Source organism: Calidris pugnax, unplaced genomic scaffold, assembly GCF_001431845.1.
Source record: "Calidris pugnax isolate Ruff unplaced genomic scaffold, ASM143184v1 scaffold52, whole genome shotgun sequence".
In the NCBI taxonomy this organism is placed as follows: domain Eukaryota; kingdom Metazoa; phylum Chordata; class Aves; order Charadriiformes; family Scolopacidae; genus Calidris; species Calidris pugnax.
Window position 1 is genome coordinate 2,137,650 of NW_015090811.1, and position 68,922 is coordinate 2,206,571.

Below are 68,922 nucleotides of genomic sequence, written 5' to 3' on the forward strand. Positions count from 1 at the left end.
AAACCCTATTTTGTTGCTCTAAATGGGAAGCATGGGCTGTGAGGACTGATAACGAGAGTGGGAAGGTGGAATAGGCCTCTACAGGCAATGGATGGCCACCTTGCTGTCTGTCAGGGCATTGGCATGAAAAACAGTCACTTTTCTGTGGGTCCAGCACTTTTCAAACTGGTATTTTATGCTGCTGTGAGGGCTGACGGGCAGGGGCATGGGGCTGGTCAGGGAACTGGGGCACCAGGACAGGGCAAGGCAGAAACCCAATGGGACATCATGGTACGGGCAAGGTGAGGAGGCGTTTGATCCTGTCTGATCTGTCCGGTAAGAAGTCTTTGTTTATTTTTCTTGTCTTTAAAAAGAAAGAAAAATTGTTCCTTATTTTTGTCTGTATTTTGTGTAATCAGATCATTTCCACCCCTGAAGCTCGTTTCCTGCTGCTGGGTACAGTGAAGTTATTATTGAGTATTTATTTTTCCACAGGCCTCTCTGTTTCTCATTACTTTGTGCTGGTGTTATGTGAAGATCTTGATTCTGTGCCTCCTTGAATACCTGCCACACGCTGGGTCTATTGTATACCTTAGCACCTCCACATATTTTTCAGCTATTTCCTGCTATTATTTACCTCTTTATTTCTGATTTTCCTACTTTTAGCTATATGATAAAGCTATTTTCTGATGGGGCTGTGGGCCAGGAGGGCAAGCGGGCAGAAAGCAAACGGATATGCAAGGCCATTTAGATATAACTGTTATTTAGGATTGGGGAAATTCTGTGGCTTTTGATGTTTTGTTTTGTTTGTTGTTTTTTTTTTAATGGAAGTCGAAGTCGGTGAGAGTTTTGCTGCAGTAGATGTGTTAGAGACTGACGGTGCAGAAATATAATATGTCTGAATGCTCACACATAAATAGCTCTGGCCGCGTAGCTCTTGTGCTTATAAATCTCCGTTTCTTTTTATTATTATTTATTTGCCAGACATTGACATTTTCCATGTGTGGGAGGTCCTCCTAAATGGATTTTATTTGGAAGAGAGCAGGAAAAACATTTTTTTGACAAATGCAGGGGAGAAACATTATTGAAAAATGAAGGGGGGGCAGAATATATATATATATATAAAAATATGTATCTTTTATATATTAGATATATATATTATATATATTATACTATATATTATATATAATTTGGGGTATATTAAAGCCTTGTAAGAGTTATGGTGCCATTGCTTTCCTGTGTCCTGAGTTCAGAGGTGCAGTACCTGCTTTGCAAAGATTATTCCTCTTTCCAAATTAAACTTCTGGCTTGATGAACTGGATTTCACGCTTATCCCTTCTGGAAATCCTAAAGCAACCCTGAGCTTCATCTGAGACATGGTGCTGAGGAGGCGTGAGGATCAGATTTGGCACCATCCCTGGTCACCTGCGAGGTTTTCATGCTGCGGGTGCATTATTTTTCCCAGTATCTTCACGTCTGGGCTGACGTGAGCAGGGCTTTTCTGGGCTCCCAGCCAGCACTAAATATGGAAAATTCCAACACTCAATCCCGTCCGTTTTCAAGCTGCTCGGGATCTTTTTAACTTTCAAAACAAAGAGGAACGAAAGGGGTTATTTTACAGCAGATTTCAGTTGGAGAAAAAAAAAAACCAACAAACCCAAACCAAAGAATTGGCAGGAAGGTGGCTGGCACCTCCTGGCGCAGCAGAGCTGGCATCTCAATGGGTTAGACCCCACCAAAGATCAGAGAAAGGCCAACCTGTGGCTTTTAAAAAAGCTTGCTTCGATTCCAATCTGCATAATTTATATTAATTACCTTGTGTGAACAGTAACAGGCTGTGTTTCCTGCCTATCACCTGCATTACTCCTGGCCTCTTTGGCTGTGAAATCCATGAAATTATTAAGGAACCACTGTTTTTGTTAAGCTTTGTCCGAGGTCAGCTTCTCCTCTCTGTACTCCAGCTACTTTCCTCCATGCAACCTGAATAATCAACAATCATCCTGCAAACATTCCATTTAAATTTAAATCCCTTTTGCTATTAAAAGAGGAAAGAAAATTTTCCAGAATGTACTAAGCGCTCTTGAGCTGCACTTATTATTGTTATATCACAAACTTGGAAATTTTATTTATTTTTTTTAAAGTTTACCATGTTTTCAAGCATTGGGGGCAAGGAATTCCTAGACTCCATCCTCACAGCAGCGAAGCTCAGTGAGGAATACAACTCAGGCGAGCAGTGTGGCAGTTTTCCTCCAAACCCAGCCACGGAATAAGTTGCTTTGCTTGGGACTCCGTCCTCACAGCAGCGAAGCTCAGCGAGCAATACAACTCAGGTGAGCAGCGTGGCAGTTTTCCTCCAAACCCAGCCACGGAATAAGTTGCTTTGCTTGAAATCCCCAGCCTTGTTTTCCCCATCTTTTGCCTAATGACAGTCTGTATCTGCCAGGCTACACACGCAGCTGCCAGGCTGCTTCAAAGGGCAGGATAACGAGGCAGCGGGATCCAATTAGCTCCGATTGTGTTTGTGCTTGTTCCCGTTTAATCAGAAGGGCTGTGTTGTGTCAGCCTCGTGCAAAGGATGTGGCACCACACAGAAGCCCAACTCTGACAAAACAGGTGGGGATGTATTTTGGAAAAGTGCTGCCCTTTGCTTCACTTGGTTCAGCAAAGAAAACACACCAGAGGTTTTCTAATATTTGCAGGTTTGCTTTGAAAAACAGCGTTGCTGGCTCAACACAGGATTAACTGCCAACACCCTGGCTGCTTCGCTGTAACTACTTTAAGAACCCAACCAACTTTAATCCTTGCTTCCCAACTGCCTGGTTTTGCTCAAATAGGATCTTTGCACTCCAGGAGCAGCTGCTCGGGCAAACCAAGAGGTGACAACTGGGTCCCCGAGGCTGCTGACAACACTCATCTCCCACTGTGTGCCCCTCGTTTTGATTTAGGCAGCACCAGTGGGCGTCACTCAACTGTTACTGCACTGCTTTGTGTTCAGCAACTCCCCTAACAGTCTGCCTCAGAGGTCTGCCAGCAAAAACAATGCTGAAATAAAAATAATTAAAAAAATAAAATCATCAGGAAATTAAACAATTTTGTAAGTGCATTTCAGCCCGAACCAGCAGATGTGTTCAAGCCCAAAGTTCAGCATCAGAGCCTACATCCATCCCTGCTTTATGACAGTAAATTATGGCATTACTAATTCCAGAGCTCACCATGGCGCGAGCCTGAGAGTAAATATTCTAATTAATCAGAGACAGAGTACACTGCCAGCAAATGCACATGGATACGGGAGCCTGAGAGTAAATATTTTAATTAATCAGAGTACACTGCCAGCAAATGCACATGGATGGAACAGCTACTGCAACCGCAGCACACAAGCACCACTTTTTCATAGTGAAAACTAATCCAATTTCTCTTGATGTCACATAAGCAAAAGAACTAGTTTATAGGATCCGGAGTGACTTGTGTTTCAATGAAGAACCTGCCACTTGCACTAAAGAAATACTTGAATTGAAGAAATAATCCCTCAAGTCAAATACAAGAACTGTTAAAATCCACCACCATAAAAGTACAAACATCTGTGTGGATTTTGTGGGATTCACTGTCACTGTTAAGATTAAAGCACATCTCGCTGCTTCATTTAAGGTGTTTTAGCTCGATGCTGGCAATGAGATTTATCTCTTGACACGTCAATCTAATTCACACTTGGCTAACAGATCTCTGTTATACTCCTGTCTGACTTGTGCTTACACACAGGAATATGACAAACAATGGTTTGAAAAAATCACTCAGAAATGAAATTTTTCTCGAAGGAGCTGGTGCTTTTAGTCACAAATAGCTCCGGCATTATTTGCACCAATATGATTAAACGCTGATGTAACCAACCTACATTTGTACGGGGTGAAGGGCTCAGTTCTTTTCAACTTGAACTTTCACGGACGCCAGGTGGAACAGCTCTGATTTCCACCACCGGAAGGAAAACTGCAAATCAAATAATTCCCTGCAATGGTTTTTAATTAGCATTTAAGAAAAAAATCTAGAAAACTAACCATGCTCTGTCAAACAGGGTACAAAAATCTTTATTCACCAATAAGTTAAGTGTTCTTTATAAATAGATGTTCTAGTCTTTTGTACGCTGTATTGAGTAGAAAGCTAAGCTTCAATTATTCCTCAGACTCCGATCCCTCTTCATCCTGACTGATCTGGAAGTAGCGCAGTTCGTACGTCTCCTTGTCAGACGCTACGACACGCAGCCAGTCACGCAGATTGTTCTTCTTGAGGTACTTCTTTGTGAGGTATTTTAGGTACCTTAAAAAAAGTAAATTCACATCAGAACTTTCTGGTTTAACAAGCCTTACTGTTGTCTGCAGTCCAGCCAAGACATGGCTCTAGCAGGGCAACAACACACTATATCCAGAAATAAAGAATTATCATATACAACAGATAAAAAAAGTATATTTCCACTTCATTTCCATTATGTATCTACATAAGAATTTATTATTTGATGCCTTCTGACTGCATAGTACAGTGCCAGTAACTCAAAAGCACTGAGAAGTGGTTCAAAACCTTGGTCTAACGTAAGAGATACCGGTGCATCTGTATCAGCAAACGAAGGGGTGGATGCAGGGAAGGAACCACACCTCTCATCAGCACATGCATCTGTTGCGTGGCCTAATGCAGGAAGCAGTTCAAGGCTTCATTTGACCTAAAGGGTTCTTTTGCAACACACATATTGTGTACACGTACATTTTAAGACAACCAATTAAGTAATAAAACAGCCACCCGTGACGTAAGCTCAGCACGACATATAAAAGCCTGACACTGTATTACTATGCTTATATTAGAGGGAAAATCAGTTTGCAATCAAGTCTTGAGTTTTAAAAAGCAGTTTTTTTAAGTATCTAATGTTGCAAATCTGTTTGAATTAAGACTTCCACTAATATTTACAAGTGCTACGAAGCTCAGAGCTAAGACCTTCTCTATAGGTATCAGTAGTGCATCATGTTCAACACAGCACGGTTCAAAATCTGCTATCACAAATACAACAAAAGGAAACCTATGCCAACCTTTTAGAAAATTGCTTCTCAGATGTCACTGTGATCTTGTTCTTCAGTCGTTCAATGTGAACGGTGTTGCCCAAGTTCCCGGTTTTTCCATTGACCTTAACCTTCTCCTTTAGGAACTGTTCCTGTTTCAACATTTAAAAAACAGAACACTAGGGAATGGCACCCTAGGTATGAACTAGGGAAGGGACCCTAGCCACAGAGCAGTATTAAAAACCACGTTTACTTATGTCCTGATACCAAGTATTTACAATGCAGTAAGATTTTACAGCGTATAATTAAAAACAATCACCCCCGTGCTAAAACAGGATTCAATTTAAAATAGTCCTCATCATAGAATCATCTAGGTTGGAAGGGACCTTCAAGATCATCAAGTCCAACCATTAACCTAACACTGCCCAAAAAACACCATTGTCATTTAATAATATATTATTTCCCCTTTATAAGTCCATACTGGCTACCCCGAATAACCTTCTTGTCCCTAGTATTTTCAAAAATGGCTTCCATCATGGGTAGGTATGAACCATCTTGTCTATAAAAGACATCTAAACCCAAGAAACTTCTGAAAAGTGCTGATAATTTAAAGAACAGCTGTTGATTTTACAAGTTTAAAAGGTAACTTTTCAGCAGTAACTCACTTGTCTTACTGTACTATGGCTATGTACTATGTATTGTACTATGTACTATGGTATATATATATTTATACGCACACCTATATATATGCTACACACCAGAAGTACGAGTAAAACCACGACTTACAAAATTCCCAGAATCAAAGATTCCATCTTCCACAGGATGGGTCAAGTCAAGGCAAAACTTCCAGGTTGACTTTTTAGATTTTCTATCCTTTTGCTAAAACACAGAAAAAAAAAAAAAAACAAAACCCCGACATTAACAACCCACACCTGGAAACCTTTCATCACTGCGAGGGGGGGTGGAGAGGGCAGAGTGTGCCCCGGCGGCGGCGGGGGCCGGCCCAGGCCGACACCGCCTAGAGAGCGGTGCTCACTGCAGCCACCTCACCGCGGCCTGAGAACCAGGCCCCGGCCTCCCGCCACCCACTCAAGACCCTCCCGGGGAGAGGCCCCCTGGCCACCGGCGGCGGGAAGGCCGGCAGCTCGCCACCAGCCGCCTCACACCGCCCACACCGCGCCCGCGAGGCCCACCAGCCCACTGCGGTCCCCACGCCGCCCTCACCGGCGCCATGTCACCGCCCCGCCGCTCCCGCAGGAAAGAGAGATCAACGCCTCACGCTACGCTTTTATAGCCGGCCTGAAGTCATCACGTAAGCGCGCGGGGCGGGGCAGCGCAGCCAGGGGCATGCCGGGAGGAGGAGGAGAGCCCCCCCCCGACGTCATCACGTAAGCGCGTGGGGCGGGGCGGCGCACCGGGGCATGCTGGGAGTAGGAGGAAGGGAGGCCCCTCCCGCCGGCGGCGCGTGTTGCCTCAGAGGAACAAACAGGCAGGAGACGGCTGTAGCATGAAGGAGTCACCTTTTTATTGAATTTCCTCAGAGGAACAAACAGGCAGGAAACGTGTGTAGCATGAAGGAGTCACCTTTTTATTGAACTTTTATTTCCCGATTTTCATTTCTGTTGGGCAAGAACGCAAGCTCTCGTACGAGCGGCAGGCCGCGCCGCTGCGGCAGTGAGGCGATTCTCCTCAGGGAAGTGGAGGGACCCAAGGCCCAGAGAACAGACCATCCTCACTGGAGCACATAGAGCCATCTACAACAAACTTCACCGAAGCCTTTGAGACTCTCCAGCGCTCCCTGTAACCTTAACCAGCACCCAGCTCCCCACAGCACTGACATCTTTATTAGTTCTGGAGCAAAACACAACATTTACATCTTTCCCCAATCATTTCCAGGGTGTTGAAAACAATACAGCTTCCAAAACAGATACAGGTTTGAACCACGCGCCCAGTTCACACGATTTACAGGATTTGGTTTTCGCTATTATCAGTAAAAAGAGTCATCGCCATCATTCCTCTTTTCCACCCGCACTTTGAAAGCAAACCGCAGTTAAGCTTATAAGATACAGCACAGGACAAGAGAGGTTTTCTGGGATAACAGCAAGACATAGCCACCATTTTATTTCTCAGTTCAACAAACCAAGTTAAGTCTCAGATGCCAAATACCAAATACCGTAGGGACAGGCTACAGATGCTGGAGAGACACCCGAAGCTTGGCATCCCGTGCAGAACGCTCCACCGCGCTCCCAGCACAAGGCCTCCAGGATCTACGCCTTCCTTAACATTCTCAGTGAACAAGCGAGATACTCAAAATATCCTTAACAAGGTCTCTTTCCCCCCACCCCGCCCCGAAGTTTAGTTCTACTGTAACAAACTACATTCTAAATTACTCAACCAAAAAAAAAAGGTGGGATTCATTGAATTTTGAATTCTGTGAGACTGACCTGCAGTAACCATAAGAGTCTGAACTGTCAACAAAATCGACTTCTTTACAGATTATGTAAAATTACCTGTATTGTGAAACTACAGACTGTGCACCATTTCTGGGTACATTGTGGATTAGAAAAACCTGCAAGAGGCTTGAAAGCAGTTACGTTAAAACAATGAAATTCAGCTAACTTCTTAAAAAAAACAGCCCTGAGAACATGGCCCAACTAGCAAGAGCCTAGTTGAAAAACCATCATTATAAGCAAAAATTAGAAGGATCTATTGAAATCTTAAAGTATTATTTGCCAACATTTGAGGCAGGAAACACTGCAGTCTTTTCAAATTCTGTAAAGTAGTAAGAGAAACTCAATGAACTGGAGCCATAAAAAAAATGCATTATTTGGAGTGGAAATCCTTTTCTTCACCTCCTAGTTTTCACAGCCTTTACTCTGAACAATTGCCATCAGGTATTAAAAGTTTCTAGTTTTCGGTTTTGACACAATTTAAGTGTTAAGACAGTACTACAGAACAAGTACGTTGGTAAGATTTGTTTTAAAGTAAAGCTATGAAAAGAGAATTTCCCTAAGCATTTGGGTTAGGAATCTTAAAACCACGCATCTATATGGACTATTGATCACAAACAAAGTTTGTTGCAAACAAGTCTAACAGTAAACTGAAACATCTTACTTTGGAAAAAAATAAATGCCTCGAATACATGTTCTAATTCAGAAGCAACTTTTAACTTTACTGAAACTTGGAGATTATGCTTAAGACTCATGCTTATGTATTACCTATGGGAAACTTCATGCATGACGAGCCAATGCTCTGCGCTTCCATAGTGTTCGAAGCGCTTCACAAAAGACAACTAAGTATATAAGAACAAACCTATAATGAAGTATTTAATCATTTAAATCTTGCAGAACTGAAGGTTGCAATAGAAGGACATCCGTGTGTCCCAAGGAGGGCTCTTCCAGCAAGCTGGAGGATATAAAACCTCTGTCTTTAGATTGCTGTAGTACCTGAAAACTCCCAGTCAGACCAGGACCCCTGCTTATAGGAACAGGACAAAACCCAGCCCTTGTCCTGGAGAGCTTACAGTCTAAGTAACTGCTTAGATTGTGGGCCAGTGGCATCAAATACCTGTCTTCCAACAAGGTTTTAGAGGGCAGACAGGCACCTTGAAAGTAGACTGAAGCACTACCAGAAGAAGGACAAATCCAAGTCTTGTAGTTTTCAAGCATATCAGAAGCATTAGTAATGCGGTGACAGCATTAGAACTCGCATTAGTTTGACATAGCAACCCATGACTGCCCCTTTAACATCACACAGCTCAGCTTGCTGTCAAGACCATCAGCGATGGTTCCACAGTCACCTCCAAAGCCAACAAAGCCTGTCTTTCAGGTACCAGTTTGACGAAGAGGCAGAGAGGAGCATAGCACAGACTACCTTGAACTATTTGAAACTGTTCTGAATGCACTTCCATCTCTTGCATCTACAGCTTTTTTTTTTTTTTAAAGCAATTCTGCCATTTCAGTCAAGGTGCTATGTACAGAGCTCACCTGTGATGTGTATTGTGCTGGGCAAGAGCGTGTGGCAGTATCCTGCCTCTGCCAGGTGTCCCAGGTAACTGTGCTTTGTGACCAGAGTAGTATTTATTGCTGTCTTACCTTCACTGTACTGCTTTCCCTGTCAGGAGAAATCTATGGAAAATGCGTGGGTTCCACCATCTACATTAGACCTCCAAGATTTGCTAAGCCCTGCCACAGTATGCACAAGGGCAGTTCAGGACAGTGGCCATGAGCCCTTTGGGGATTAAAGGAGTACATACTATTAAGCTGAAAACACTTTTAAGCATTTGACAGCAGCGTGAAGTCTGGCTCCCACTGCCAATGGAGTGTGAATTGTGCGTGCTGGCCAGGGCAGCATGCCACGTGGCTACAAGTTGTCCTCCACTAGCCAACAGCCACCGAAGCTTAAGGCAAGTTCACGAAACAATTTAGCAACTGTGAAGCCAGGTCTGAGCCATGGGTTGAGGAAGTTTCCCACTCATAGAAGAGTCACCAAGTCTTAGTATTCAAGTTGAACGCCTCAAACAGGCGTAGGCTAGTTATCCTTCTGTGACTAGTTCTGTGAAGCCTTGTGTTTGCCTGTTAAGCTACTAAATAGTTAGAGGCGTGCATGCATGTTTCAATGACTCAGAACTCCCCTGGAGAGGAGCTCACTTTCATAACTATGTAGCAATTTACTTTTATAGTTAAGCCATGGTTGTTTTCAGTTATTGTCTGTCAAGTCTATATTTTGAAAATACAATAGTTCCATATTTTATTTAATTTTTTTTTTCCAAAAAGAATCACATGCATTTAGTTTAGGCTCAATGCTACAGTTTGTCCCACTTCTTGAAAAACACGTGGTCCCTGTGCTACAAAAATACGGTCTGAACCTGAAGATTAAAACCTAAAGCTGGAAGCACTGCAACAGATTCCCATGGAGTTTGTCAGCCTTTTATAGTTTAAGATAAATACAATAAAGGAAAGCAATTGAACTGCATTTTCTATTTTATTTTTCAAGTCTGACAAAGGCCTCGAGTGAAAGTCTATAGCTTTAACATCCATTCTCACCTTTGTGTCCCCTTGACCTATCTATATCTACCCAATATTCCAACTGCCTGCCTAAACCACAGGTAGGCTTTGACACCATTTTATCGTTACAATAAGCCAACGAGTTGGCAAAGAAGAATACAGAGGTAATACAGTTAAGTTGCACATGGCCACTGGGGCTTGGTCAAGCCAGCTGGCATTTTTGATCACTTGAGTTTCTTGGTCTAAAAGTTGCGATTGGCACCTACAGTTCTGCAAGAGTCCCAATCCACAAAATACTTAAGCTCTTTTTTTTAAAAAAAAAAAAAAAATGCTACTTTTATTGTCAGTTCTACCTAAACATGTCAAGAAAAATACTATTTGTGCTCTAGGTCACTTTATAATCCTAGATACCTACCAGCTTATCTAAAAGCCCCTGAATACTGTATTTTGTCTGTTCATACAGACAAACACTGTTTTGCTCAAGCAAATAAAAAATATATCCACTAGTAACACCTGATTGGTTTCTTAGATCCATAGCTGAAACCCACAGGAATGTTAAAATAGTTACAATTAAGGAACTAAAATCTCAGTGATTTTGAAAACTGCCAGTTAGCCTGCAACACTAATCCAGAATCCAGCACTGCTTTTTTTTTTTTTTTTAAACAATTCAAAAAAGAAATGAGGTTGCTTGTGAAGGCCAGAGCTTTGGTGACAATAGGAACCAAATTTAGAGATCTGTGGTTTGTCCAGACCTGAGCAGCTGCCCGGAGCCTGGCGATCCTCTTTATTTGCAAGGCTTTATGGCTACAGCACATTCTTCATTCATTGCACTTATGACGGATATCTGGAAGAAAAGACACATAGGTGAGCCCCAACCCATCCTGGATGAAGAGCTCCAGAAATTATAGACTTTCAGATTTTAATATCTATCCCACCCCTCTTGATAAAAGAAGCTGAAACTGGTCAGTCACTGGAAGAATTTCCACATTATCCGCCCTTCCCACTGATTTGTTTTTCTGCTGCCTGTTCTTTGCTGTATTGCCTTGGCTGGCAGCTTGAGCGTCCTACAACAGAGGAAGATGAAGAAGCTCCTGCAATAAAGCTGAATGAGGAACTGGTGTGGCCCAGTGCAGACTGCAGTCTGCAGAGCTACTTGCCAGACAGGTTTGCTAAAACAGCAAATGAGACTGCTCGGGCTACATCACAAAGCTCTACGCTTGGTCCTGATGAAGAAAGCCTGGAGGCCCCAGTCCACACCGTGCAAGCAGCACTGGTCGGGTTTATCCAGGCATTTGAGAGATGCCCCTATCACCTCACTATCACCTGAGCTTCTCCAGTACAAAAGTCCTTCTACATCTCAAAGGACCATTCCCCATACTTCCAACCTGCTCTTCACAGAGAGACAGAAACGATCAATATCAAAATAAGACTTCTTCATTACATAATCAAGTGGAATTAACCATATCTCTTCTTGTCTGTCCTCTATACTTACCTGCACATCTTCATTGGCATTGAATTTTCCTTCTATTTCTTTACCAAGATCCCCTTCCGGCAACTTTAGGTCCTCACGAACTTCACCACTTTCTGTCAGCAGGGAGAGATATCCATCCTGAATACCTATCAGCTGTGAAGAGAAATTTACTTTTAGGATATTTAACATCAGTAGTCACCATCAGGAAGCAGCTGCAGGCACAGTGAACTCTACCTGTTACATTAAGTCTTTAGTATTGTGTTTGTAACAGTTAAGAACCTAATTTATGTCCATTTTTAACAACAGTCATCAGAGGCAACTGTAGCAAAAGCCAGTCTGCTATCAAGAATCACCAGAACCCTGCTGGTTACTTCCTCGTACGTGGGGCAGCACAAAACCCATCCTTGTGAGGTGGAATCCAGCCCCAATAAGTCTGATAAAGCCCGAATTTCAGTGGCAATAAGTACTTAAGAACATGAGACAAAAGACCACCAAGATAATATTAAGAATCTCCTGGAAGGTCTGTGCCCTAAGACAGGCCAGTCACATTTTAAATTGTGGTGCTTTTAAGAGCTCACTATCCCAATCACAGCAGGCATTACAGAAGTTACAAAAGATTGCCAAGTTCTCTTTACCCATATATTTCAGAGCAGCAGAATTACTAGAGATCAGCTAAAGGCAGCTTCCACACAAGGAGCAGAAAGCACTGTAGCAAATTAGAATTGGCATCAGATGCAGCTTAAGACTACCTTACTGATTCATCTACCCTACGTAAGGCTGAAATTATAAATGACAATATATGCTTATATTATCCTTTAATAATAACTTGCAGCAGGGATGAGCTCTCTTCAGAGTCTAAAGGGAAGCCAGTATCACGAAGAATAAAGTGACCTTACAGCATGAGCTAGAAAAAACATGGCTTTGAATCACGGCTTTTACTTGTCATTTCTAAAGACTGCTACTATAAAACGAGGTTGTTGGTACAGTAACGAGCTTTCCATGGGTGAGCTCTTACAGGTTTAACAATTCAGAAAATGCTATGAGTTCAGCAATGTCAAGTCCAGACAGGCAAGTTCCATTAACTCTGGCATCAGTACTTTATTAATTGAGAGGCCGGTTTGGGGATGAAGAGAGTTTACGTGTGGCATTAGGAATACAAAGCTTCTCCATGTGTGGGAGGACAGAGTGACGTTAACTCACCTGGTAATCATTCCTCTTGATATTTGGAACATCCATGTTGTGAGTCGATGGGCAAATATCTTCGTATTTTTTACCAGTGAAGATATCAATACCAACCAGGTGGACCTAGAAGAGAAGAAAAATAGCACCATATTTACTGTTGGTCCTAGAGAAGCAAAATGCCGTTGTTATTGCTGCAATTTTCCACACCAGATTCTGCCCAGACCCTTTGCTTGTGGTACAAGAGCAGCCTGAGCACTGAGAGAAGGCTTCTCACACCCTTTTGTAGCACGCTACAGAAGCACTACATGAAAACAAAGATCAGCCACTGTTATCTTCCACAGCCTTCTGTACTTTTACAGCAGAGTGAGAGCTGCGAGTACGCAGCGGTTCAGAAAACATTTAGTTCAAGTTCTAGCTATTCTGAGAAACACAACAGTGTCCGTGACAACGTGAAGGTTAAGGGGAAAGGAAGAGGTGGTCGTGCACGGGGATTAAAGCAGCTCCCACCTCCCTTTATGGTGATAGCAGCTCTGCACTTGGATTACCAGTTCACAGCCCGCTCTTCTCACCCTCACAACTGTTTCAGTATTTAAGAAAGCTCAATCTGTCTAATAAAGCAAGCCATAAAAAAAAAAAAAAAGCGAAGGGATGGAGACAGGAAAAAAAGCCAGCATGGGCTTGGCGTGCTCTGGCTGTGACAAACCCTAAATACTTTACCCACCTACAAGGTTGTGGAAACTTACAACTTTAACGAGTCCGTGCGTGTAACAGACCTGTTTCTAAACTCTACTAGACCCACCATAAAGCATTCCTGGAGGAGCAAGGGGGAGTCTAGCCTTGGTCCGAGCTCTGGAGAGCTGTCTGAGCCGGCGGCTTGGGCAGCAGGACTGCGGCCCGAGAGGGTCCCTGCTGGGAGGCAGGAGGGAGAAGGTGCTCCTCGCTGAGGGCTGAGGAAAGGCAAGCAGCCGGCAGGGAAAAGGAGGGCAGAGTGGGCTCAGGGAGGCCCCGGCTGTGGCTGGGCTCCTCCGGGTTTACGTAACGCAGCCCTTGTGTGACGCCGTGCGTGGTGACAGTGACACCCGCCAGCACTGGCGGGCACACAGCCCCGCTTCGGGGGGTAGGGGGCAATACCCCCCTTCCAGAACTTGCTCTGGCTCCACTACCCAAACAGGGTTTTATCGCTATTAAAGCTTTTTAACCAGTTAGGGGGAAAAAAAACCCCAACAACCCAAGGCCCTGTTCTGAGGGGAAGCCCTGGAGCTAACTGTAGGGTGGGAGAGGAGACACGGCTGCAGGAGAAGCAGGGACAGGATGGAGAACCCGCTGCCAAGAGAAGGGCTAGCAGCCTTCCCCCCGCGCTAGCCGGTAGCCCCGGGGGCCAGCTCACCTTGGCGTGGCCGTGCTTGCCGGTCTTGGAGGTGGACATCTCCACGATCTTGCAGGGGCGGCCCTTGAGCACCACGAAGCCGTTCTTCCGCAGCGCCGAGCACTGCATGGGGTAGGTGAAGGAGGCGCCGGCATCGCCCGTCGTGAAGTCGTGCTCGTCGGCCATGGCGGCGGCGGCGGCGGGGGCTGCGGGCAAACGAGAGGGTCGTCCCGGAGCCCCGGCAACGGAGAAGGAGACCCCACCGCCTCCCTCCGAGGCGAGGCCACGGCGCTATGGCGGGGCCCGCCAGGCTTCCCTCCGCCACACGTGCCCGCCGGGCCGCCATGTGCCGAGCCGCCCCCCGCCCCAATCCCGGTGGCGGCGCCGGCCTGGCCTCCCCTCGCCTCACCTCACCCCCGCTTCCCGGTGGCGGCGCCCGCCGCGCCCCCCCCTCTTACCTGTGAAGGAAGGCCGGTGGTGGTGGTGATGGAGGGGAGGGGGGTGGGGGGTGTCCCGGTGCCGGTGGCGGGGCGGTGCCGGGTCACGGCGGGTTACGTCGCCGCGCACACGCGCCCGACCACTGCCCGCCGCCGTTCCCGCCCTCGGCCGCCAAGCGGCGCCGCGCGCCGCCGCACCAGCCCCGCCCCGCCCCCCGCCGCCATCTTGGCGCTGAGGCAGGCCAGGTGGTCGCTACCCCCGGGAGGGCGGTTGTGCTACCTTCCCGGCGAGAAAAGCGGGTTTTAGAATCATAGACTCAAAGAATCATAGAATGGTTTGGGTTGGAAGGGACCTCAAAGATCATCTAGTTCCAACCCCCCTGCCATGGGCAGGGACACCTCCCACCAGACCAGGTTGCTCAAGGCCACATCCAGCCTGGCCTTGAACACCTCCAGGGATGGGGCAGCCACAACTTCCCTGGGCAACCTGTTCCAGTGTCTCACCACCCTCATAGTAAAAAATTTCTGATATCTAATCTGAATCTTTTTTCTTCCAATTTAAAACCGTTTCCCCTTGTCCTATCATTACCCTTCCTGGCAAAGAGTCCCTCCCCAGCTCTTCTATAGGCACCCTTCAGATATTGAAAGGCCGCTATAAGGTCTCCCCAGAGCCTTCTCTTCTTCTTCTCTTCTCCAGGCTGAAGAATTTAAACGAATTGGAGAAGAAATTCAGTGTTTCCCAAGCCTGTGGCGGGATGTGGCTCCCTCGTGAGACGTGCTGGGATTCTGTCCCCTCTGCTCCGCTCTGTGGAGGCCTCACCTGGAGCACTGCCTTCAGCTCTGGGGCCCTCAGCACAGGAGAGACACTGACCTGTTGGAACGAGTCCACAGAGATGATCTGAGGGCTGGAGCCCCTCTGCTGTGGGGTTGGGGGTGTTCTTTCAGAGTTGGGGGTGTTCAGCCTGGAGAAGGCTCCAGGGAGACCATACTGTGGCCTTTCAGTCCCTAAAAGGGGCTTGTAAGAAAGATGGGGACAAACCTTTTAGCAGGGCCTGTTGCGATAGGACAAGGGGTAATTGATTTAAACTAAAAGAAGTTTTGACTAGATATAAGGAAGAAATTTTTCACAATGAGGGTGGTGAAACCCTGGCCCAGGTTGCCCAGCGAGGTTGTAGATGCTCCATCCCTGGAACCATTCAAAGTCAGGTTGGAATGGGGCTCTAAGCAACTTGATCTAGTTGAAGATGTCCTTGCTCATGGCAGGGGGGTTGGGCTAGATGACCTTCAAAGCTCCTTTCCAACCTAAACTATTCTGTGATTCTACGAACACTAAGCACTTCTGTCTGCTTAACATTCCCCCTTTCAGAATAATCAGAAAGGAACAATTTGCAAGTGCACAGTAATCAGTCAAAAGGACCTGAAGCTGCCAAGAAGCCATGGTGAAAGCTTGTTTTCATTAATGAACATGAGACTTCTTGCCATGTGGCTCCTTGCCCTACCCCTTACCAGCAGCACAGCCTCCAGCATCCATCCCCTGCGCTGTCTGAGGAGAGGTGAATGGCAAGGAATGCAGCCACCAGGCCAGACAGATGGATCCCAAGCGAAATAAGGCCAAATGGTTATTTTTGTTAAAACTCTCCAAGTCTGATGCTGTAACACCTTTCGCTGTTTGACCGAATTCACCTGAATTCACCAGTTCTGTGGAGCTGCTGGTGGATGAGGCCCGGCCCAGCTTGGTGCTGTGCAGATCACTTACTTTAAACATCAGACAAACAGAAAAATGCAAAAATTTGGAGGGAGGTGTGGCAGCGTTGTCAGAGCTGGCCTCTGCCATCAGCAATGTGGGCTGCAGCACGCTGTCCAGTGTTTCCTGCCCCAAGATCCTTAGTTTGTTGCTGCTGTTCTAGTGGGGTGGCTACGGGAGCCAGTTTGAAACTCACCTTTTTAAAAGGTTTCTAAGGGATCTTTTGTTTAATTCACCTTAGTCTGTGTGGGCTGTTTGCCTGTGGTCCCGCCCTTGGTTACATAGATGCCACTCCAAATGATATATCCTGTACCCGAGGAGATAGGTTTGGCTTTCATTTACACAAGGCCCCTTTGTAACGCGCCAGCAGGTCGAGATGGTGGCTCTCCCTCTCTCCTCTGTCACCAGGGTTTTCAGTTTTTCAGTGGATGCTGCCTCACCCAGCCTGCTCTGGAGATGATACGCTTTACCCTGGGGACCTGCCCATTTTTTTTCTGTGTCAGCTGATAAGCAGAGACTGGGGCATTCTGTTAAGTGTTTTCAGATGTGCAGCGTGTGTTTGTTGACCCACAAGTGTGTGACTAGTTGGACATGTTTGGGTTTTTTTTATTTTAATAAAATAGTTCGTGAGAGAACTACCAACTGTTCTGAGCCCAAATCTGGGCAGCCTGGGTCTGAGCAGTAATGATGATTTCCTTTCTCAATATCAGATTATAAGTTTGGCTGCTTTTCCACAATTAACAGATTAATTTTGGATGATTTGAGAGGTGTCAGTCTCTTCTCCCAAGTCACAAGTGATAGGACAAGAGGAAATGGCCTCATGTTGCATCAGGGGAGGTTTAGTTTCATTATTAGAAAAAATTTCTTGACTGAAAGGGTTATCAAGCATTCAAACAGGCTGCCCAGGGAAGTGGTTGAGTCACCATCCCTGGAGGTACCTGAAGTATATATAGATGTGGTACTTACCAGGGGAGGTTTAGTTTCATTATTAGGAAAAATTTCTTGGCTGAAAGGGTTATCAAGCATTCAAACTGGCTGCCCAGGGAAGTGGTTGAGTCACCATCTCTGGAGGTACCTGAAGTATATATAGATGTGGTACTTTATTTAAAGTATATATAGATGTGGCAGTTTGGGACATGGTTTAGTGGTGGACCTAGAAGTGCTAAATTAATGGTTGGACTTGATGATCTTAAAGGTCTTTTCCAACCTCAACAATTCTATTATTTTTTGTGCTAAATCAAGTCTTTTTGCTGAAGTACAGCTGTAGATTTTATTTGTGAGACACAGAACAAATATTCCAAGGCAGCCTTTATCAGAGATTCAATAAAAAAATTGGAAATCAGCTCCGTCAGTCATCACTTGCAGGCATTGTTCCTTTGTCTGGATCAATGTTTATTTTCTAAAATGTGTTTCTTGATAGTACTAATGTGATTATCCCTCTTTTCTGTACAACAACATCAATTTGATTGCAAAGCATATTTGTAAATACCACGGCCTTTCATGTTTAAATGTATTTCCTTTTGTGTGTGTAGAGTGTAGCACGGCAGACTCAGTATGTTACCAAGCTTTGCTTCTGCTGGCTGTTCCTATAAATTGCTTTTGCAGAAATGATTGGAGTTAGGAAACTTTTGGAAGGTTTAACGTGAGCAAGTTGTATCTATTCTCAGTTATGCTCTGGGGAAACGTCTGACACTCTAACACACCTCATTAAAGCCTTGCTTTGACAGTATGCATTTCATCCAGCGCGGGGGTAAACATCTCACCTTGTTTCCAGCAAACACAGCGGGATGCAGGAGGTGGTGTTTACACCAACAGGAGCGTGGGTGCAGCCCAGTTTGCGCTGCCTGCTCCCTCCAGCTGCTTGCCTGGTGCATCTCTAGCTTCAGAGAAAAATCTCTCCGTGGAATATCGAGGAGAGCAGCCGTGTCCTGGGACATCCAGGGGTGCCCAGAGGACAGGAGAGGGTGCCGGAGGGACGGCTGGCTGAGAGAGGGCCAGTCACAGAGCAGCTGGTGGGCAGTTTACCCAGCCTTGCTCCCCTCCGAGCTGGGTGAGCACCACAGGAAAGCAGAGGGAGGCTCATTCAGCAAGGCTCAGTTCAGGTCACAAGATTAGAAATGATGGGTCACGAGCAAAGCAGTGTAAACAGCCCTGTTCCAACTTGAGCAAGTGTCTCTCTTTCAGCTGCTGATGTTACCTGGAATCCCACCAACCTGTCCTGACTGTTGGGGGTGAGGGTTCACACCGGCTTCTGGGTGCAGCCTCAAATAGGACATGAGAGAGGCTGGGGACTGGTGATCCCCACCTCTGTAGGACAGTGCCACGCTCAGCAGACCCTCCCTACCATCTCCCCATGTAGGGTGAACCCAGTTAAAGAGCCTCTGCAGTGACTTTGCCATCGGCACCCCACTCTGCTCCAGGCACTCCTTTAATCCTGCCATTCACCTTCTGCTTCCCAGGAGGAAGGAATGCAGTGCTGGTGACTCACCTTGCATTTGCATCAGCTACGATTATTCGGGGCTGCACGCCCCAGGGTGCTTAAAAACTGCCACAGTGTTGGCTCTGCCTGCTCCCTGGTCACCCCACCACTCTTTGGTGGTCCACACAACCGGCCAGTGGTGGGATGAGGTGTGCACAGAGAGCCTCACCATCTGAGCTACCCCAGGAGTTACCTTGGGCACACATGGGAGATCAGAGGGAGGTGGTGACAGCGCTGGGACATTGACCTGGAGGGAACCACCTGCGAGTCCCACCGGGAAGAGGGAAAGCACACAGGGACTCCGGCCGTTCCCTCCTCCTGGGGCTGACGCTGGAAGTACAGTGATAAAATTGAAGGAGCACTGATCTACAGCCAGAATTCTGCACAGCTATTCAGCTCTGCCTCTGGGTAAAGCTCGTCGGTCTCGCTTCAGGGTTTAGTGAAACGCTTGAGCACAGTTACCTTAAATTAAATCTCATCCTTACGTGTGCTGCTGCATCCAGAACTGATGTCCTGGAGTTCCTTGTAATTCCTCAGGTCCCATAGATTTTGGGTGACGTTGAACACCTTGAAAAATGCATCCTGCCTCAAAGGCTCGGTCCCTGCCTGCGTTATGCAGGACTTGGGTCAGCCTCATCCTCCGTGTGACTCGGGAGATGGAGAAGTAGCACTTCTCAGTGATGAAAAACAAGTTGAAGTGAGGCAGAAAAATCCGTGATAAATTAGTGTGGAAAGTGTTAATGGGGCCAAATGTCCCGAGTTTATTGGATTAGGGAAGTCAAACTAATTTTAAAATTACGCCCAGAGAGTGGGAAGCTGGATATCGTTAGCCATTTGTCTGACACTACAGAAAAGTCTTAATGGGTGTCGTCTCAGCACATTAGGAAAGCACTGTCAAAGCTCTTGCTGACGAGATGCTTTCTCAGGTATTATTAATTATATTGCATTATTAGCCAACCCCAGCGTGGGGACATACTTCGCATGTTAACGAAAGTGCAATGACCATTTAGCTAATAAGTCTGGCTCGGTCTTTTAAGTTTTTCTTAATGATTAGCAACGTAGTAAAACTGTAACGCTGCGAGATATAAAATAATGATTCAACAAGCTGTGTCTCCAGAACAGGTTTAAACTGGAACTTGCCTGTAGCGAGGAGAGATAAAGCGTACAGTCCTAATTACCAGCCTGATGTGACAAGAGAAAAACACATCTTGCAGATTTAACCAACTTGTGTGACCTTGTCACACACGGTAAAAGTGCAGTTGTGATAGCTCAGCCCGGCGTCTCCGTGTGATCCTTCCACCGTGGCCCTGGCCAGGACAGGGGTTGCTGCAGCCTCCGGCAGCGCTGAGCTCTGTGCATCCCCCCCTCACTTGCAACCACCAGCAGAACTGATTTGAAACATCCCCGGGGTGAACAAAGCAATATCTCCAGGGGGATAGACAAATAAATGAAATGTAACACTAAAAGGTGCCTTGTCCAGTTGTAGCCCAAAAGAGTGGGACCTGGAAGGAGAAGACTGAGTTCCCTTATGTGCAGAGTGAGGAAGCACACTCTGAAACTCGGGGTGCATCTCGTTAGCCCACAGAATTCACAGCAGACCAGGGAGAAAAATAATTAGAATCATAGAATCATCTAGGTTGGAAGGGACCTTTAAGATCATCTAGTCCAACCATCAACCTAACTCCGACAAAAAAATAAATAAAAAATAAGCAATAAAAAAATCACTAAACCATATTCCTGAGGACCATGTCAACCCATCTTTTGAACATCTCCAGGGATGGTGCCTCAACCCCTTGGGCAGCCCATTCCAATGCTGGACAACCCTTTCCATGAAGAAATTTTTCCTAATATCCAATTTAAACCTCCCCTGGTGCAACTTGAGGCCATTTCCCCTCGTCCTATCTCCTGTGACTTGGGAGAGGAGACCCACCCCTGCTTCTCTACACCCTGCTTCTAGTGGCATGTGAAGTCTGCTAGCTCTGGGGCTCCTGCTTTGCCAAAAGGTTCATAGAGGTGTGGGATGAAACAAGGAGGGAAAGCCTGGTGAATTTTACACACGCTTTTCAGCTGACAACTGTTTTTACAGAGTCATTTTCCTTAAGTGGCTCTGACCCCCCAGGCAGATCTTCTGGGAAGTTCAGGAATATGGCTGTGGGCACTGTTGGTGTTGTGGGCTTTGTTAAACTAATGAGTGTGCTACATGACAGTGATCAGATCAGCCTTTCTATTGTCATTCCCTTGGAAACAGGCAGGAAAACAAAGACTGGCTGCTGGGAATGTTGCTAAATAAATGACCCCTCGCTGATGAGCTGCTGACAGTGTCACTGACTGATGCCCCTCAGGCATTAGGAGGAAGCTCAGAAGTTTAGCAGAGCAGTTTGGGCCAGCCTTTCTCATGTTAAACCACCTGTATGACCATTGTGTGGGTGGACCTGCCAGTGGGGACATCTGGGACCCCAGTGCCAGCACCCTCCCTGCCACCCTGCCTCTGCTGTCCCATCCTCCCATTCCTGGAGGGAACCCATCCTGGCTCTACCCTAGAGCAGGGGCCAATCTGCTTTGAACCCCATCTTTCCCCAGATGCTCCTCCTGCTTATCATGCCTAGAGAGGTCCCAGCACCAAGTTTTAAGCTGCACCAGCATCCCTGCTGCCTCCCAGCCCCGCAGCCTTGCCTCTGGAACCATCCATTTCAAAGGGATTTAGCTGAGGGGTTTGCACAGGAATTACCACCCATGGAGTAAACGTGTCCTGCCAGGAAAATACCCCCCATCTGGAGTTGGACATAAGTCTGAGATGATGCACAGAAGGAAAAAAAACCCACCAGCGCAAGCCAACACATGCCATAGAAGTTGTTCATCGTCACTGTTATGTGACAGACATAGATAACATTGCTGAAAGCAAGAACCCGTCTCTTTTATTTCCTTTTTTTTTTTTTTTTTTTTTATATTCAGAGAATCTGTGATAACATTTAACTGCCTGCCATGCTGGTGAGAATCCGTGATAACATTTAACTGCCTGCCATGCTGGTCTCATCCAGGGGAGACCTGTTTGCAGCACACAAGACTCTGACCGTTCCACCCAGGAGCCTGCACCCTGGCTCCATTGCTCTCTTCTGTGCACCACAGCATGGGCCCTGCATGCCCCGTGTCAGGCTCAGGTCCTCCCACTGCTGCAGACATGAAAGCATCAACCTGGTTCTCCTCAAGATAAATCCCAGCAGTTGCTCCAGGAAAGCCCGTGGTGGATTCTCATTGCTTCAGTGCACAGATCAGGGCCAGAGGTTTCTCCCAGTGGACCTCATGGCTACACTTCCAGTCACTTGGAAGGAACCAGAACTTGCTTTAGGGTCTTAATAAGAGAGTAAAGTCTATAAAGGAAAGATGTTCAAGCACGTGGAAAGGAGCATGAAGCTTTCCTAAGACCAAACCCAGCCTATTGTCCTCCATGGTCTCTCTGTTCTCGTGCTTTTCATTGTGTTCCATCCTCTGTTACATTATGGTCACCGCTTCACTGATGGTCACCGTGACCGAGCAATGCTGGTGTTTCATCTCTAAATAAATAATGAGTTTCTATCCTGAGAAAGTCGCTAGAAAGTAGCCTGGCATCACAACAAGGAACAAATCTTAAATGTCAAGCAAACAGAGGGCAGGCTTTTACAGTGATTCCAACACATCCCCCCCAAAAAGGAAGAAAAATCCTCACAGTTGGATTTTGTCACATAAAAGTTATCTTGTAAAGAAGCAAAACAAGCACAAACAAGTCTACAGAAACAACGCAACCTCCTGCTTGTGCGCTATCTTGGCTGAAGCACATCCAGCCAGCAAAACCTTACGTGGAGCGAAGTAGGGGCCGGATTGGTGGGGCACCTTCCAGTTAACGTGGCAGGATCTGTTTCCCCTTATCATGAATTGTTATGGAACTGGGAGCCCGAGCTCAACCTGGAGCTTGTGGGTCTAAGCGTTGTACAAAAGGAAGGGAAGGCCAGAGAGGGTGGGAAAGGAGGAGCAACGAGGGGAGGTGATGTGGCGATGGTCACACCATGGGAGGGATGGCAGCAGGACTCATTGTGTGGTCCTGCAGCAGGGATAAAGGGGGGAGGAAAGGCTTCTGAGGAGGAAAGAGGAGGTAAGCAGTCTGGCTGAAACAAAAGAAAAAATAACGCACATCAGCCCAGCCAAAGTTTCTAAGATTCTCCTAAAAAGTGTTGTGACTTGAGAAATGCTCACGAGCTCGGGCAGCATTTCTGTAATGCACGGGTAGCAAAGCAGGCCAGGTGCATCCCAACTGATCCAGGTGGGATCCACCTTCTTCCTCTGCACAGGCAAGAGTAAGGGGGAGTTTGCTCAGTCTGTTTTCCTTAGCACCTCAGGTGAGCAGTGCCGTGTGCTGGTAGCACAACTGCACTAGCAGTTGGTTTCTGAAGGCATCGGACCACTCAGCAGAAGGAAGCAACAAGCGTGGGACAAAGAGGTGAAAACATGAGGCTACAGCATCACCTGACCCCTCTTCCCTTCATTCCAGCTGAGCGATGACCCTGCTCAATGTAATGCTTTGCCAACCAGTAAGATCATTGTCCCACTGGGCTCTTCCAGTGGGGTGAGGAGACACATACAACGTGCTCCTCCTGTCCTTTCCCCGGCTCTTCCCACAGCCCAGTTGTACTGAGTATTTCAGAGTAAAACATCTGTGGCTGAGAGGAGTGAGCCACAGCAGCCAGAAGACATCCAATGGATGGGTCCTCCTGGTCTGCCAGCTGCAAGGTTTTTAGGAAATGAGACTTTTGCCCAATGTTCTTCCCGCGGCACCTGAAGGAGGTGAGGTCCATGTTCAGTCCCTCCTTTTCTGGGTGGCGTGACAATGTCTATGCCTCCTCGCTGCCTCGTAGGTCTTCCAGCTCGGTCATGGCTTTGGCTGGGAGCTTCTTGCGGCGGAACACAGCTGCGATCTCCTCAAAGGACTTCCCTTTTGTCTCCGGGACTTTGAAGTACGCAAACAGAAAGAAGACTAGAAGCAGAGCTGCGAAGATGGCAAACACGTACGGTCCGCACAGGTCCTGCAGTGGGGCAAGTGAGAAGAGGGGACACCACCATCAGCACTGCAGGGGTGGCTTCTCCTTCCCACCCTGGGTGTCTGATGTGCCCAGGAGAGCTTGGGGATGGAGATATGGGAGGCACGTGCACATCCCACACCAAATTTGCACAGTTTTAGAGGGATTTCTTACCGCTATGTACTGGAAACACATTCCCACGATGAAGTTGCAGGCCCAGTTGCAGAAGCCGGCGACGGCGATGGCGGCCGGGCGCGGGCCTTGGCTGAACAGCTCGGCTACGATAAACCAGGGGATGGGGCCCGGCCCCACTTCGAAGAAGATGACGAAGAGGAAGATGGCGACCATGCTGACATAGCTCATCCAGGCAAAATCGCTCTGCAAGAGGGTGCGCTCAGTGTTACAGTCTCAACACGACCCATTAATTATCACTAATTACTTTAATTAGGCTTCTTTTGCAGAAATTTCTTTCTCTTCAGACAAGTGGGGACTGGATGTGCGTAATTAAAGCTCTAAACTCTTGTGCTGGGTGCTGGCTGGGCATGAGGTGCCAATGTTGATGCCTGGAGGGATGTTGGAGCTGTACCATCAAGCTTTCTCCTTGCCTGCAGCGTGGCCAGGAAGAGCCAAATAGGCTTGTCTTTAATAACCAGGGTGTTCAAGAAAAGGAGACCACCCCTTATTTGGTTTTACATCTTGACAGGGGCTCACACCAGTGGTTTGGATTAACTTTGATGTGAGCCTGTCCTGCCCCATGTCCCACAGCCTGACCCCTCTCCCAGGTGTTAGAAGGGACCATTTGTCCCTTTTTTTGATGACAAGATGCTAGTCTAGCATCCCTGCACCAAGCTGGGGAGATGTAGGTTGATGGTTTAGGGCACGTGGAGGTGTGCCCTGGGTCTTCTTAGCAGGCATGGGATTATGCTGTGGGACTAGCACAGTTGCTGTGTAAGGAACTGAGGGTGTCAGCAAGCTCCAGGAGGGGACAGGGGACACACGTCCTTTCTAGCAGCACTGGGGTATCTCAGGGGCCAAAGAAGTGGCTCCAGCTATGGCCACTTTGAACTGTCCCTTCTAAAGACAAATGTTTTCTGGACTTCTTTGAGATGAAAATGAGAAACAATGACTTTTAAAGGGTGGTTTGTCTTCTCGTGTTTGCAAACCATGGAGAAAAAACAGAGAGAAATCCTTACCAGAAGCACAAGTCCAACTGTCATGGCCACGGCGCTTATTAACATGCCCATCAGACCAGCAAGGAACAGGGACCGCCTGCCTGTCTTCTCCACCAGAAAGACCTGTAGAAACATGTGCACCACCATTCTCAGGAGGTTCAACCAGGTCCATTAGCAACGAGCAGCCTGTTAGTGCTCCCACACCACACTCCTGCCCTTTTAGCTCTCGGGGTAGAGATTTATGTGCCAGTTTCCAAATGTCAGGAACTCTGCCGGTGGCTGTTAGGGAGCCAGACGGAGCAGTTGCCCTGCCAAGGGCAAGGCAAACCCACGTATTCTCTGAGCTCATGCATTTCCAAGTTCTCAAGACTTCCCACTGCTCCAACACAGGTCCTGATTATGGACTTCTTTTTCTCTTTTTTTTTTGGTCAGGAAGCATAAACTTACTAGGTCTGCATTAGTTTGGGAGCAACCTTCAAAAGGCAGCCTCTATCAAGTCATACTGTGGGCCATTGCACCTTGCCTGTCCTAGGCAGAGATAGTTGTGTAGCAGCTGGAGCCAGGATTTTTCCTCCAATTGCTCCCAGACTCCTTTTGCTTCCCTGGTAGCCACAAGACTTAGCTTGCTCCTTCTCAGCTCCTGTTGGTGGACTGCAGCCATCTCACCCAACTTTTGACATGTTAGGCTGTCCCAACCACTTCACCCAATGGGGAGGTGTGGGTAACTCCAGAAGCCAGTGCATCTGGCTTGCCCTTAGATATCAGCCCCTGAGGCTGCCTGCTCCTTTCCCTCTGCTCCAAAGGACATCAGCTTAACCTTTCCTTTCCATGACAGCAAGTGATTTATGCTTCCAAGAGAGCAACTGTTTTCCTGGAGGCAGTTCATCCTGCAGACTTGTGAAGCTGCCAAGGTCCACCCAGCCATTGGTGCTTCTGCCTTTCGATCGGGGTCTATCATTCATTGACAGATGCAGGTAATTTTTAAGTGCTCACGGCCAAAAGAAGCAAAGATCAAATGCCCCAGGCTGCAAGTATCACAGCCTCGTGGTGGAGATTGAACTACAGGAGACCCTCCATGCTGGAGGAAGACCTCTTCCAGCTGTACACCTCTGTGCCTCGTTTCACAATAAACATCACGTTTTCTCCTCTGTACAGGACCTATTGTGGCCTTCCTCTAAAGCAGGTTCACCCCAAGACCTCCTATCTCATGCACACTGGACTAAGATCTCTTCGAGTTGTGTTATTTCCACCCTGCAGCTACTCCTGCTTCATGGTGGGTAGAAGTCCTTTGCTCCCTACACCTCTCTAGAGGTGGGTGGGAAATGGGCTTGGCATTTCCTGATCTCCTTACGTTAATGGCCACATTTAAAAAAATAATCACCTGCTGATAGGGAAATTGTTTTAATACTCTCAGGAGAGAGACAATGAAGGGAAAGGCTGCGAAAACAAAACTATCCTTTTATTGCTGCAGAGCACTGTGCAGACACGAGGAGGAGAGGTCCTAGATTAATTTATTACTGTGGAATAGCCTTTGGATATCACTCTGGCAGGTGCTATGTACATAGAGAAAACAATTTGAAAGATAACGGGTAAGAGGGAGATTGTGAGCTGCCAGCTTCCCCATCGCAACCCCGGGGGGAAGAGGACCCACAGAATTCCAGTCTCAAAGGCAACTTTTATTCTGGGGGTAACTGCTGAGCTACCAGAGCTTCCCTGAGCACCAGGATGCAGTTTTCACTCACCAGCCATTTAGCTGTGCTTGTTGATAGCAACGGGCTGTATTTCAAGGCTTGATTTTTCAAACAGGACTCACCCAGGGAACGGATTTCTCCTGAAACTGCAAATCCCAGCCCCAGCTCCAGGATAAAATAATTTTTCCATTGTTACTCGTGTGTTTTTGTGGTCAGAGGGGCAGAAACATTTACTCACGGAGATAACAGTGAAGACCGTGTTCACCACTCCAACGCCAATGGTTGCGTAAACTGGTTGGTCAACTCCGGCTCGCTCGAAAATGTTTGTAGAGTAGTAAAAGATCTATCAAAAGACATTAGGATGAAGGATTAGGTAACAGGGCTGGTAGAACTTTTTGTTCTCTCGAGGGAAGGGTTGCACTTGGCTTGGCTCAGATGTGAAGTAATTTAATTATGATTACTTTTCCAACTTTTTAATGGCTTGTTGTAGTAATTAAAGCTGAAGCTTTCAAGGAGCCTGAGGGAGTTAAAAATCCTATTGAAATTCCCCTCCAGAGCTATTGCATTTGCACATTTTAAGCTGTTTTTTTGCACATACTCCCAGGTTTAATCTTGAAAAGCCAGATCACCAGCACCAAGCGCTGGAGACAAACTCCTTAATATGACTGAGTTTTACATGAATTTTCAAATATTCTTGCTACATTGGAGTGACTCAAATTTCTCCCTTCTCTCAACGAATAAGGTAATTCCTACCTCGTGGAAGTTCAGGGCAGGAGGTAAACGGGTGGCTGACCCTACGGCTTGTTGATGGGGCTGAGCACACCATCAAGATGGGGCTGCCAGGCTCCGTGGGGTGGCTCATCCCTGCGAGGATGGGCATCCATCCCTGTGTGCTGCTCCACACTGCCATGCAGAAACACTCCTAGAGTTTTGAAAGTTGGTGGCACAGAGACCTCAACCTTTGTAAAGTTGCCACCAGGCTTCCAAAAATTTGAGTCTGAGCCAGCTTTGAAAAGGAGGCTCCATCCTCCTAGATATAAAATGGTAATTTCTGGTATCCCAGGAGATGCTGCAAGACCTGTTTAGCTAAAAATTGCTAAAAGATGGTGATTATGTGGTTCCTGGGATGAGCAGGTGGTGATTAAAGAGAACAAACTGCTGACGAACTCAGGTATGAGGAGGGTTGTGGGAGAGCTCAGTGTGAACTCTGATGGTTAATGGTTGGACTGGATGATCTGAAAGGTCCCTTCCAACCTAGACAATTCTATGGTTCTATGACTAGCTGTGCCAGCTGGTTTCATAATCATAGAATCATCTAGGTTGGAAGGGACCTTCAAGATCACGTAGTCCAACCGTCAACCTACCTCTGACAAAAAAAACCATCACTAAAGCATGTGCCCCAGCACCATGGCAACCCATCTTTTGAACACCACCAGGGATGGTGCCTCAACCACTTCCCTGGGCAGCCCATTCCAATGCTTCATAACCCTTCCAGTGTAAAAATTTTTCCTAATATCCAACCTGAACCTCGATAATGAACTCCCTTGCACCCTTCTCCCCTCATGCCCTCCCACACCAGCTTGGCCATGAGGTCCACCTTCAGCACCGATGGTGGTGGCCGAGAAGCCTACTGAAGTCACCAGAAAGCCTTTTCTTCACCCCTACACAGCTTGGATGGAACCAGCATCGCTTTTTTCATGCTCAGTGTGGATTTCTTTAAAGGCAAACATTTTGGGAGACTCACCGCGTTTATTCCTGAGAACTGCTGAGATATCTGCACCATCAGTGCCACGATGACAGCCTGCCTGTACTTCGATGAGGTGAAAAGCTGCCTTATGGAGACTTTCTTTTCACTAGCAGCTTCTTGCTTTTCCTTTTCCATCTCAGCAATTTCTTTCATCGGGTCACAGTTTCCTCTGAGCCTTTTCAAACCTCAAGAAAAAAAAAAAAAAGATTGACATTTTATTGTCAGTGGTGGAGAAGGAGTAGAGCAAGGACAAGAATATCTCTAGCCAAAACTCAGGGTAAGCCAACCACAAGGACAGTCACATCCTCTTGCTCTGGTGACTCCTATGGCACATCAAGACCCAAAAGTGTGTGTGTGGCACAGGGCAGCTGCACATCAGTTCTGTGAAAGCACTGAGATGCCATGCTCAAGCCTCATCCTTCTGTGTTTAATACCACGTATAGTATAAAGCCAACACCAGACAAGCCCAGAATGTGTGTCTTACTTTTTTTAGCTTCCTCCACCTTCCCCAGTTTGATGTAAAGGTATCGGGGGCTCTCGGGACACAGTAGGAGCAGGAAGAACTGCAGGAGGGCAGCCACACCGGACAGACCGAGGAGCAGGGGCCACATCTTGTCATTGCCCAGGAGAAAGTCTAGTCCGAGGACCTGGAATTACGGAGGCATGTATGAATGGCTTATCTTGCACCCTAAAAAAGGAAACCACTTGACCACTATGGCATTTTGAAGTGACAACCTGGAAGAAAACTAGAAACAAATACCAATTCTCAGTCCTAAAAAATTGTTTTCTTTAGTTATGGTGCACATTTACAAGGAGGGAATGAACAGATGGCATAAAATGTCATGAGTGAGACTTTGGGACAGCCCTCTGCAAGCCTGTTCCCCACCCTGGGGTGACTCGGTCCTCCTTAGGACATGCCACTGGCAGGAGACTCAGGAAGTACAGACATGCTGGTGAAATGTTTCCTCCTCAGACCTTGCTATCCTGGGTTTTTAGGGTATGGGGTTTTATGGGCATATGTGTCCTACGCACCTCCACAAAGGTGCGGAGCTCAGATGGAGGTCCACGCAGTGTGGGATGCCCCAGTTGCCTGGCCACTAACCAGCATGGTCTGAGCACTGGGGCCACAGTGCAGCACGAGGCTCTAACTGGACCTCTGCTTCAGTGTGTCGTTATGGCACTGCAAAAGGTGCTCCAGAGGAGCTGTGAGGACTGGCAACGCTTTTCCTTCTACAATTCCAAGCGTTTTTTGTACTCCCACAGCCAGTGGAGCTGGTAGGACCTACCTTGGGAGTGTTTTTTTTTCCCCCATGGTCTGTCCAAAGTCTTTGGCTAAATTGGATTAGATTAACTTTGTGGTTACGTTAAGTTTTTCAGGAGGTGTTGGTTCTCGGTACATTTATGCGCCAGCCTGACATGTAGCAGGGACTCCTGCCATGGTGGGCAACGCTGGTGGAGATGTTGGACCCCCTGCTTCTTGATGAAGCCATGTTTGAGTACCAGAATATCAGGGGTCTCATGTTGAGGATCCAGCCTGACCCGGATGAGATGGGTACAGAAACTTTGCAGTGGAGGGGAGAAATTGTTCGCAGAAGTACTTTTGATGTCAAGAGAAGTCATCTTTGTTAAGGACGTCTCTGACTCAAGGGAGGAGTTTAACCCCATGAGAGCAGATTGCTTCCTACTGTCCTTCAGTTTTGGGGTGGAATGATGCGTGACACCTCAGCATGTCCCTGGGGTGTCCCTAACCTCTGAAATACCCTCTCTGGACTTGTGTGCTTTCCTTCTTACCTGGCTGATGAGGATTCCTGTGACAATGGCAAGCTGGTGCAGTGTCCCCAGTGCTCCTCGAAGGGCCGTGGGAGAGACCTCGCTGACGTACATGGGCACCAGTCCAGAGGAGAGCCCTGCACCAAGCACACGTGGCTGTCACCTCTTCTAGATCCCAGCTCAGAAACCACTTCCCAAGGAAGATGGAGCCCACGTGCTGCATCCCACATCCCACCAAGTCCCTTGTGCCCGGCTGGGAACCATCCCCACCCTGCAAAGGTGCTCAAGATACCTCCAGATTCCTGAACCGGGAAACCTTTACACTTGAGCACACACGTAGGAACATGGAGCAGAGATCGCCCGCTGGGAGTAGTTATCACAGAGCAAAGAGCTTTCTTAAAACTTGCCTTGACCCTTCAGAGGGGTGTTGCATTTGCATACCAGTAGCAGTGATAATGAGCTGTTATTTCTAAGCTAATTCTTACGTTGCTGCCTGCTATCTTATCCGGGCTGTGTACAGTGCTCCCGAACTATGTGCTGGAGAGTATTGTTGTCTTGGGAACAGCGTGGCTAATAACATACTGTTACAGCAGCCACCACCAAATCAAGCCTTGGGATGCAGAGGAAGGACTCACTCCTTTCTAGGATCTATAAAACAAACTGGTTTTATGATGGAACCAACCCAAATTGCTCTGGGAGACACCCTGGGTTGAGAAGGACAGACACAGGGGGAAGAAGGGAAACTCCCACCTGTGAAACTCCTTCAGAACTAAAAAAAAAATAAGATTTAAAAATAAAAGAAACTCCTGCCTGCAGCCCTGATGAAGCACTGCAACACCTGGAGGGACAGATACAGATGGCCCCGCCTGGACTTACCACAGTACAGCCCCGTGACGGCTCTCCCGGCGATGATGAGGATGTGAGATGGTCCGAATTTGGCCAGCCCCATGAGGAGGTTCCCGGCAATGGAGAGGACGTTCACCACCAGCATGGCTTTCACCCTGCAAGGCAGCAGCAGCACGGCTCATTCCGGCCCCCCTCTCGGCCAAAACAGCCATCGCCACATAAATCACAGCTATTAAGTGACTTAATCAGCACTACGGGGGGAAAAATAACGATCGTAGGCACTGAAAAAATATCAGACAGGGGTGCAGAGTAGCTAAAAGTATATTAATAAATAACGATCATAGGCACTGAAAAAATATCGAACAGGGGTGCAGAGTAGCTAAAAGTATATTATACATCCTGTGCAAGTGCCGTTCAGGTGCCTTCTTCTCTTCTTTTGCCACAGAAAAGAAGTGGGGGTGGAATTTGGAAATTAGTCAAGGCTGCTCATCAGCTGCTTGCCTAAAGTGCTAAAATTGCAATAAAAGATCTGATTTCTAATTGAGGATGTTCATCAGCCAGACCTCCGTGACGGTATTAGTATTTTGGAGGTTTGGGTTTTTTTTTTCATTAAACTGGAGAAAATAACACAAATTGTATTTCTACAGGGAAGAAAGAGTTCTAGGGGTAAAAAATCTCAACCGAGAAGGCTCGGGCTGTGGCCCCCGAGTCAGAGCACACTGTGTCCTCTCACCTCCCCAGCCGGTCACCGATCCACCCCACGGTGAAGGAGGAGACCATGCCACCGATGGCGAACACCGAGACGGAGAGGGACCAGTACATGGTGAGGATGAGGTGCGGGGAGGTGCCGAGGTCCTCCTCAGTGTCAGCCGGGGGTGCGAGCGTGCCCTGGGTGCCACCCCAGGGCTCTGTGACAGGGATGGTGCCATCCTCCCCGGAGGTGTTGGTGGCATGTCGGTCCAGGGGGACGATGCCCAGCACGCGCCCGTAGTGGGCTTCTATCACCTGGGATGGGCAGAGAGGAGAAAAGCCATTGGTTCAAATCTATAACCACCCCCAACCCTTCTTTTGGGGTTTTTTTTTCTGCCCTGGGAAAAGCTTTTCATCACGGGGGTGACATCTCACTTTGGGGGGGGTTCTTGCTGTTTTCCCACCCTGCGTGCCACCCCAGGGCTCTGTGACAGGGATGGTGCCATCCTCCCCGGAGGTGTTGGTGGCATGTCGGTCCAGGGGGACGATGCCCAGCACGCGCCCGTAGTGGGCTTCTATCACCTGGGATGGGCAGAGAGGAGAAAAGCCATTGGTTCAAATCTATAACCACCCCCAACCCTTCTTTTGGGGTTTTTTTTTCTGCCCTGGGAAAAGCTTTTCATCACGGGGGTGACATCTCACTTTGGGGGGGGTTCTTGCTGTTTTCCCACCCTGCTGCCTTGTTGTGGGAGCTTTGTATGGTGGGGGATAGCACCTGGAGAAGGTCCCTTCTCCAAGGGACAAACCAGCCCTGGTTGCCCCACAGCCCTCGTCCCTTGGCCATGCATGGTTTGGGGTGGGGGGGGGTCTTGGCTTACCTTCTGGGGGGCGTTAATGACCCCCAGGCTGTAGCCATACTGGAAGAAGCCCAACACCGCGGTGAAGACGGAGAGGACCAGCGTTCCTGTCAGGTGCTGGGGGAAGAAGCAGAGAAGAGCCTCACCCCACTATCCAGGCTCTTCCCAAACCCAGGAAAGGGGCTGCACCCCATCCCTGCCCCAAGGAACCCCACTGCCCGGGATGGTGGCACCCAGGGGTGCTCTGCAGCAGCTGAAGGAGAAGGCAAAACCCATGGGGACGAGGAGGATCAGGTCCCCCAGGGCAAAGCAATGTTGCTCCCAAAAAGCAAGAGCACGCGGGCAGCATCACTGCTGAAGCAGAACAGCCAGGAAAAAAAATGCCCCAAATGGTGTTTTTCAGCCGTGCCGTGTCGAGTATTGTTTCCTTCCATCACACTGAAAATTACCTGATGAGGTGATGGAGCTCTCAAAAATAAAAAATAATCCCTTGACCCCTTCGCCCCTGTGCTCAGCGCGCAGACAACAAAGAGCAATTAGAGGAGGGGATTTTTTTTTTTGGTTGATTTTGGTCTCGGCAAGCAATAAATACCATTTATTTAGAAAGAATAACTAGAAAAAATTAGAAAATTTAAAAAAATTAAACAAAAAAAAATTTAGAAAGAATAGAATTCTGCCCGCAGAAATTCTAGTGCAAAAATACCACCGAGCCATAGTTACCTTCTCCGCTTGCATTTTGCTTTTCTTGTCCATCCCGCAGCTCCTCCGGTGTCCTCCCGGGAGCGAGGTGGGAGCTCGGGCAGGGAAGGAGGGAGAGCAGGGCTGGGATGGAGACAAGAGGGATCAGGAAAACTGGCTGGCTGGTGCGTGGAGAGATGGGACTATATCAGCTCCGGGGTTAATGAGAAACCCAAGTCTTCCGTGTGCGGTATTTGGCCACCGCTCGCCTCAGAGCGGCTGCTTCCAATCCCTGAATTTGGGAGGACAAACGAAAGAACAGGAGAGCCCAGCAACGGTGTGGAGTGGACCTGGGAAATCCAAACCATCCAGCTGAAAGGCTGATTTGGGGCTGTCCCGCCGTGGAACAGTCCTCGATGTGACATGCCAGGGAGCTGGGAACATGCTACAGCCCATTTCGAGGTGTTCAACACTTTTCTTGGCTTCTCTGCCGGGTGGAGGTGCTCCTTTAGAAACCTCTTGCTGGATTTGCAAGAAAAAAACCTTTCCAGCGTATGTAGCAAAGAAGCTGGAAAACGACTAAGAGTGTTTTATTTAGATAGAATCATAAAATGATTTGAGTTGGAAGGGACCTTAAAGATCATCAAGTTGCAACCCCCTGCCATGGGCAGGGATGCCTCCTACTAGAGCAGGTTGCTCAAAGCCCCATCACCTTGCTTTAAATATATTTTTTGTGTGTGTATATAACATACACAGCCAAACCTATATAAATAAAGATGTATCAAGGTCTGGCTCTTTATATATGCCCAGACATACCTGCAGGGAGCTGTCATGCTAGCACACCCCTCTACGTGTACATCCTGAGCGTTCAGAGGAGATGCCGTATGCACGTGTGGAGATGCAAGGTGGCAAAATAACCTGGGATATTATAATGAGATATGTTTTTTTGATAAAAAGCCCACAAGGGGGGTGAACGCTGAGCCTTTCGGCACCGCCGGCTCGATTGCTGCGCTGGCAAATATTGCCGATGCTGGCAAATATGGGCGATGCTGCCCAATATCTGCTGATGCTGCCGAATCTGGCAGCCCTTTGCCTTGGCTCACACGGCAAATGATGGACTTTGCCCATGGGCACAAGCTGGTCTGAGCTGGTCTGGTTCGGGTTTTGCCGTCACTGACATCGTCATCGGCGAGAGGAGCTGCGAGGGCCGGGGCGGATGGTGGCATCTGGAGGAGAGGCATCAAGGTCTGAATCAGCCCAGGAGGTGATTAATGCTCATTACCCTCCAGATAAAGCCTCTGCTGGGTCTGGTGGTGAAGTTATGTGGCTACCCATTGGATGATGCTGTCAGTCAGCCAGGCTTCGCATGGGCACGAAATGTACTTTCTACGGAGGAAGAAGGAAAACAAAAAAAAAGAAAAAGACAAAGATGAGCAAGACCACTAATCTTTGCACTGGTCTCCTTCCAGTGAAGTAAAACTTTAACTGGAGGAGAAAAGTTCATTGCTTTAACTCAGGCATCGATTCCAGCCCCAGCACCTGCATTCCCCGTGGGCTGGCGTCGCTGCAAGGGGGGAGGGCCCCGAGGCTGAGCTTTTTGAAGTTTTTTTTGTCCCCGATATTTGTCCTTCCAGCTGAGATCTTTGCCCATCGTGTTTGTTTGCTCGCGCTGTGCGGATACACAGGCATTTACAAGCCCTGGTTCTTTGCACGGTGGAGGTTAAATGCCTCCACGTAGGAGGGGGGGTTGGCAGGATTAGGTAATTAACAACCTGCTCAAGTTTGACTTGGGGAAAGAAAAAAAAAGAGAGAGCTTTGAGGCAGCATCCCAAACCGAAACCCTCAGGCACTGTGAAAATCCTGGCCAGGACCAATGTCCTGCCCAGAGAGGTGGTGGAGTCTCCTTCTCTAAAGAAAAAAAAAAAGAGAGAGAGCTTTGAGGCAGCATCCCAAACCGAAACCCTCAGGCACTGTGAAAATCCTGGCCAGGACCAATGTCCTGCTCAGAGAGGTGGTGGAGTCTCCTTCTCTGGAGACATTCCAAACCCTCCTGGACATGTTCCTGTGCAACCTGCTCTGGGTGGACCTGCTTTGGCAGGGGGTTGGACTAGATGATCTCCAGAGGTCCCTTCCAACCCCAGATCATTCTGTGGTTCTACAGCCCCCAGCTGATGCCTTGCCCAGAGCCTTGACCAAAACCTGGGCAGTTTTTAAGCACATATTTAGCTCTCAGTGATGACTAACAGATTCAAGCCCCTGTGTTTTCCTGAACAGAGGGTCTGGATGGGGATGTGCCATTGGCAGAGGCAGCTGCAGGGCTTTCCTGAGGCTCAGGGATGGGAATGGTTGGTGTGTGAATCTGCCTTCCCCTGCAGTTGCTTCCCAAAGGGGCTCTTAGAGCATCACACCTCGACTGTCTGCTTGGAAAACTGAAGCATGATGCTCCTACACCCATCCTGATGCCACCAGGATCAATGAGCAGCCCGTCTAATCCTCATCAGCACGCTCGATGGCTGGTTGTGGGACCACAGGGTGCAGATACCACCACAGCCCAGCTCAGGAGCAATACCAACCTGTCCCACAGCCTCGCCAGGCAGCAGCTAGGTGATTTGACCAAGGGCACAGAGATCAAAAGGGCAAAGGGGAGATGGCATCTTCCTGTCAGGGCCAGCCCTGCCATCCTCATCCTCACCTGGGAGCTTGCCAGCCTGGAGCTAGTTTGGACTTTTCCTTGGCCACATTCAGATTATCAGAGTCGTGGCTGAGGGTAACATGGGCGCGTGTGCTTCACGTGGCTTTTTATGCACAGAGCTTTTCCTGGTCAGGGCAACCAGAGCAGAGAGAGTCATCCCGCAGTTATCCAGGGGAACGTGGGGTGACACAGAGGTGAACCACGCAGATGACAAACGTGGGTCTCCACATGTGTGGCTGAGCACTGCCGTGGGTCCAGCCTGAGGGCATGGCTGCCCTTCCCAGGTAAAGCACAGAAGAAATTCCAAAGTCACTGGTTTCAGAACAGCAGCACCCCTCGTCCTGCCCTGGCCAGTGCTGCTGGGTTTTGTGGCTTTTCTCCAGGGCTCCTGGCAAGAAGCTGCCCCAAAATGTTCTCATATCTTCTCATAGAATCGTCTAGGTTGGAAGGGACCTTTAAGATCATCGAGTCCGACCATCAACCTAACTCTGATAAAAAACCCCATCACTAAACACTCCGTCAACCTGTCTTTTAAATACCTCCAGGGATGGATAAATGGCAATCCCAAATGGAATCCCAAAGAGCATCCAGCCCCTTAACGCTGGGTGACTGCACCTTGTAGCATGAATCTTCATGTTTCGTGATAACAGCATAATTTTCATTATCTGCAAACAGCAGCGCTTGCATTATTGCTAATATGTTACTTATTAATAAAGTGTAAGAACTATGTATAATGCTACTGTCACGCGGAATTGCCCTGCTTGCTGCCTACTATAAGTTGTGTATAATTGGGGTTGTTCCTATATCTCATGCTGTGTGATAAAAGCAATGGGTTAAAAGTTTATGGTCGGGCTTTGCTTTTGAGCAACTGAACGTGCTGTCACATCAGGGGAAGTAATTTAAAGACTCCATAAGGAGAGCGAGGCTTTCTCTGCAGCCGGGGTAATTTGCAGACCCGTTTTACTGCCTTTGGATCACATCCAGGGGCAGCTTTGAAGTTAAAGAAAAATAAAAGGGAAAAGAAAAAAGAAAAAAAAACAACCACAAACCAAAACAAAAACAAAAAGGAAAAAGTAAAAGGAAGATTCAGACCGTAAGGTTGCAGCTCTCCAGGTACGAGGTGATGAAGGCTGATGAGGCACATCAGAGCAAAAGAACATGCAAAAAGAACATGATACAGGTTCATTTTTCCTCTCTATATGCACAGCAGGTGGGGCAGGCAGCAGAGCTGGGGCCACCAACGGGACAGGGGCTTCAGGAGAACTGAGAGGGACAATTTGGTGCATTTACAGCAGAGTTATAAAGGCATCAGTGTGTTGGCCTCCTACCCTTCCAGCAAAATCCAGGTGGGTGGCTCATCATCCTGGGCGCAAGCACGGCACGGTATGGAGGTCCACCCCACACCTTGGGGAAGATTCGGTCCCTTCTGCTCGCTGCTGGCCCATGTGATGCTCACGTTGGCCCCAATCACGTAGCACCACTGCACAAATTGTTCCATGAGAGCAACAGACCTGCACGAGCTCAGGTCGAGACAAGGAACTGCAGCACAACTTCTAGCATTTCCAGCACCCAGCCCAGCTCCGGGGCCAGGGTCACAGAACCACAGAATCTTCCTGGTTGGAAAGGACCTCTGAGATCACCAAGTTCAACCACACACACACAAAAGAACTCCACAATCTTGGCCATTAGAACATGCCCTGAAGAGCCTCTACACGTTTCTTAAATACCTCCAGGGATGGTGACTCCACCACCTCCCTGGGCAGGCTGTTCCAGTGCCTGACCACCCTCTCAGGAAAGTCATTCTTCCCAATATCTAATCTAAACTTCCCCTGCCCCAACTTCAGACCATTTCCTCTGCTCCTGTCATTATTCCCTTGGGAGAAGAGGCCAACCCCCACCTCTCTACACCCTCCTTTCAGGGAGTTGTAGAGGGCAATGACGTCTCCCCTCAGCCTCCTCTTCTCCAAACTAAACATGCCCAGTTCCCTCAGCCTCTTCTCATGTGACTTGTCCTCTAGTGCCTCAAGCATCCTCCTTTCTGTCCCAAAATACATAATATGATCAACCCCAACACCACATGACAACAAGAAAAAATGGAATTTGATAATCACAGTCTGAAACAGCTTTGAAAACACATACAATTCCCAGAAGCAGCTGCTGGAGCCTTACCTCAGAGCATCCTTTTACCTTGGGAATGGTACCCAGTGTCTCCCCGGTGTCCGCAGTGTGCTGGGGGTGACCCCATGGCCTCACACCAACTCTGGAGCTTTTCTTTCATTTACCACAAAGGTACGACTCGTCCCCGAAGTTCATGCAATATTTCACAGCAACTCTGTAAATAATTGAATCTGCAACTGGCTCAAGTGACTCCTGCAGGCACAGACGTTATTTCTCTTTCTCTGCATTCACTGCTCAGCTGAACAAATAGGTTCCCTTTCCTGGGTGAAAACTCCTAGAAACAGGGTTTTAAAAGGAGCCCAGGTTTTATTTCTTTAAACACTAAAATAAGGCAGTTTCTGGTAGCATTGATCAACCACAAGCCTATTTTACTTACAACAAAAGACAAGCAAATCAAAGCCAGGAGTATTTGGAGGGGAATGCATGTCTTTACAGTATCATGATGGGTTGATTTTGTAGAAGAGCAGAAGTTTTCAGGTGGTGATGGTCCATCGAGATATTCCTTGGCTGCTGCCTGGCAGCTCCCTGGGGGACATGCCCCCTCCTCCTGCTCTCATCCTGCCCAAACCCACCGCTGCCCTGAGCCCCTCCAGGCAGAGGGCATCACGATTTGGAGCCCTGAAAAGCCACTTTACCTCCATGACCTGCTGACAGTTAACACCCCAGCTTTTATTTACAAAAATGTAAAAGGCGGAGCTTAATGTTGAAGTTTCTTGTTTTATTGTCTTGGCACCAGAAATGGGTTTGCCCTACGGTACGTCCAGGTTCACACTCCCCAGACAAGACTGTGTTAATACTGGCTTCTTAATGCTTTTTGTTTCAAATGATTCTACCATTTGAAATAACACATTCACAAACTACTTTATGTAGAAACACAAAGATTCCTTTCTATTTTGTTTTAGATGAAACCAACCCACAATAAAAGACAAACAAACCCAACCATCCAAAGCTGTGTATTCATCACTTCAAGGGGGACCAAAACCAAAAAGTTATCAGTTTGCAACATAAGAAAAAGCTTTGTTTTTTTTTTTTTTTTTTTTTAATTTATATTTTAACCATGGTGAAAATATGAAGAGCTGGTGGCAATCAGTGTCTTCTGGGATGGGGTTTTTAACTCCAGCATTGCAGTTTTATGGCCATCACTACGTTTCTCAGGGTGTTTAGCCAGGGGTGCTACTGGACCAGTGGGAGGGTGCCCAGTGTCTGGTGGGGTGAAGAAGGTACCTGCAAAGCACCTCTTGCCCATGGTCCTCTGGAGGATGTGTCCTGCTGAGCATCCCTCTGCAGGCCATCCCTGCGATGCCCTGCCCACACGGGTACCACTGCCCACAGGATGCTCCATCCCGTCCCGTCCCATCCCCACCCACCCCACGTCATCTCTTACCCTCGATAAAGATTCAAGTTTGACCAAGTCCTGTTGATTTAATCATTTTTTAATAAAGCCATCGTTACTGAGTACACCAAGATTGCCAGTTAAGCTCTCTATATGTCGCTGGAGGTAACAGCGCTGTGATCGACAGCGGAACGGAAAAAAAAAAATAATAAAATAATAATAATAAACCAAACCAAAAAAAAATAAAACAAAAACCAAAAAAAAAACAAACCCCAACCGAAACGAGGTAGGTTAAAACCAGCAACACAGACCTTGTTATGCGACACCCCAACACCACAGGCGGCCATGCTTGCAGCTACTGAGAAAGAAAACCCCAGATACGCACTGAAAACGGAAATCAACTGAGCAGAGTTTATAAGGACACGATTCAACCTGAACTAAACACACACACACGGTTCGGCACAGATGTTGTCTTTTCACTGTATGTTGGGTAATTCCTAGGGAGCGGAGGAAGGGGGGGGGGTGGAAAACGAGTAGAGATTCAGACCCTTGGCCGAAGAAACCACACATATATATATTATATTTTTTTTTAGGTTTTTTTTGTTTTTTTAAGCTCTTTACAAGCCCAATCCAGCAAAGGTAGGGGACGGGTGGCTCGTTTTGTTGTCCCCATCCTCCTCCTCCTGGCTCCGGGCTCAGGGGGGACACGAGCCCCCGCAGCTGACGCCGGCTTCGGCATCGGGGTCCGGCGCCCGTGGCATCCCAGGAGCCTTCTGTGGCTACAAGATCCCACCTCGGGGGGCGACCACCAGGCTCCTCCATCCTCTCCTCCTCTGATCCCCCCCCTCCCCGCCGCCGTCCCGGTGCCCACGGCCAAGCCCCGGGGCCAGGCGGGCACCTCTGGAGCAACACCAAATGGCACCTCTGTCCCTATCAAGACACACCATTATGTGAAGATCCATATAGAAATATGGATTGACAGACTTGACAAAAATGGTAGCTGATTTTTATTAGTCTAAGGCTAGTAGTTTAGCCATTTAAAATCCATTTCCCAAAAGAGGGGAAAAAAAACCTATTACGTTTTCTCTTCTTTAAAAATCCGTTAAGCCGTTGCTGCCAAAAGCAACATGTAAATGTTGGTGAAGGCAAAAGATTTCTAAAATTACCCAGCTATACGGTTATGGCCTTCATCACAAAGATAAAAGGTACATTTATTGTGCTGTCTCTCACCAGATTTAATTGGTAACTTTACAACATACTATATATTTGATGCTAGCAGGCAGACAGAATTAAAAACAGACTTTTTGACACTGTTTCTTTCCCCGTTCTTACAAAGTAGGGGACAAAGAAAAAAGGAAAATAAAAAATAAAATTAAAATAAAATAAAGGAAAAACTCATAACCCACTATAACACAGCGTTATCAGGAGACCTCGGGGGGTCCAAGCGCGAAAGTCCATCCCTGCCCGCAGCCCCTGCCCCGGGGCTGGCAGTGCCAGGGGAGTGTGGGGAGCAGTGTTCCTCGGGGCCCTCCAAATCTGCCTCTACAGTGTTAGTCCACGTGTTTAATGTCCTTTAAATTAGAAATAATGCCATGGCGGTGAGTGCCAAGTGCTCCTCTGTTACCAGTTCATCATGGAGTTTCTGTTGAGGGTCATGAAAAACACTTGGCTGCTTCCTCCGGATCTCACCGACGCAAAAAATACCTGTTTGGAAGCAAAAGAACCTTATTAATAACTTTTGTTATTGTAAGAAAAAGTCTGGTAATTGTCTCGGTGACAATTAACCACGGGGTGAGCTGCAGGAATTTTATGCAGACCCATCCTTGTCCTGTTCCCAGTTTTCCGTGGAGCTCAGGGTCGGAGATAACGCACGCAAGGCTCAGATCAAATCCAAGCACTTATTAGTGAACACGGTAATAAAACCTCCCTCGCTATCACTACCAAAGAGAGCAAGGTTTGGAATGCCTTAAAAATACCAAGTTTATCACATTTTACTGCCACGACACCATTTATTATGCAAGATTAATAAGAACTGCTGTCAGTGGTTTGGATCTTGCTAAACGTTAACCATTTGGGTCAATATCTGCCTCGGTTTGATATGGTTTTCTTCAGGAAAGTTAGTCCTGGTATTTCAGCTGTTCCTGAAAGTAAAGCTCAGGAAAACTACTTTCCTTCATTATGCTCAAAGGACAGAAACGTATCAGGACTCTGTATGAAGATTATGATTTTTGGTGCTTCTCTCAGGAGCCACCAGCACTTGACCCCAACGGGAGTCTTAAAAAATAAGTTATAATTTGCAAATATTGAAGGGGGCAGACTGAAGCCTCTATCCTTTTTAAAACAAAAAAAAATAATTCAATCTTCACATGATTTTCATCGTGACCCATTTCTGCAGAAAGAGGAACACCCATATTTAGTATTTCAAACCCAGCAGCAATCAGTTGATTCCAGTATTTTAGAAAGAATGAGGAAGGTGTTTTTCACCCATTTTCTTAGAAAAGGAAAGAAAAATCAATAGAAGCAAACCAGAAGAACAACCCTTTGAAAAATTAGTATAAAACCTGCAGAGTCAAGTACTCAAAGTTAGAAAAAAGCAAACTAGGGGCATGTGGGCAACTTAAATTCAGCTTCTTGGGCAGCTTCCCATGATCTACTCAATTGCAGGGTTAGGATACACGTTTGCTGCAGAGCTCCAGCCTAACTCCACGCAACATGTAGAGCAACGCTTGACTAATGAACAGCTGTTCAATAAACTGATAGTGGCCTCAAACCTTATTTATTGCACGTTATTAAACCCTGCTCTGGGCACAGAGCAACCAGTTTCTTCATGTGTTTCGTGACTGTGCTCGTTACAAAAGAACTCCCTGCTGCATAGTCCTCATTTCTCTTGGTGAAACCTTGTGAGATGAAATGCCAACAGCAGAAACAGACCTTGGTGTTCAAGCATCTCCAAATACTCCTTTTCCTCCAGCAATTTCTCCTCCCCTCATGCCCTACACCCCTTGGTCCATCAGCAACACCCATGGCAGGGGTCATCTACGTGACAGCCACATTCCCCATGCAACCCTGCTGCCCTTCCAGAGCACTATTTATCAATGCTATCCACAAAAAAAAGATGGGGCTCCATGGAGAAAATAGTTTATGACACATCAAAATAAATGCATCATCATCAGCCTCAATAGTTAATGCTGAGATGCAAGACTAAAAAATGGGGCTCCATGGAGAAAATAGTTTACGACACATCAAAATAAATGCATCATCATCAGCCTCAATAGTTAATGCTGAGATGCAAGACTTGGGAGAAAGTCAAGCCAAGTCAATCTCAGATCTCAGTGAGAGGTAGAAAAGATCTTGTCCATCTTCCCACCACAGGCTGTGGTCTGCATCCACCGGAGAGAATTAATTGGGAGTGGGTTTACAGGCGCTGCTTATTAAACAGGATCTTCAGATTAATTATTAACCTTGAGATAAACCCGATTTAAAGTCTAAAAGTAGCTAAGAGCTGTAGCTTAAAGCATGGAGAGAAGCTTGGTAGTGGACTTACCTTATCGTTTCTCTCACATAGAAACTTTAACCTTTGAGCTCTCTTGTGCATAAATACTCCGTCCAAATGTCCCGTCTCCACTGAACGGATTTCAATCGCTTTCTCTCCCCAGCCCATTATTTGATTGGAATGAATGTAGGCTGTCAAAAGGAAGCGTTTGGTAGGTGTTACAACAGTGCGTTGAGCTAAATATTATGCCAAGGGGCAGAGAAGCTCTCATCAGCCCTTATTCAAAGCCCGTGTGGATCAACAGCAGAGCTCTGACTGCTGGAGGCACAGGCAGCCAGGCACGTGCCTGTGGGGATAAGAGCCTTTACGGAGCACTTTTCATCCAGAAATTGCTGAGTAATTTAAACACAAGAAGTATCACTTCCTCGGATTTATGTGGGTGAGGAGCTGGGCAGTGTGTGAGTTGTGGAGCCGAGCAACCTGGTGCTCCCAGCTCCGCACCCAGCCCCTCTTCCACCCAGCACAGTGTCCCACCAGTACCACAGCTTATATTTTCTTATACTTAAGATGAGCTGGAGCTCAAATCTTCAAGATTGCTCTTACTCCACATGACCAAACTGTAAAAATTTAGCAATTGCCTGTCTTATCCGGCTGAGAGAAATCTCCTTTGATAAACGAAAGCCCAAAAGCTCAGCATCCGCGACTCCTCATCTTACTTGTCATTTGTATTTTATGGAGGTGAAGAGGAAGGGTTGACCTACCCACGGAAGTAGGCATTTCTCCCCACTGGAGCACCACGTCTTTAGTTATCCGTCCGTAGGTGTTCACATACACGCCCTCGTCCTCGTAGCACACAAGCATCTCCATCCCGTCTGTTTTAGGCAGGATGACAATGGCGTGAGGAGTGATATTGCCCTGAATCTGCAGTTAAAATAAACCCTGAAAGTCAGAATTGCATTGAATGGGGGAAGGGGAAAGGGGAAGGGAGCAGAGCCTCAGAAAAGCAAAACCTCAAACCACCCCTCCCTCGATTCAACAAACAGGCGCTTGGCTTTCAGAGATAAGCTTGAAGGGGAATAAACTGTGGTGTTTACCCTACCATCAAAGCTGTCTGATACCTCAAGGATAGACAGGTTCAGCAATTATAGAGAGATCACAACATAAACGCCCCCAAGACTGACGCCTGACACTTGGCTGTAACACAAATCAGCACTGCTGCTGACTGCTGACTCCATCTCTTATTCAAATTAAGGCAAATAGACCCAGAATATTACAGGTGGCCCTAGGGAGAAAATATTCCCATTTTTTAGCAATCTGGCTCTACCTCCAAGGGCAGCTCTCCACCTGTGTCTGCCCTTCCATAGCTAAGACAACACAAAACCATCCCAAATTACCCCAGTATTTTCTCCCTGCACTTCTTGCCAGCTCCCGCAGAGGAGGTTCTGCTCCTCAGATGAGATTCTGTAATTCCTGGATTTGATTTAGTGATAGTTTCTCTTAGACCAGTTTCTCATGCTGCTTGGAGGACGGAGCTTAAATAAGCCAACAAGAAAATCCTCATCTACAGTATTTTTCATAGCACTGGTTCTCTCTGGAAATAGCTGATGGACTTGAGAGAGGTCCTGTGGTGAGTCCCAGCTGTCAGGGAATTTGGGATTTTGGGCTACCCTCCCGAAACCTTCACCTTGGAAAACTGTGCTGCCTCAGCAGAAACAAGTGTTGGTGAGCACGTCTGGGACACCACGCAATAGGGCAGTGCCCTGGGCATCCAGCTCTTGGTTGGGTCTATGCTGTCCAACAAGCAAGAACCTGGTTTCATGGTATCTTGCCCTACAGAGACCTCCACGCAGTGTACTGGAAGATTCTCCTTTCTGTGGGACATTAAACCTTAAACCTGACTGCTTGGGCACGAGGACAGAAGTGAATAATGAACGTGAAGTATGTGATACCTCCGAGTCCTCTTTAAGCCAGTACCAATAAGGATGGCACTGGAGAACGTCATACCTGTGGGCAAGATGTCACCTGACTGGTCACCATTTCTGAGCCCACCAAAGGCCCATCCAAACCTTGCTGGTGACCTGCACTAGTCATGCAGCAGCACTCCCCCGTGTACTCACGTGAGATGGTATATAGATGTCATAGGAGTTCCCAGAATCTACATCAATCACATGGAAACCAGTGTGTGATCCAAAGATGACCTTAAGTCTCTGACCCTCTTCTACAGTGAGATCCACGAGCAACGGCTTGTGCTGGAGATCTGCAAAAGACTTTTATAATCCCTCCAGTGAGTATCACAGAAAACCAACAAATCCCCATAGCAGCAGCCTGACATGGTTTTGAAATCATATTTGTTTGACTGTTTTTCCTACTAAATATGTGGTTGTTTATATTTCTGTCTCCCTGTTTCCATTCAGATGCCTCCAAAGGTATTACCCACTTGCTCCAGACATCCCAGCAAATAAGTGCTCACCCTTGCCAGCTCTTTTCCCCCAGGAACCCAAGGCCAGCCTAAGGATTTTGTCTCTAAAGGAAGGTGACAGCTCAGTTTTACAGAGTGGGCATCCAGCCAGCATGTAGGACTTCCCCTGTGCCAGTGCTGCTCTGGGTAACAACCCCAAAGTCTGCAGAGACCTGTGACCACCCATCTCCCCTCTCAGCAGGGATCACTGCTCTGGTTTGGGCAGCTGAAATGAGTCAGATCAGCAAAGACCTATTGATCCTTGTCCTATCTAACCTGCTGGATGCAGGCTGGGACCACCTCCCTGGCATGGACTGATCCAGGACACAGTATCTCTCCATGGCTTAGGTCTTCAGCAGGAGGGTGAAAGACCCCCCAGGGAGAGAAAAGGGCTCCTGCCTCTCTGTGCAAGGACCACTCTGATTCCTGCCAGGGAAAAGCAGTGGGTGGCATTTCCCATCATCCCAACACATCCCTGCCTACAAGGCAAGAAAAGGATGCTCAGCACCCCCAGGGCTGGAGAAGCAGCACCAGGAGCACTAACCAGCATCCTCACCAGAGTCCGCCGAGGCTGGATCCCAGGCTGTTTTAATGCTGCTGAGCTCTCCATGTCACTGAGCCCATTTATTCTGGCTTTTGTTCAGAAAAAAAAAACTCCGCCGAGGCTGGATCCCAGGCTGTTTTAATGCTGCTGAGCTCTCCATGTCACTGAGCCCATTTATTCTGGCTTTTGTTCAGAAAAAAAAAAGCAAATGTGACCTAATACTGAATAAGCCCATTTGTGCTGGAAGGACGCAAAACGAGATTACTCAGCATGAATGTCTCCAGAAGGCACTGCCCCTTGTGACTTGTCTCTGCACACAGATTCGGATGAAAAGTGCTTTAAAGTGCTAAGTACAAAATACCCGTTGGCAGGTTAAGGAGGAGAAAGGTCTCACTGAAGGAAATCGAGGTAGATGAAAAGGGAGAGCAAAAAAGACAGAAAGAACGGGCCATTCTCCTGGACTTTCTGTCTTGAAACAGAATCCACGCTGGAGAAGTGGAGAGGACCTTGCAAAATGAAGATGGAAAATAACGCCAACCTGGTTTTGCACTGTATGTGAAAAACTAGTCAGAGGTTAAAAAAAAACCCCCACAACTAAAAAAAAAAAAAACACCCCAAACCACCAAAAACCCCAACTCAATTTTACTCATGGACATTTGGTCAGCTTTCTGCAAACTTCCCGAGTAAAGCCTGCCAGCATGAGCTAATATTAATGCTTAATTGCTAGCCATAAGCAGAATGTATTCCATCTCCCACACCTGCCAGGGATTCTGAGCATCTCAGCGACGTAAGCAAGAAGCTTTTCTGCTCTGCATAGTACAGGAATCTCGTGTATATACAATTGCAGAGTGTATTTTGGCTAAAAGACCAACATACCTTAAATGCCATAAACTTGTGATATGGTTTAGGAGCCCAAGCGTAGATCTCTACAGCATTCTTTAAGGCAATCACCAAGAATTTGATCCTTTCATATTTCACTAAAATGAAAATAAAGTCAATTAAAACAAAACATTCACTTGCTTTCCAACAAGACTGAACAACTCATCTACAGGAACAGCTCGTGCTGTCTCTCTGTTGGTTCTTATTTGGTAAAGTGTCCACCTGATACATCTAGATGAATACCAAAGATATTTATCAAGAGGATGGGGCCAGTCTTTTTTCAGTGGTGCCCAGGGACAGGACAAGAGGAAATGGGCACAGACTTGAACATAAACATGAGGAAGAACTTCTTTACTTTGAGGGTGGCAGAGCCCTGCAAGAGGCTGCCCAGGGAGGTGGTGGAGTCTCCTTCTCTGGAGACATTCAAAACCCGCCTGGACACGTTCCTGTGCAACCTGCTCTGGGTGGATCTGCTCTGGCAGGGGGTTGGACTAGATGATCTCCAGAGGTCCCTTCCAACCCCATGTCATTCTGTGACTCCGATAACTTAAAAGAAATCGTCAGGTCAGATCTAAGACTAGAGAACAAAAAGGCATCTCTTCAGACACTTTTTTGCCCAGAAAGGCCACTCACCGACTTTGTAGTGGATGCATCCCTCCAGGTCCCCGACCGTGATCCAGCCCTGCTTCTTCTCCACTTCAGGGTCGTTGTGTAGAATCCTGTTTCTCAGCCAGGAGAGATAGTACACGCGCAGCTTGTTCTTCTTTCCTGTTGGCAAAGGAAACCTCTCTGTCAGAGCAGCACATGTGGGCACGGGAAATGGTGAGATTTCAGTGCTTATTTTCACTCAGAAGATGATAAAAAGTTTGTTTCACGATGAAGTTGAAAACTGTAGTTTACTTGTTGTGTTTTGTTTTTCTTGGGGAAAAAAGGTGCGGAAAGCAGAGCTTTCTAGACTGCGGGTGGATGTTGGAAGAGCCAGGTTCTTGCTTCCTGCAGGCTGGAAAGGTTCCTTTTCCTATAAATCAGTGTTCACAGAGAGATGGTCGGGCACAACGGGGCTGTGACCCCAGCTCTCTTACAGCTCAGGCCTTACCCAACCCCTCAGCTACCTGCTTCTTTTCCTCTCTTCTCCTTCATACCACATTAATTCCACCCTGGAGCTGAGCCACGAGCTCCTCTGTCTGCGACAGGCTCCGTTATTTGCTGATAATCCCCGTGCCAGGCTCTGCAATGCTGAGGGGCTGCCAAATTCCTGCAACGCCTCTTGGATGGCTGTGACCTGGCTATAAACCTCCCTGCAAAGCCCCTGCTGCAGGGATGGGACACAGCTTGCACTGAGGCTGGTGGCAGAGGACCCAAACCATGAACCAGGGGCTCTGTCTGCTGGTGGGTTTCCACAGGTCCCCAGGGGCTTGTCCTCAGCACTGTCTCAGGGGTTGGGGAAGCGCTCCCCCCATATTCATCTTCCACCCCTTCTTCCTGCAGCTCTATCCCCAAAACCACAGGGCAGCTGCTGAGCAAGGGAAATGATGAAGCAGCATTTTCTAAAAGCTCTACCTGAACGGAGGGAGCAGGAATTTGTCAGTGAATGCAGAGTGAGGCCTGGGGGGGTGTTGGACAACGTGGAAATAAATGAAAGGATGATAGGAAGTTTTCAAGGAAGGACAAAAAGAAGTTTTCGAGGCCATGTTGGATGGAGCTTGGAGCAACCTGATCCAGAGGGAGGTGTCCCTGGAACTTGATGATCTTTAAGGTCCCTTCCAACCCAAACCATTCTACAATTCTGTATCAAGCAATTTTCCTAACAAACATTTCTCTCGTTGTCCCCTGTGAACTTCACAGGGCAGCCATCAGCAGGAGAGGACTCTGTCCCAGCTCCACCACCCGTGTGCTTCACAGAGCTGCTCTGCAGGGAGGGTGCTGGGTGCTCTCCTGGGAGCTTGGACTACGGAGTTTTTGCTTTTTTTTTGGGCCAGAAATCACCTATGAGCCAGATTTGAGAGCTCCAGAGCTCCCAGCTGAACCCAAGGACAGTGACCAGCCCATGGCCCTCATGATGCTTGGGGACACCCTGAGCACAGCCATCATCTGAGCTGGAGCCCTGAAGCCATCGTTCATGGCTCCCTTGGCCAGAGCCAAACAGACCCAAAACCAGAGCTTGCTGCCCTATCAAGCCGTGACTACCTGCTCCTTGCTGGGGTCTCTGTCCTGTGTCCAGCACCTTCCCTGCTAAAGGAGGATGGAGCATTGCAGATGAAGAAGAGCAAGCAGATGACGTGAGCAAATTGCTCTCAGAGGCATTCCTGCAGATCTAGCACCTTTGATTCTGGAATAAAGCACCTCCAGCTCCCCTGGGAGGTTCCCTCTGACACTGGAAGGCAAGTTTTGTCTGAGCTGGAACAGCTTGGGTCATATGGCTGAGGAGGTGAATGATGGGGTGAGAGCATGAGAGTCATACCTGATATTGTCACGAGGACATTTAGGCCCTCGAGTACGTCCATCTGTTGAAATCTCCGTCTGTTGATGAGGTTGTAGACCTTCCCTTGCCCACTTCGATCCAGCAGCATCAGGCCGTTTTCTGTGCCCACCAGCAGATTCACACCTGAAGAGGAGAGGGGAATGGGCACCGGGAGCCATGGCTGCTCCCATGGACAACAACTCAAGGACAACACCTCAAGGACAACACCTCAAGCTCCTCTCTGCTACCACTGCAAGTGTGACCAATCCCAGTTAAGGCTGGGATCTTCCCATGAACATAAAAAGTCACTCTTACAGCACAGGGACTCAGGGACATTAGCTTTGCTATGATGGAGAAGGGGACAACCAGAGGCAGGGGCTCGGTTCTGTGATGACACATTCATATTTCATCACCAGCCCCAAATTCTGGAGAGCTTTGCCCAGGGCACGGTGTGATAAGGGGCTTACCCCACAAAGCAGCACAGAGAATCTCTGAGTTGAAGCGCTTCTTGTATTTCCGGATCTCCGGGGTGTCGCTGTGGGGACGGATGTTGGTGGGGTTGACGTTCACCACCGAGATCTTCCGGGCTTCGTTCAGCTTGGCCTGCTCCTGTCTGAGCAGCTCGCTGGTGAACAGGGCTTGTAAGGAAACACAGTAAAACAGCGAGGTGTGATGGATTAATTCCTTGCCCAGGACGGAGAAGGGGACAACCAGAGGCAGGGGCTCGGTTCTGTGATGACACATTCATATTTCATCACCAGCCCCAAATTCTGGAGAGCTTTGCCCAGGGCACGGTGTGATAAGGGGCTTACCCCACAAAGCAGCACAGAGAATCTCTGAGTTGAAGCGCTTCTTGTATTTCCGGATCTCCGGGGTGTCGCTGTGGGGACGGATGTTGGTGGGGTTGACGTTCACCACCGAGATCTTCCGGGCTTCGTTCAGCTTGGCCTGCTCCTGTCTGAGCAGCTCGCTGGTGAACAGGGCTTGTAAGGAAACACAGTAAAACAGCGAGGTGTGATGGATTAATTGTATGTACCCCTACTGTCGGTTTGGTTTTTTTTAATAGGAAGACAATATTTGGTGTATTTTCTATGTCATCGCTCTGTTGCGAGCTATTAGTTTGAAGAGGGGTCATCAGGATTTTCTCATGAGTTGGAACCACCACCAAACCCATCAGCGGGGGATGTCCCTAGACCTCCAGCCCTGCCTACCCAGCTGACCAGCACTATTTTCTGCCCACATCCAGCCATTTTCAATGACTGCTCAGCAACTACTAGCTTTTTGGAGTGATTTCCACCTCCCAGTTCTGCCAGGAACATTTCTCCCAGCTGCCTGGGCAGACAGGTGGGTGGATTTCTGCTGTTCCCTGTTTTCTCCTGGACCTTTCTGGTAGCATTTTACTGGTGAGGGAGAAGAAGTTGGATCGAAGCTGAAGAGCACAAGGATGCAGACACAGGCAATGTTTGGACAAGACTAAGTGAAACGTAGAAGAGGTTCAGTGGGGTTATTCAGGCTCCATGGCCTGGTTTCCAAAAGGCTCTCCCCTCTCAAACTAGCCCCATTGCCTCCTACCAGTAGCAGATGACTCTTCATCCTCATCCTCATCTTCATCAGTAGGCGAGGTCTGATACACTCTGGTGTCCACAAAGGGGGTGAAAGAGGCTTTGGTGCTACTTCCCATACCATACTGGAAAATAAACAGCAAAGTGAGAGCTCAGAGCACAGAAATAACAATAATTTTGTGTGTGTTTATATGTAAGACTTTCTAATTAGCAGACCCAGTCCCCTACCCCTGCAGTGCCCTTTCCAAGCCGTCTAGGAACATTTGCTTCTCCTTCCCCATAACTGATCAGGAAAAAAAACCCAACACCAAACCAACATTAAATTGGATTTGTGAGTGCCCATGAGCAACAGAAAAGGAGAGGAGCAGGGCCTGGCTCTGCTCTCTTCTCACAGGCAGAAGCAGAGCGCAGCCACGAGACCGGTTAGCGGAGAAGCCCCAGGGCCAGAGGCAAAAGCCAACGCAAGTGAAAAAAACCAACTTCTCTGCCTTAAAAAAAGCCCACTCTGGGATGTCAGGTGCTCTTCCCACTCCCCCACCTCGCAGCCGAGGATGGGACCTTGGCAGGACGGCGCTGGGAGCCCTGGACCAGTGACCACCAAGATGATGCAGAGATGGAGAAGGTGGGACTGTTGCTTTCCTCGTGCCGAGCCAAACGCTACCTAGCACAGTCTGAGCAAAGATTTTACTTCAATGGGTCGTGGAAATCTATTTTAGGACCTGTAAAGCACAGGCAGGAGAGGTCGCACAGCCTCAATACTGCTCTGCTTTTACTGCCCGTTATCTAGGGGTTTACTGGGCTAAGCCCAAAGCATTGGTGCCCCCAGGAAAGTGGGAAAAGCCAGGTGTTTAGCAAAATGCCTATTTTTTGCTCTGTTGGGCTGTTATCGCTGCTCCCCACACCTATTGCTGAGGCAGGACCCAGCAATCACAGAACCACCGAATGGTTGGAAGGGACCTCTGATATCATCGAGTCCAACCTTAAAAAAAAATATAACAAAACCACAACACCCCATCACATCAAAGCCACCCACAAACCAACAATCTCAGGCACTTAATAACAAAACCATAACACCCCACCACATCACAGCCATCCACAAACCAACAATCTCAGGCACTAGAACATGCCCTGAAGAGCCATGTCTACACGTTTCTCAAATACCTCCAGGGATGGTGACTCCACCACCTCCCTGGACAGGCTGTTCCAGTGCCTGACCACCCTCTCAGTGAAGTAATTCTTCCTAATATCTAATCTAAACCTCCCCTGCCCCAACTCCAGACCATTTCCTCTGCTCCTGTCCTTATTCCCTTGGGAGAAGAGGCCAACCCCCACCTCTCTACACCCTCCTTTCAGGGAGCTGTAGAGGGCAATGAGGTCTCCCCTCAGCCTCCTCTTCTCCAAACTAAACATGCCCAGGTCCCTCAGCCTCTCCTCGTGAAGGTATCGCGGGGAATGTCACAGCCCATACTTTGCCAAGGGCACCTGGAGAGGAAAAAACTGCAACATCACATATTGCTTTCTTTTTAAAGCCATGGCTTCGTTAAGGCAGAAAACGAGGCTAAGACCTTCTCCCAAGCAAAAGGAAATCCTTGCCTTGGGAATCAAAGTGTTGTGATTTCCCCCCCTCGTTGAGCAGGTTATTTTTCCATCCAGGACACGCTTCACGCGTGACCCCCGTTAAGAGCTGTGACAGCAGCAAAACCCAAGAGGCTCTGCAGCAGCACCACTGCTCACATTTTACTTCCTCAGGACATTTTCCTTCCCTGAAACACATCTTCTTCAGCTTTCACATCACCAAGTCACCAGAGGCTGCTCCCCATGCCCAACGCCACCACCCCCATGGTGACAACTGCCATGGGTCAAGCCCATGCTGTGGGAACCCCACCGCCCTGGCACATCCATACCAAAACTGGGCTGGGCTGGTACCTGTCCTCTGGCAAGGTACAAAAAAACAAGGTTTAGGAGCAAAAACCCATGGGGTGTGGGAACACCCTCATGGCTTGGGACTTTCCTTGGTGGCACCGAGCAGGTTTTGGGGCTGGTGGGCACCTGGCGTCCATGCTCCGGGACATCCCGCTTCCCTCCCATCTCCACGTCCCAACAGCCTGCTTGTTTCCATAGAAAGGAGATGGGTTTCCAAAAAGTACAGGGTAACTGAGATCCAGGGAAAGAGTTAACAGCCTGTGGCAGGGAAGGCTGTGGGAACAGATACCACATTTCCATACACAGTATGGCCCTATTTATGTGCGCTTGTTACTTCATGCTTCTTCATATCCCAGAAATACACATTTTTTTCCTGCACTGAAGACTGCACTTCTTTTCCATGAAGCCCCAGATATTCAAGGAGGGGAAAACCTCAGTATCTAAAGGGATGCTTTCCAGCCGAGAGCCAGGTCCTCTCCGACAAATGCATTGCAAAGAAACCTTCATCCCAGCGCACCATTTATTTTCTTTGCTCACATTCAGCTATTCTCTCCCAAGAAGCTGGCATTTTGATAACTTACAAGTCCGCTACATAAATATTAATACCTCATCTTCCTCCATGTCCTGTTCAACCACCTATAAACCTCCCTGGTGGCCTACAGAGACAGCATCAAGCCACAGGATAAGGTCATGCTGGCCCCCTTCTTTTTGCCTGCAGCACCATGAGTCACCCGAAAGCCCGTGAGCTAAATCCCCAAGTTTCCACTTCCACCCACTCCTGGCTCAGCCAGCCCCAAAAGCACAGTTTTAGAAAGGGAAAAGGTCCTTCTTGGTTGGTATCCTACAAATGAATATATTTAAACCCAATCCTTGCCCGTGTTGAAGCAGTCCCAGGATGACCGCGGAAGGTGTTACTTTCAGGATCAACTCTCTCCTCACCACTTTTAAAGGCAACGAGGAAACGGAGAAAACCTTGAGGCCAAGCCACACACCATCTGTTCTTACATTATATCAATGCCCAATTCCAAGCAAGTTTTATTTTTATGCTGCTAGTAAAAGCAAACCATAAAATGAGTACATAATTTCTATCAAAGAGAATAAGATGACAGAACTTTTGGTGTACAGCCAGCAAAATGAAAAGGAAAAAATTAAATAAAATAGCTTATTTAGCACCAAATGGGTTCATTTCTCATGGGAAGAAAGAGAACTATATGCCTGATTCTGACAGCTGGTGATGGTAAGAAAGAAACACCAAATCCCTTGTCTTGTATGTCACATCTTGTACTTTCTAGGACTCTTTACACCTTATACCCTGTTAATGTTCAATCGTGTCCCTGTAAAACAGCTACCAGGGTGAAATACTTTGCCATGACTGGAGAAACACACGATTATAAAGCTCTGCAGATTTTTGCTAGCCTGAAGAACGATCCAGACTTTTGTTGGCTTTGCTTTTTGCTAACCTTTTGAGTCACACTAAGTATCAGAGATGGCACAGGTGGAAGCTGCATCCCGTTGAAGTTAATGGCATTGCTGGCTCTCGAAATTTTCTCCTGTTCCCAAGTGCCAAAAGAACATATGGGTCTTTTACATCAGTTGGCAGCACTCAAGCCATCACCACCAAAGGTCGAGCTGGTGGGTGTATTAAGAAGACTTCATACACATTTCTACCACCAGCTGTAGATCATAGAATCATAGAATGGTTAGGGTTGGAAGGGACCTCAAAGATCATCTAGTTCCAACCCCCCTGCCCTGGGCAGGGACACCTCCCACCAGACCAGGTTGCTCAAGGCCACATCCAGCCTGGCCTTGAACACTTCCAGGGATGGGGCATCCACAGCTTCTCTGGGCAACCTGTTCCAGTGTCTCACCACCCTCATAGTAAAATATTTCTTCCTGAGATCTATGTAGCAATAACCCATCAGATTCCCTTCGACTTCCACTACACTCACCCATGCGGACCAGAAAGAGAGAAAGAGAGACGAGCAAGAAAAGCCAAGGTTGGAAAGCAGGAAAGCCCCTTTACAGGGCAGAGAGGTGTTAATACTTGTTTAAAAGCGATGCAAAGGAGAAGGAGGAGACCCCCAACCCCCAACCCCGGCCACCACCACCTACTTCAGGCACCGAGTCCATGTCCTGTGCATGCGTGGAGACTCGCCCCAGGGCCTCGGTCGGCGTGCCCGCCGGCGAGTGGCTTTGCTGCACCAGGTCAGGCAGATTGATGTGACCTGCAAAGCCATTGCTGGCTGCGTGGCCAGAACGCTTTTTTTCACCAGAGGTCTGCAGAGACACAAGGCATGAGGAAGAAAGAGAAAGGGGGGGGGTGGTGGAGAGAGGGGAGGAAAAAAAAAAAAAAAGAAGAAAAAAAAGAATTACCTGACAACACATCAAAGAAATTAAACTTCTTCTGTTTCTGGTTGCCATCCATCATATTTTTGAGCATAAAATTTGCATTACAGAAAAAAAAAAAAGAGAAAAAAGAAGAGAAAAATACCCAAACAAAACCAAGCCGTTGGCAGTCCCCCAGTTCCCAGAGCAAGCGAAGGAGAAGGACCCTCTCTGTTCTTTCCATCCCCATGCAATCTGGCAAGCAGGAGACCAGCCCACCCCCTCCAACCCCCAAAGAAATAAAGACAGGATTAATCACAAAGTCAACACGGAGTAATTAGCCACGTTACAGCGAGAGAAGCCTGATCATCGTCGTTTTGAGACAAGGAACGTAGGGCAGATTCTGCTCTTGCCACTATGGGTGCAAACCCCATGGCCAGCTCTTCTTCCACGTGGCCACCAGCCACGGTGACAGCAGAATCTGACCCCTGGATCAGCGTTAGCCTTAATGGCTTTGCACAGCTACGGCGGCGAGTAGCCCGACTGCAAATGCCAACACAGCCCCTGTGGCATGTTTCTGTGACCCAAAACAGCAGTGAAGAGTGGCAGCATCAGCAGAACATCAGCAGAACATCAGCAGAACGATGGGCATCTCGCTCTGCACACAAGGTTCCCAGGGCTTCCCCGGGGCTCCCCTTCTTCTCCATCCCCACCTCGAGCAAGGCAGGTGCTGGGAAGTTTCTCCCTTCCCTGTTTATCGTTTTGAGGTATTTGCCATTTTGATGAATCCCACCTACCTGGAGCACATCAAGGAGATCATTACAGAGCCTTGCCCATTTACTGGGATTAGTGGAAAACTTCCTCTGAACAGGCTCACCTAGTTTCTGACCAGTCCTGACAACATTTATCTTTTGATCACTCGTTACCATCACCTTCAAACACTTGGCCACCCCACCAAAGAGTGAAAAGCCCTTTGACCAAAGCCCCTTCTCTCTTTCAAAGTTGCATTGATTTTTTTCCCCTTCAACATGTGAACATTTCATACAAACAAAATTAAGAACTAAAATGCTGCTCAAGTCTAGTTTGCATGTAATCTAAACATTCCTGCTTTACAACTGTTGACTCCAAACTCCCCTCCCTCCTTCTCCTCTCCCATCCACCTCCTTTACAAGCCCACAGGAGCGTGACTCCCCTGTTTTACTGACTGCCAGGGTCACCAGGAGACCCACTACCCATCTGTGTTTCCAGCAGCATCCCCAGTGTGTTCCAGCAACTGGGAAACCCAGAAACACTGGGGGAAGATCTTCCACAGCCGCCTTCTGCCTCACTCCTGCAGTACCATCCATCAGCATGGCTCCCACCGCAGCCTCACCTCTGCGATGCCGGAGCTGGGGATGGGGGGTCACATCCAGGTGGGATGCCCAGGGTGAGTGCAGGATGGCTGGCTAGTGGGGATGGGGGGGTTGGACCTCCCTGAGCACAACCAGCCCCTGGAAAAGCCTCCAAATGCTCTACAAACACATCTCTGATGGTTACACGGCGGCAAAGGTTGGGAAGAAGAGGGGAAAACTTTGGGCCAGGTTCCAAGTGTGTTAACGAAATGCTGTAAATTGGAGATCATTTCCGCTGCCTGGAGCTCTTGTGGGATTTGGGCAGCATCATTTGTAGGAGCATCCTCCCCGCCGTGCCCTGGGCATGACTATTCACTGCTGTTTGTAGTTCTGAGAAACATCTGCACTTGTCACATTTGCTCCGAGTGTAAATTGCATTAGGAGAGCACTAACGAGCACAATTTACTCCCTCGTTTTGTGTTCCGGACACACAGCACTGTCAGTTTTTGTGCTTACATGGGCAAAACCTCCTGAAGATGCTCCATGGAAATATTCGTTTTGCAACTTACCTCCCTCACCATTAAAGTCCCTTCCCTTGAAATATTGCTAAACGTATCTGCATGGGAAGTCTCCAGCCCGTGGGTTGTCACCATTCCCATGTTGTACGGCTCATTGCTTCCAGGAATTCCTGTTGGTCTGAGGACAGAATGGGAAAGCATTAATGACAGAAATTTCTTATGCTAAATTAGATGAAAAATCCTCTAATCCAGCCTTGTTTTAGTAAGGGTAAGCCTTTGTATCTCACAGCATGAAAAAGTAGAAAATATATCAATTTAAAAGCACAGGGAAATTACTTAGGTTGTCAAAAATACAGGACCCAGTTGATACACTACCCATAGAGCACAGAGACCAAAGAGAAGAGCCCTTCTCATCCCAAGGTGCCCTGAGAGCAGCCACTGATGAACAGGCATTGAGGACTTGCAGTCCTGCTCTACCTTATATCATTTTTTCTACTTAAGGAAGTTTAAAAAAGTAATAATTCACTCCCTTTATTCCCCATCTCAAGCCCTGAGAAGGAAGCAGTGCATCAGAGCATCCGATGACGAGAGCCAACAATGGAGGGGATGGGGTTTGGAGAAGGTGCTGGCAGGAGGACAAGTTGCGTCCTGTCTTTCTCTGCTGTAGCCCAAACCCATGATTTCGCCTTGACTTTATTTCTGTGCTCCTACATCAAGAGAGAGGCTGGAATTTATTCTCAAACGCGTTAAATTTTAGGACTGCCTGAGAGTGGGGGGCGTCGCAGGTGGTGAGCAGCCACCGTTATTTTATTACTACATTCTTAGCAGACCAGCTGCTTAAATGTAATTCAAATCAACCCAAAAGCAAATGATGAAGCACCTCTGGATTACCCAGCCCTGTGCGCTGGAAAACGCCAATGGTGTTACGAAGATGTTGCTGATGAATCCTGTTAGTTGGCATTTAAACGCCGTACCAACTGTTTAGCTTTCCATTAATATGAATTAATTTACTCTTTAACACGTCATCCCCACGCACACCTACTCAGCAATGCCCAGAGGTTGGCCCTGGTAGAGTGAAAAGCCAAGGCAAGGCTGCCTTAATCAAGGGCGTTACTCCTTTAATGCAAGATGCGACCCCTGGGGGACCCCAAGGTAGGACCAGCTCGATGATGGGTCCTCACCTGCATCGTACCAAACATACAACTGGATGGGCATCACCCCAAATAACAGCATGCCACACTTCTGTGGCACCTTTCACCCGAGGAGCTCGCGCCTTCCTACCATTAGCTCTTCAACACCGCCAAAGGATGGGAAAATAACACGGTTATTCCAGTTTTAGAAATAGGAAAGCAGAGACAAAGGATTTTTTGTGTTGAGTTTGAGACCATATGGTGAGTGAAAGAATGGCTGTGGCAGCCCTGAGGTCCCAAATTTCATCGGCATGCAGTTTCCATGTCATCCTGCAAGAAATCCCTGGATGTGGGGAAGAGCTGGCGTGCACAGCCCAGAGCAGAGGGAGCCGAAGGGAGTCATCATAGTCTTCAGGTGGAGAAAAGGTTATCTACAGAGGTGGAAGGAGTAAATGGTCCCTCCTATCCACTGGGACACAAAGGGATGGATGGGCTTATCCTGCAGCAGGAGAGACACGGACAGAGCTGGAATGAAGAGCAGCCCAACGCTCAGGGAAGTTTAAAAATTAGTTATAAAAGATCACTTGGAAGGCGCAGGAGAAGATGAGATGATCTCTCTTGGTCTCAGTTTCTAATGAAAAACACTGAACACAGGAAAAATAAAGCTTTGACAGATGAATGCCCAACTACATCTAGTCTGAGCTTGAGTAAGGTTCCTTTTGTGAAATAAGGGTGTAAAACCAAGCATTGGCTTCCTTTTTCCCCAGACACACAGCAGCAGGCAGCTGTGCCTGTGGGTACCCGTGGAGGCTTAGACATGGGCATAGCTCCTGCCACCTCATTGTGACACCAAGGGTTTGCTTCTCCATGGTTTGGTCTCTGGGGCACGTTCATGGACAGGACCTTATGGAGCAAGTGACGATGGGCTGGCAGAAGGTTTGGGGCATCCATCCTGTCATCCAACACGTCTGGCTGCAAAGCATTCAGGGAGAAATTTTATCTGCCAAGAAGCGCCGCGTCAAAGGCAAGGTGTTTGGTGGAAGGATGTCAGCGCAGATTAACCACTCCTGACTAAAGTCCTCTTCTGCCAACAGCCGGGGGACCCTTCTCGCACGCGTGACTGCCCGTCCTTCTGCTGCATATTCATGGCCATCCCTCTGTCTCCTGACTTTCTCAGAGGGATCCCGAGAGCTCTGATTTTTCTTCTTCTGCTGGAAGGAAGCTCCAACCCAGAAGCTTGGCACTCTGCTTAATGTGGACCCTCTGGGTCTTCCTTACCCCCCCGGAGGGCTTCACGGGCCCCACCACTATCAAGCCAACAACACCTACATTGAATAATAATTCATTTAGTGGGAAGAATGGGAATGAACTGATTAAGATGCAAATAATTCCCTAAAGCCTTCCCTCAACTCCTCTGCCAATTCAAAGGGGCAGGAGTCAGACCCCGCTGCCAGAGAGCCCCCAGAAGCCCCCCTGCAGTGCTAGTGCTGCAAAGCACCAGGTAGAGAGCCCATGTAGATGCTCCATGCTCTCACCCTGCATGGTAACAGCTGTTTTGTGTGTGTAGGAGCCGTGCTGCCCTTCTCCCTCATCTACAGATACTCAAAAGCACAAGTGTCCCATGACCTCTAATGGAGACACAATAGCATTGCCTGCTGACTTTTTCATTTTAGTGTTTTAGTCCATCAAAACGTTGCTTCCTGCCTGGTGACTGAGCCAAAGATAAAAACCAAAGACAAAGATTCAGGATTATTATAGTCCTGGCTCTACCAGTTGGCACTGGGCAGAGTCACCAAGTCCTGTGACTTATTCATGGCTTGATGCAGGGCAAGACCTGGCTTAAGAGCAGGCAGAGCTTTAACACGCCAACCCCGTGGGGAGGACCAAGGTGTAGATGAGGTCAAATGAGTCCACTCTGGCCAAAACCCCACTTTGCTCATCAGCAGGAACACGTCCATCAGCTCAGAGTTCACTGCATGTACAGTGTCAATAATTCAGTTTTTCCCATTCAGTATCTCCAGTTTGGACCAGGAAAAAGACCCCTCTGGGCAAATTATCCCTTGCAACCGTGATGCTGTTCCCATCCCACCCACCAAACACCGACGCGCTTTGGCCATGTCCCATATCACAGCTACTGCTCCCCCAGACCCGGACACCCTGTGGTTTCATGGTTTGCCCCCCTCAAAAGAAAGAGCTTCTTACATAAGCCGTGGGATGTCACTGACGGGCACGGTCCCATCGTGCGTCTCGTTCTCCCCATCCTCCTCCTCCTCCTCACTGCTTTCTGACTCCTCGCTGGAGGAGGAGTAGTCCGTCACCTTCTTCAGGGGGCGATTGGTTTCTTCGATGCGCAGCTCCCTCAACTCTTTGGCTAGGGCCGTCAGATCCTACAGGGGATGGGGGCAAGAAGACAAGGAAGGGATGGCTATTATATTTTAAAGCGAGGAGGGTGTCACACACATCTCTTCAAAAGCCAATGCTAACGGCACGAGCAACGAGAAATAGCTTTACAGAGTCGTTACAAACATGAGACGAACGTAAGACAATGTTTGTAGCATGTAGCATTTATTAAACAAAACAAAACTGATTTACGCTCACTGAAAAAATTAATAGCCAACCTCTTCTTTGTCTGTTTGGAACGTGTATGTGCATATATATACACACACTTATATGTATATACACGACAAAATTATATTTGTTGGAAAAGGTGAAGTTCAGTCACCATCATAGTAAACTGGAAAACAACATCATTTCAAAGATTGGCTCGGAGAATTTCTCCTGCAGGGTTTTCTCTTCTTTCAAACTTCTCAAAGAGACCCCGTAATGGTATTTATTCTGTAATAAATGCATTGGGGAAGGAAGCAATGACCAGCATCTCCCATGGAGTGGTGCAATCCCCACGTCAAGAGCTGCTTCCGTGGTGAGTCTCCGCTGTGGGGCGGCTGCCGAGAGGCGGTGAGGAGCACGAGGAGAAGCGCCCAGCTCAGCCAGACTTTGGAGTCACAGCTCTGAGTCAGCCACACGATCAAAAAGAAAAAAATAATAATAATAAAAAAAAAAATTCCCTCAGCGGGACCCATTAAGCACTTTATGTGAAATGTGGCAGCCTACAAGCTAAGGGCAAAGAAAAAAAAAGCCTCGAAACAAGAAAAAAAAAGACAGGAGCAGTCCCAAAGCCTAGTAATAATTTTTCAGTTTACCATGACTTTGATGAGGTCTCAGACCCGACAGTCATATAAAATAGACACTGCTATTTCAAAACAAGGAACATGGCAGGCACCGTGTAGAAAAGAGACTTTTTGTTATCTTACATGCTTTTATAGCAATGCAGGGGGAAGCAGTAGGGCAGAAAAGCATGAGAGCTCGAATTAGAATGGGTTAGAGAACTCTGTTGCACAAGACATGCACATGACGAACAAAGCATCGCAATTGTCAGTCTTACCATTTCTCCCTATATTAGTGACCGAGGTAGGCATCAGTGCATTCGGTCAGAGATAAAGGATTAGGGAGAAAGAAACTCATTGAAAAAGACTAAATTCCACAATTGTCTTACGGCCATACTCTCATTTACTGCATTTCCAGTTTACCGTTCCAGCAGGGCGACTACGGCAATATTAATTACGGTTGCAAAGGGAGCTCTTACAAATCTATCCCGTCGACAGGTGAAGGAAACGATGGAAAAACTTCTATGGCTGAGATGCAAACCCAGTTGTTTTCATTTTTTTATTTTATTTTTTTTAAACCACGAAGCAGGAGTATTTTGCAAGCAATTTGTACTTTGGTGACTGCTGACCCACACCTCCCGGCGGGCTCCCACCGGTGGCCAGCCCCACATTCTGCTCCCAGGTCTGCCCTGGCAGGCCTCTGACACAGTGGAGAGACTCCCATGAGCATCAGAGAGCTTTCCATCAGACCTGTAAGTATTAGTATACCAAAAAAACCCCTTTTCTTTTTTTTTTTTTAAAGAAAAAAAAGGATCCATCCCTGCTTCACAGCAGGCACCTGTGATGGGTATTTTATATCCCTCTCCAAACGCTCTCTGTACCTTTAAGGACAGGCTCTTTATCATGTTTTAAAAGAGAATGTGGTAATTCAAGAGTTTATTTTCAATGCCAACATGTTTGGGATTGAAATACAGTCAAATCTGCAGTCATGACATCTAATTATTTTAATTAGCGCTGTAGCAGCTTCTATGATACGATTGTTTCTTTCCCTACAGAAGAATCACTGAAAATTGGAACAGCTTAACGATGCTTTCCACTTCGAGTGAAAAAATGCTCTTTTTTGACCACTTGCCTTTGAGTTGGATTAGAGCCTTCTCAACTTTAAAAAGGACTTTGAGACTGTTGTCTAAAAACTGCAGCTGAACTTCCTGCAGCGCAGGACTAGCACCAAAACCCTTCTCCATCACAGCGATAGACTGTGAAAATTAACTTCTTTTTCACACCTTCCACTTCTACCGTGCTTCCAGGCACCCTGCCTATCAGCTTGCTTTGGTCCTCGCTAGAAGATACCCAAGTATTTTAAAAATCAACTTAATTAGTTTTTAATAACTAATTTGGAAGTTATAACAGCAATAATACTCCCAGACAACACCATCAGATAACTCCTATTTCCTAGTTAAAGCTTTGCCTCGGGATGGTTAATTCTTTGATGTTATCATTTTCTCTGAGTAATGAGCACTTTGTAGGATTAAACGGCTTCTCTGAGTTGCTCTTGGACCAAAAACGATCTGACAACTAGAAAGAAAGTGCTCTGTGGTTCCACACGTGCTTGAAATGTTATTACTGAGGGTGACATAAGTTACCAGTATCAGTGCTCTTTAATTGCTTTTAATTACAAAGACTTCTTTAGATTTAATATTTGCTGGAATCAAGTCAGATTGGTTTCCCAAAACTGAACTTAAATTTAGCACGCGCACCGCCTCTGTTTAGACACTGATTTATGTGCTTTTTACTTAACAAAGCGCCCCATTAAACAAAACACATTGCTCACGTTCTATCCAAGAGAACAAATTAACTAACCAGCACGTCTTCCTTCTCTCCTATCTTCTATTTTCAGAGGAATGTGGCTGCTGGAGAGGCTGTTGATACTGGTGCTTTCCATTGCAGCCCCGCACTTACCAGCACGGACAGTGTGTGCACAGCAATGTGTGTGAGGGCAGTTAAATGCCAGATCAGGAATGTTTGGTCTCTTCCCATGAACATTTAAATATTTCCCATCACCAGACGCGCACACATTTAAAATATCACATGGTGATGATTAATATTATCATAGGGTGATTATTACTGTTAATTACACCCACAAAGGTGTAATTCAGGACTGTGATTTTTTTTTTCTAAGAGGCTGGGTGAGGATTAGCATTGCCCACCAACATCTCAGAGAGCTCCACTGACTCTGGCTCTACAGCTGACGGGCTGGTCCATGAGAACAAATTACCCACTGGTGGACAGCAAAATGACAATGAGCAAGCAGTGTGCTCTTGTGGCCAAGAGGGCCAATGGAATCCTGGGCTGCGTAGGGAAGAGTGTGGCCAGCAGGTCAAGGGAAGTCATTCTCCCCCTCTACTCTGCACTGGTGAGGCCACAACTGGAATACTGCATCCAGTTCTGGGCTCCCCAGTTCAAGAGGGACAAGGAACTACTGGAAAGAGTCCAGCGAAGGGCAACAAAGATGATTCAAGGACTGGAGCATCTCCCTTATGAAGAAAGATTGAGAGAGCTGCGACTCTTTAGTCTGGAGAAAAGAAGGCTGAGGGGAGACCTTATTAATGCCGACAAAGTATCTCAAGGGTGGGTTGAAGGAGGAGGGAGCCAGACTCTTTTCAGTGGTTCCCAGTGAGAGGACGAGGGGCAACGGGCACAAGTTGGAACATAAGAGGTTCCACAACAATATGAGAAAAAACTTCTTCACAGTGAGGGTGCCAGAGCCCTGGAACAGGCTGCCCAGGGAGGGTGTGGAGTCCCCTTCTCTGGAGATTTTCAAGACCCGCCTGGATGCAGTCCTGAGTAACATGCTCTGACAAGCTCTGGGCAATCCTGCTCTAGCAGGGGAGTTGGACTAGATGATCTCTATGGTCCCTTCCAACTCTAAAAATTCAGTGAAATTCAGTGAAATTCCACTGCTCTGTTCTCCTTTATCTGCCGAGCGCTTTCACTCAAATTAGGCTCAAAAATACATTTCAAACGGCGCTCGACGGCCCCGCTGGAATCAGCGGGGGGGACCTGGGGGCTGTGGCTGAGAGCAGAATGTGGGCGAGCGGCGCAGGTTGCCCAGACCACCTCCATCAGCACCAGAAACCTCCGCTCTGGCTCAATTCTCTTTTCCAATCCCCCCGACGACGGCAGTACCCTCCGCTCCGCGCGTGAAGGCCGGCACAGGGAGGGGGGTGCCGCTTGCCAATGGCCTCCATGCAAGTGGTGTGGCCAGCAAATGGTTTTGGGCAGCCCAGGGCAGCATCTCCCCTCCCCACGCTGCAACGCCATGGGGGATTGCATCCCAAGATTGCATCGTTTTTCAACGCCAGCACCAAGATAAAAAAAAAAACCAACAACCAACCCGCTTCGACATTAAGCGCTAACTAGTCAACCTCGCATAGGCATGACCCACTGAGAAAAGATATCACTAACCTCATCTATAGCTTTCTTATAGCTCTGTGGGTAAAGGAAGAATAATCATCATCAGAGGAAACAGATCGGGACAGGAAAAAGCCAGAGGAAGGGCAAGCAGGTTAGAAATAAAATTAGAATTGTTAGCTCAAACGCTGTGGAGTGTAGAGAAAAGAAACAACATCAACAAAACATTATTACACATTAAAAAAAAAAAAAAAGAGAGGCAGTGGAAATTCATTTTGTGATTAGGCTGACCCCGCGGTTTTTAAAACACAAAAGTCAACAGCATTAAACCAGGAGGAAACAACTTCGGATGAGATTTTGCTCAGAATACTCGAAAGGGAGGGGAGGAGTGTTGGGAGACCGCCACCGGGCCTGGTGTTGAGCTGGTCATGTTTGTCACCCAGCCTCCCCCGAGCAGAGCATCCCTCCGCCGGGCTGCTGCTGCGGGGGGACACGACATGCAGCACGGAACACAACCATGTGCCAGGGGCAACCACCGGGCCCAAGCTAGCAAAGCCCTGAAGCATCTGCTTCCCGTGGAAGCACAGGCTTGAGTGCTTTCCCCTAGGCTTGGGCTCCTGCTAGGAAACTCATGCACTCTCTTAAAGCCTTCAGATCTCCGGCGGGCTCTGGCCGTACCGCTGCTTTCCAGGCTCTCTGCTGGAGGAGCAACGGTACCGGCCTCTTTTTTGGGGGTCCCCACGGTTGCTCTATGGCACCCGAGGGGAACAGGCCCGAGCAGGCCGCCGGCAACATTCCCGCGGGAAGCAGTGTGAGACTCACAGCGGGTCGGCTGGGCCGCGTCACGTCCCTGTTGTCCTCCTGCTTTACCTTGGCGGGCTCGTGGGAGAGCACAGGGGACCCTTCGGGCTTGGCGTTCCCTGGGCGAGAGGCAAAGGGAGAGAGCAGGGGTTAAAAGGCTGCCGAAAGCCGCCACTGCACCCCATCACCCCAAAAACGTGGGCACGGGTGGGTTTCGTCCTCCTCCTGCTTGTGGCAGCCCTTTCCCCAGCTATTTTGCCCACCAAGCGCAGGAAGACAGTGGTGAAAGCAGACAAGGACATCCCAAGCTCCAAGGACTGGATGCCCCATAAATAGGTTTTTGTCCAACTAATAACATTTCACTCCCTTTGTTTCCGTTGCCTCAAAAAATCCTCCTGCTCCTCTCCACTTGGTGCATCCCTCCGTAGAGTGACAGAAGCCAAAATCCAGCCCAGCCTCCACAGACAGCCCTCTCACAGTGTTAAAGGGCTACAAAGATGATGAGGGGCCTGGAGCACCTCCATTACGAGGAGAGGCTGAGGGACTTGGGTCTTTTCAGTCTGGAGAAGAGAAGACTTAGGAGGGATCTAATCAATCCTTACAAATACTTAAATGGAGGATACCAGAAGGATGGGTTCAGTCTTTTTTCAGTGGTGCCCAGTGACAGGACAAGAGGTAACGGGCACAAACTTGAATATAAGAAATTCCACCTAAACATGAGAAGGAACTTCTTCACTTTGAGGGTGGCAGAGCCTTGGAAGAGGCTGCCCAGGGAGGTGGTGGAGTCTCCTTCTCTGGAGACATTCAAAACCCGCCTGGACACGTTCCTGTGCAACCTGCTCTGGGTGGACCTGCTTTGGCAGAGGAGTTGGACTGGATGATCTCCAGAGGTCCCTTCCAACCCCATATCATTCTGTTACTGCCCTTTTTTTCTACTAAAGGAAGAAATTCACTCTGCAAAAAAGCAGAGCAGGCGATAAATTAAAAAGCTCTGCAGTGTCTGACATTGCTAGGACGTTATTTGTCACAGGCTTCCTCATCAGTAAAAACAAAACCAAACCAGAAAGGACAACTGGCGACGAGGTCCTTTTATTGACTGCCTTAGAGAAGTGATGGTTCCAACAACAGACACGCCGTCTTAGGGCCAAGTCATAAAAAATTCAAAGCATGGAGGCAGCATTTGTTTTAATGCGCTTCAGCCCCGGGGATTTATGCCATGGGGCTGTGCCAGAAATGCAGATGTAGGAGCTGTATGTGCTTCAGCATCACCGCTGTGATTAAACAGGGGAAGGGAGTATCTTTAAGAGTGGCTCTAAGATGAGAGGAGACAATTCAGGTAGGAACATAAACCCAGTGTAAACACAGCCTCCCGGTGAAAGCATTTTAGAGAAAGCTTATTATGGGCTAATTCACTCCTCTGCTCCCATCTCAGGCTTTGCACAAAGATGAAGCTCAAAAAAAACCCCAAAAACCACCAATCAAAAAACCCAGAAAAAAAGAGATGCCCACCCAAAGTACCATCACAGAAGAAGTGAGCTTGGCTCAATAAAGGTAAGAAGCTGGTATTCTTCTTTTTTTTAACCCTACAGTGTAACCCCCATCTCGTTTTCTGTAAGTTACTTGGCACTGGGATGCTGTGATGGGGTGTGGGAGCAGCGCATGCTGCCGTGGACATCCCACATCAGCATCCAGGCAAAAGGGAGGTCAGTGTAACTCTGTGAGGAGGCCAGCTGGTCACAGAAGTACATCAGAAATATGAATTCTTTGATTTTAAATCTTTTTAAAAAAACATACAGAATCATAAAACGTTTTGGGTTGGAAGGGACCTTAAAGACCATCAAATTGCAACCCCCTGTCACGGGCAGGGACACATCCCACCAGACCAGGTTGCTCAAAGCCCCATCCAGCCTGGCCTTGAACCCCTCCAGGGATGGGGCAGCCACAGCTTCTCTGGGCAACCTGTTCCAGCGTCTCACCACCCTCACAGTCAAGAACATCCTCAAAGTAAAGACTACATGAGATTGCAGACCCCTTTCCCTTCTTGCTTATCAAACAAGCCTCAGAAAGCATGGCCGGTGCTGAGGGACATTTTGAAGAACCTCACCTCTGACTCTGTTGCGCTCACTGGAGCCAGCCTGGGAGCCAGGCTGGGATCCTCCCTGGGAGCTGGGCTGGGAGCTGGGAGTGCTGGAGCTGGAGGAGCTGCCACTGCTGGTCCTCTGCAGCGGGCTCTCCACGATGGGCTCCGTCCTCCTCAGGTCCGGGTTGCTGTGGGAGCACAAAACAGAGGGGCACCATCAGCCTGTGTCGCACACATCTCCAGGCCTTCAGATCCACCCCACCCCAACAGGGACAGCTGGAAGGTGAGGAGACACCTCCTCTGCTGGAGAAAACAGGGCTGAGGTCTTCTCTGTCTTCTCTTCTGAAGCTATTAAACCTCCAAGCCCCACTGAGGGACCACCTAGAATTAGGCACTCAACCTATGGAGGTGGACGACAACCACAACGAAAAATTGCCTAGAGAAGCTTTCTTCTCTTATTTTGCCAAATTCGGCAAAAATTAAAAGGATTCTTTGCTCAGAGCCCCCCTTCAGCCTGTAGATGTCCAATACTGGAGTTATCTGAACTAACCACCAATATCCATCATAAAAGCAGGAATTTGCAAACTGCTGTTAGAGAGAGGAAGAAATGATGATGATGGACTATTAGAAATGATGATGATGGACTATGATTCTAAGTATTTCAGTGAAGAAAGGATCTCAAGTTTGCCCATCATAAAAGCAGGAATTTGCAAACTGCTGTTAGAGAGAGGAAGAAATGATGATGATGGACTATTAGAAATGATGATGATGGACTATGATTCTATGATTCTAAATATTTCAGTGAAGAAAGGATCTCAAGTTTGCAACCAGGCTGCAGACCTCTCCCACAGCTTATTCCCCCCACTTCCCAGTTTTCATGGCTTCACTGCAAACTTGCCGCTTTTTCCCACTACCCAGTTTTCATGGCTTCACTGCAAACTTGCATCAGGCATCCGCTTTTCTTCCTTGATTTCTCTCACCCTCGTGAACATACATAAATCTAGAATAAAAGGCATCCTTGATGCACAAAGAGTGACTAATATCTCTCTGGGTATCAAGATGCCTTTAGGAAATTAATTCTTATTTGGCACCGAAATGACATCAGAAGACACGTTCACGCAGAGTTATGCAATTTGGTTTTCCACCATATTTCTGTTGAGCAATCTTATCATTCAAGGTCCTGTCAAGAAGGTAGAGAAAGCTTCTCCCATGGAGCCCAATTAGGACTTTTGTGTATATGTAAAAATGATGGGGTAATAGAGCCACATATGGCAGGTTTTAACTGCAACCAAGTGCGAGGTGTGGACACGGTGTGACCATAATGGTGCAAGAGCCCAGTACCGTCACGGGGTTGTTGGCAGAATGGTTTGGACACTGCCTATGGTGGATATTACATAAAATCCCTGCCTAGTACTGTCTTGCCTTGACACAGGCGGGTAT

The 68,922-nt window shown here is 47.7% G+C and overlaps 4 protein-coding genes across 12 annotated transcripts in view; all 4 read right to left on the reverse strand.

Moving 5' to 3' along the window:
• Positions 1-4,032: 4,032 nt before the first annotated feature.
• RPL22L1 (ribosomal protein L22-like 1) lies at positions 4,033-6,312 on the reverse strand. The gene is made up of 4 exons (XM_014938790.1): positions 6,240-6,312; positions 5,802-5,894; positions 5,046-5,167; positions 4,033-4,287 (listed from the first exon to the last, which is right to left on the reverse strand). The coding sequence occupies exons 1-4, from the start codon at positions 6,246-6,248 to the stop codon at positions 4,143-4,145; spliced, it is 369 nt and encodes a 122-aa protein (XP_014794276.1). The 5' UTR covers positions 6,249-6,312; the 3' UTR covers positions 4,033-4,142.
• Positions 6,313-6,582: 270 nt separating this feature from the next.
• On the reverse strand, positions 6,583-14,584 carry EIF5A2 (eukaryotic translation initiation factor 5A2). The gene is made up of 5 exons (XM_014938831.1): positions 14,499-14,584; positions 14,062-14,246; positions 12,693-12,797; positions 11,514-11,645; positions 6,583-10,865 (listed from the first exon to the last, which is right to left on the reverse strand). Exons 2-5 carry the CDS (start codon positions 14,224-14,226, stop codon positions 10,806-10,808), a joined length of 462 nt encoding a protein of 153 aa, XP_014794317.1. The 5' UTR covers positions 14,227-14,246; positions 14,499-14,584; the 3' UTR covers positions 6,583-10,805.
• Positions 14,585-21,697: 7,113 nt separating this feature from the next.
• On the reverse strand, positions 21,698-33,510 carry SLC2A2 (solute carrier family 2 (facilitated glucose transporter), member 2). 2 transcript variants are annotated; one of them, XM_014938774.1, is made up of 12 exons: positions 33,242-33,457; positions 32,543-32,638; positions 32,141-32,246; positions 31,708-31,873; positions 31,005-31,129; positions 30,150-30,265; positions 28,843-29,005; positions 28,356-28,543; positions 26,850-26,954; positions 24,942-25,043; positions 23,923-24,126; positions 21,698-23,754 (listed from the first exon to the last, which is right to left on the reverse strand). In XM_014938774.1, exons 1-12 carry the CDS (start codon positions 33,272-33,274, stop codon positions 23,563-23,565), a joined length of 1,596 nt encoding a protein of 531 aa, XP_014794260.1. In that variant the 5' UTR covers positions 33,275-33,457; the 3' UTR covers positions 21,698-23,562. The 2 variants fall into 2 exon arrangements, with proteins under 2 accessions (XP_014794260.1, XP_014794261.1); XM_014938775.1 differs by lacking the exon at positions 32,141-32,246 and having other exon boundaries at positions 31,708-31,979; positions 33,242-33,510.
• Positions 33,511-39,995: 6,485 nt separating this feature from the next.
• TNIK (TRAF2 and NCK interacting kinase) overlaps positions 39,996-68,922 on the reverse strand; it is a 156,736-nt gene continuing 127,809 nt past the window's right edge. For 3 of the 8 annotated variants that reach the window (XM_014938823.1, XM_014938821.1, XM_014938815.1), the window contains 16 exons: positions 67,507-67,670; positions 65,424-65,521; positions 64,656-64,679; positions 61,469-61,477; positions 60,229-60,413; positions 56,948-57,074; positions 54,835-54,999; positions 50,810-50,924; positions 50,050-50,220; positions 49,238-49,381; positions 47,410-47,544; positions 46,774-46,874; positions 45,013-45,162; positions 43,657-43,816; positions 42,947-43,086; positions 39,996-41,106 (listed from right to left, as the gene is read on the reverse strand). In XM_014938823.1, coding sequence (XP_014794309.1) covers positions 41,023-41,106; positions 42,947-43,086; positions 43,657-43,816; positions 45,013-45,162; positions 46,774-46,874; positions 47,410-47,544; positions 49,238-49,381; positions 50,050-50,220; positions 50,810-50,924; positions 54,835-54,999; positions 56,948-57,074; positions 60,229-60,413; positions 61,469-61,477; positions 64,656-64,679; positions 65,424-65,521; positions 67,507-67,670 — 1,972 coding nt within the window. In that variant the 3' untranslated portion in view covers positions 39,996-41,022. Of the gene's footprint in view, positions 41,107-42,946; positions 43,087-43,656; positions 43,817-45,012; positions 45,163-46,773; positions 46,875-47,409; positions 47,545-49,237; positions 49,382-50,049; positions 50,221-50,809; positions 50,925-54,834; positions 55,000-56,947; positions 57,075-60,228; positions 60,414-61,468; positions 61,478-64,039; positions 64,043-64,655; positions 64,680-65,423; positions 65,522-67,506; positions 67,671-68,922 lie in introns of all 8 variants that reach the window. The other 5 variants (XM_014938822.1, XM_014938818.1, XM_014938816.1 and 2 more) reach the window with 4 other exon arrangements.

What these genes read in the sequence shown, in the direction of transcription:
- RPL22L1 (XM_014938790.1), bottom strand. An exon ending in TCTTTGATTCTGGGAATTTT is followed by an intron (nt 5,168 to 5,801) that starts GTAAGTCGTGGT and finishes ATGTTGAAACAG; the next exon opens with GAACAGTTCCTAAAGGAGAA. An exon ending in GAGAAGCAATTTTCTAAAAG is followed by an intron (nt 4,288 to 5,045) that starts GTTGGCATAGGT and finishes ACTTTTTTTAAG; the next exon opens with GTACCTAAAATACCTCACAA.
- EIF5A2 (XM_014938831.1), bottom strand. Translation starts at nt 14,226, where the DNA reads ATGGCCGACGAGCACGACTTCACGACGGGCGATGCCGGCGCCTCCTTC. An exon ending in GCAAGCACGGCCACGCCAAG is followed by an intron (nt 12,798 to 14,061) that starts GTGAGCTGGCCC and finishes CTTCTCTTCTAG; the next exon opens with GTCCACCTGGTTGGTATTGA. An exon ending in ATGCCAATGAAGATGTGCAG is followed by an intron (nt 10,866 to 11,513) that starts GTAAGTATAGAG and finishes CTTTTCTTCCAG; the next exon opens with ATATCCGTCATAAGTGCAAT.
- SLC2A2 (XM_014938775.1), bottom strand. Translation starts at nt 33,274, where the DNA reads ATGGACAAGAAAAGCAAAATGCAAGCGGAGAAG. An exon ending in CAGGAATCCTCATCAGCCAG is followed by an intron (nt 29,006 to 30,149) that starts GTAAGAAGGAAA and finishes CCGTAATTCCAG; the next exon opens with GTCCTCGGACTAGACTTTCT. An exon ending in CAGTTGGACTTGTGCTTCTG is followed by an intron (nt 24,127 to 24,941) that starts GTAAGGATTTCT and finishes ACCCTCTTGCAG; the next exon opens with AGCGATTTTGCCTGGATGAG.